The sequence below is a fragment of the Enhydra lutris genome, unplaced genomic scaffold, assembly GCF_002288905.1.
Source record: "Enhydra lutris kenyoni isolate GAN:26980312 unplaced genomic scaffold, ASM228890v2 scaffoldscaffold73, whole genome shotgun sequence".
NCBI classification, from domain to species: Eukaryota; Metazoa; Chordata; class Mammalia; order Carnivora; family Mustelidae; genus Enhydra; species Enhydra lutris.
In genome coordinates, this window is record NW_019154157.1 from 1993353 (window position 1) to 2063044 (window position 69692).

Below are 69692 nucleotides of genomic sequence, written 5' to 3' on the forward strand. Positions count from 1 at the left end.
CAGGCACGCAGCCCCTTCGGTTCGGCCTGCCCCCAGCCAGGACCCCGGGCCCTCGCTGGGGTTGCGAGCAGGGAGGCGGTCGCAGGCGACTTCTGGGGATTTCGCGCATCAAAGTGGGGCACCGGAGGGCAACCGACGCCCGCTCGACTTACGGGCGCACAGCAAAGGCTGGGGGGCTCAGATCTGCACCCCTCGGTCGCTCACCCCTCCCTCTCGTCCGCTCGCCGCCACTCTCGGCGGGGAGGGAGGGACAGTGGGAGCTGGTTTGCTGGCTTGGTGCTTCGTTTGCATTGGTCCGGGGGGGCTGAGACTGCAGCCCCCGGCCCCGCGGGCGGGGTGGGGAGGCGGGGGCCGGACGGGGGCTCAGTCTGCGCCAGCATTGGCGGAGCTGGGGAATGGGGAGGGGGGGCAGGAAGCGGGGGGAGCGGAGCTGCGGGGGGGGTGTATAAATAGGGAAGGGGGGACGTGCATCCTCGGCTGGGTGAGGGGGGGGCGCTCGGCACAAAGAAAGTGGAAAGTTTGCAGCGCGGGGCGGCCCGGGCCAGGGATCCGGGTGCGCACGTGCAGGACCGGGGGCGCCAGGGGCCCCCCACGCCGAGCTCGCCGTTTCTTTTTTTTTTTCCCTGCAAGCGAGAGGGGGGGGTGTTGTTGGTATCGCCCCCTCCTTCTCCTCCCCCCAGGGGTGAAAGTGCAAGAGGAAGTGCAGCCGCTGCCATCTTTCCTCCGCTCCGAACACACGGAGGCCGGGGCCGCAGCGCCGCCGCTCCGCCGCCGTCTTCGCCCAGCCCGGGGAAGGGCCCACCCTGCAGCTGCCACCGCCCGCTCGCTCCAGCGTTCGCCGTCGCCACCGCCCGCCAGGCTCCGGGACCAGGCCCGCGCTGCCGCCCCCGTGCGCGCCCCACCGCCGCCGCCTTCGCCTTTTGTTTCCTCCGCTCCGGCGCCCCCGCCCCGGCTCGCGCTTTGCAGGGGACGCAGCGCGCGCCCCCAGCGGGCCCGGGAAAAGCCGCGGCGCGCGCGCGCACGCCTGCGCGGCAGACCCCTCCGCCTCCTCTCCGCGCGCGCGCGCTCCTTTTGGCTGCGCGCCGGCGCCGCCTGGCGGGCGGGAGGGGAGGTGGCAGGAGTGTTTGCAGGAGGGGCGCACCTCTTTGCTCGCGTACCCCCCCGGAGGTAGACCTGGGAGGGGAGGCGGGCAGGCGGAGAGGAGAGAGGAGCGCTCAGTCCAGCAGGGGTGGGGGCAGCTATGTGGGAGGTGGTGCGCCCTGCAGTCTAGACAGTCCGATCCGGGCAGGGTGCGTGTGCGCTCGGCGCACCTGCGAGACTACAGAGCCCCGGGCCGGCACGTGTGGGGAGTGTAGATACGTCCGTTGCGCCCCGCTTTTCGCTGCCTAGGGGAAGGGAGGGGGGCGGGCGAGTGCCGCGGCCCGGTTTGTGGGGAGGGGGCGGCGGCCATGGAGCGGGTGAACGACGCTTCCTGCGGCCCATCGGGCTGCTACACCTACCAGGTGAGCAGGCACAGCACGGAGATGCTGCACAACCTGAACCAGCAGCGCAAAAACGGCGGGCGCTTCTGCGACGTGCTCCTGCGGGTGGGCGACGAGAGCTTCCCAGCGCACCGCGCGGTGCTGGCCGCCTGCAGCGAGTACTTTGAGTCGGTGTTCAGCGCCCAGTTGGGCGACGGCGGAGCTGCAGACGGGGGTCCCGCTGACGTGGGGGGCGCAGCGGCAGCCCCAGGCGGCGGGGCTGGGGGTAGCCGGGAGCTGGAGATGCACACCATCAGCTCCAAGGTGTTCGGGGACATCCTGGACTTCGCTTACACTTCCCGCATCGTGGTTCGCCTGGAGAGCTTCCCCGAGCTCATGACGGCTGCCAAGTTCCTACTGATGAGGTCGGTCATTGAGATCTGCCAGGAAGTCATCAAACAGTCTAATGTGCAGATCCTGGTGCCCCCTGCCCGGGCAGACATCATGCTCTTTCGTCCCCCTGGAACCTCGGACTTGGGCTTCCCTTTGGACATGACCAACGGGGCAGCCTTGGCAGCCAACAGCAATGGCATCGCAGGCAGCATGCAGCCCGAGGAGGAGGCAGCCCGGGCTGCTGGTGCAGCGATTGCGAGCCAAGCCTCCCTGCCTGTGTTACCTGGGGTGGACCGCTTGCCCATGGTGGCCGGACCCCTATCCCCCCAACTGCTGACTTCCCCATTCCCCAATGTGGCATCCAGTGCCCCTCCCCTGACTGGCAAGCGAGGCCGGGGCCGCCCAAGGAAGGCCAACCTGCTGGACTCAATGTTCGGGTCCCCAGGGGGCCTGAGGGAGGCGGGCATCCTTCCATGTGGCCTGTGTGGGAAGGTGTTCACTGATGCCAACCGGCTCCGGCAGCATGAGGCCCAGCATGGTGTCACCAGCCTCCAGCTGGGCTATATCGACCTTCCTCCACCGAGGCTGGGTGAGAATGGGCTACCCATCTCTGAGGACCCCGACGGCCCCCGAAAGAGGAGCCGGACCAGGAAGCAGGTGGCATGTGAGATCTGCGGCAAGATCTTCCGTGACGTGTACCATCTCAATCGGCACAAGCTTTCCCATTCGGGGGAGAAGCCCTATTCCTGCCCAGTGTGTGGGCTGCGGTTCAAGAGAAAAGATCGCATGTCCTATCATGTGCGATCCCACGACGGGTCGGTGGGCAAGCCCTACATCTGCCAGAGCTGTGGGAAAGGCTTCTCCAGGTGAGGAATGGTGCTCCCTACCCCATGACCTATCCTATTCCTGCCTCATAGGACAGTTTCTTGCTGAGATCGGGGGTGTGGGATTTGTGGGAGTCACTTGACCCTCTAGGGCTATAATAGGTTTGGGAAGAGAATTTTAATGGCCCTGGTTTTGTGGCCAAGAGCTGCTTTCTCTTCCCACAGGGAAGTTCTGTGGCACTAGGCGTGCCCTACTGTCTGTCTTCCTTTGGGCCTTTTGGGAAGGGGCTGGATTTCTCAGGCCACAGCCACCGGGCCTCACCATTCTTCTCCCTGGGCTCCCTTTGTGTTTCCGGCACCAGGCGTGGGGCCCCCTCTGGGGGCGGGAGGCTTTTCCTCCAGCGACTTTCCCTGCTTGAATGGCTGCTGAGGGAGGGACTGAAACAAGTATATCTGGGACTCCTTATGCTCCGTGCCACGAAATCCCCCCACCCCCACCCACAGAGCTCTAGCTATCCTGGATAGGCAGACTCAAGATTCGTCCCTCACACCCTCATGGGATCAGGGGGCACAGAGTTCTGTACCCAGAGTCTCTTAGCGCCAGAATCTTTGATTTGCTCTGACCTGCTGGCTCCAGAGCCTAACTGGACCCACAGATACCCTCTATGTTTTTAGGACAGAGAGGAGGGGGCCAGAATGTCTTTTTAGATTCACTTGTTAGTGAGCCTGCTAGGGAACTGAGAACTTGCCTGGGAGCAAAAGATTGTTTTGTTTTTCCTCTTAAGAGAATATTCAGAATAAAAGGCTGGTTTTAACTTGCCTGGATACTGAGGACCTTGTGGGTATATGAACCTACGGATGGAGAACTCCCTTGGAGGGGCCCCAACCAGAAACCAGTCTTACCGGTCAGGCAGCCCCTGCCCACCTGCTCTGGCGGGCATCTGGTTTACCAGCCCAGCTGGGGACTTAAGGCTCTATCCCTTGGCCTCTGGGGAGTGAATTCCATCCGGGTGGCATTCATTGGCTGCCCTGGTGGGAGAGGCTGGGGGAGGGGAATACTGAGTTTCTAAGGGGCTTTAGTAAGGACAATGAGTCACACATACCCCCTCCCAGAAAGGCTTCAGTAAGGCAGCCTTGTCTCATTCTAAAGCCACCTCTTCTGGTCCTAGAAATCATTTGAGCTGGGGCAGGGGAGGGGGGTGGGAATGGCTAGGCAAGGTCAGAGACAAACACTCACTTCCCTTCCCCCTCTAGAAAAAAACCGGGGTAGAGAGGCCTGGGCCTATGGAGCTGGGTGGTGACTTTGTCTTTGTCATGCTGGGATGGGGAAGAGGGAGTCCTCTCCATTCGTGTGTGCAGGTATAGGTGGGGAGTCTGGCCAAGTTTGTGGTCCCATCTTTTGAGTTCTTTTTTTAAAAGTCTCTCTCGGTTCTCTTTTCCAGGCCTGATCACTTGAACGGACATATCAAGCAGGTGCACACTTCTGAGCGGCCTCACAAGTGTCAGGTAGGGGTCGGGGCCAGAGCAGAGATGGGCTGAAAGAGAATGTTGCTGTTCTCACAGCCCAGCCACAAGCCAGCTGATATGTGTGCTGGGCCGGCTGACTGACCACCACCGCTTTGCACACCTCCCCCTCTGTCCCTCCACCCTCCGACTGCTTTTCTCCTTTGTTCTTCCCCCCAGCCCCCTTCCCCCCACCGCTGATGTCCCCTCCCTCCTGGTTGCTGGGTCCTGGTTCCCACCCTGTCTCTGTCTTCGCTCTTTTGCTTGGCTTTCCTCTCCTGGCATTTGCCAGTTCCTTGGATGGTGGGCCACATTGCACGAGTGTCGTCCTGGGGGCACTGTCTCCCCATTGGGCCTAGGTTCTGGTTCCCAGCAGTTTGCAGGAGCCACCGTGGAGCGGGAAGCGGGAAGCGTTTGTGAAGAGCTCCTGGTGGTCCAACTAATAGCGCTTCCCCTTGTCTGCCAGGCAGCCTGACCTGGGTTCCTTGAGCTTAGGGCATGAGGGGTGGCAGTAGGAATGACAGTGTAGGAGGACGAGAGTGGACGGTCTCATTCTTTGAGCACTGGCACCTGTTTAACCCATCCCGAGCCATGTGTGCAAACAGCCAGGACTTCTGAGGACTGGGGAGGAAGGTGGCTTCCTCTCCTTGTGAGCTCTTTGTGTAGCAGTGGGTAGGGAAGGCTGGGCAAGATTCTTACCCTTGGTTTGTCTGCTTCAGCAATATCTGGGGGCCTTGTGGTACCCAGAAAATTGCATGTCCTCTCCTGGCCACTGAGCGTTCCTGTGTGGATGGAAAACACCTCTATCTTCTCCTTGACCATCCCCCTTCCAGTGCCAAGTTCCCGCCGTCTGAGGGGGAAACAGAGTGGTGGGGTTCTGGTATAGCCTCTGGTAGGGTAACCTGCTTCTGGTGTCCTGTTGGTGGCAAGGAGGGAGGGTTCAGGGAGACCTGCAGGGAGGAATGGACGTGCTGTAAGTCGGGCATCGAGGGGGCCTGGTGTGGACAGTGTTCACAGCCAGCCAGGCTAGGTGGCCTCCCCCCGAGGACGACGACCCTGGGTGGGCATGCTGGGATCCATCTGTGCCTCGCTGCCTTCTCTCTGTCTCTGATTCTCTAATCACAGAGCACATTCTGACTCTCCCAGGTAGTGTGCTGAGCAGCCTGGCAGAGTAGGAGGAGCCCAGAGGGCAGTGGGGTCGTGCCCGGTGGCCTAGGGGGGTAACCTGCACTCTCTGCCCTTTTTCCAGGTGTGGGTTGGGAGCAGCAGCGGCCTGCCGCCCCTGGAATCTCTTCCTAGCGACCTGCCATCATGGGACTTTGCCCAGCCTGCTTTGTGGAGGTCGTCCCATTCGGTTCCTGACACCGCCTTTTCCCTTTCTCTAAAAAAATCATTCCCAGCCCTTGAAAACCTGGGCCCAGCACACTCCAGCAGCGCTCTCTTCTGCCCAGCCCCGCCGGGATATCTGAGGCAGGGCTGGACTGCCTCAGAGGGCAGCCGGGCCTTTACCCAGTGGCCTGTAGGCTAGCCTGGGCCTCCCCAGAGAAGGTTTTTCTGTGGAGGGGAATGGGAATGGCGGTTGCTCTGAGACCCCTGCTTTTGGGAGAGGCCAGCAAAATGGTTCCTGCCCACCGTGCCCAGCTCCTTCCTGTGTGATTTGGAGTCTTCCCCAGCTCAGGGACCCCAGGGGTAGTAAGGAGCTCCTTTCTGGGTCCCCCCACACCCTCCAGGTTTCTTTCTGGGTTCTCTTCCCTTTTTCTCCCCCTTTAACAGATGGCACCCCTGGGTATCTGTCCTTGCCTGGGTGATTGTAGAGGTTGGTGCTTTCCCAAGAACCAAGTCATGGGCTTACGAGCTTCCCCTCTCCTAGCATCACGTCCTGTAAGGTGTGGGGTTTCTAGAATGGGGCTTGGCCACCCCTTCCCCAACTCTAGGGGTGAATTCCCCTCCAGAGGAGAATGGAGCAACTCCAGCTGGGTCAACCCATGCTGCCCTCTTCCCTTCCCACTCAGACAGGTCCCGCTTTCATTTCTGGCTAGTGAATTCAACTTCTTTGTTTTTGAGGTTTACTAGCAGGTCTGCTCAGGAACTAGACTAACCAGTAGCTTTATACTGGGTCACCCCAATATATGGCTTTGGGGGCTGATAAAGCAGATGTAGATTCCCCCTGCCCCTTCCCGGATCCCAGTGAGATGCCCTTTAGCCCCTGCTGCCTCCGCGGGGATAACAGGAGTGATGATAAAAGTTTTCATTCTAACATTTGAGGCTTTGTGTGTTTTGTCCTTGGTCTCTGTCATAACACTGACATCATTGTCCCTCGGTGTACGTATGGAGCCTACTCCTGCCCCGCCCCCCCCCCCCCCCCCCCCCCCCCCACACCGACCCCCTGGCCCCCCCCCCCCCCCCCCTAGCCAGAACTCCCGTAATGATGACCCAGCAGGTGAAGATACGCTGGCTGTCCTGCTCTGGGCAGGCTGGCCAGTGTGTCAGCGCTTGGTTAAACAGCGGGGGCATCTGTTTGGCACGGTGAATATTCTGAAAGCATGAGAGGTGAAGAGATGGCTCTCTGGGAGTTGGTTCCCTGGACAAGAGCTGGGCCCAGGTTATACCTCTCCACCTTTCCTGATGCCACAGATGACAGAAGGGGCCAGTAAAAGAGACTGGTGCCACAGCTTGAGTGGAAAGACCATCTGAATGTTGGGGTATGAAGCCTCAGGCTTGTCAGTGACACACACATCTCCTCGGGGCTTGGCCTGAGTGTCCTTAACCGGCTCAGATGCCTCAGGCGCCGCTGCTGGCTTAATGGCCACAGTGGGGCCGGGACATTTCCCCCACATGGAGTTCAGCCTGAAGGCAAGAGACTAGAGCAACTCAAGACCTCTCCCATACTTTTAGTGACCCCACTTCTCAGGGGCTAGTTGGGGTGGTTTGGGCTGGAGGATAGCTCATTAGAGAAGGAGTGAATTGAAGTGAGGACAAGGGGCCTGACACTCCCAAGAAGAAAGGGGCCAGTGAGGCCAATGGCACTGGGCCTCCATGTATTGCCCTTAGACTTTTCCAGGGCTATAAAAAAGACCGCTTGAGACCACACCCCCTCCCCCCACCTCCAGGCTGCCAGACTTCAAAGGCCACCAAAGGTTGGGTGTACGCTAGTGTCCCCAATACCATTTGGGCCCCATTTCTGAGCTGTTCAACTCTTAGGGAAAAAAGCTTTAGGCATTCTGGGATGGGGAGAAACTGTTAGGGGCTGAAGGGAGCATGGCTGAGACTCAGTATTGAGTGGGGAAGACCAGAGGAGACCCAAGCTCAGGGTTGCTGGGCTGGGACCTGGCAGGTGTGCTCCTAACAACAATGCCTGGGCACAGGGCCGAGGCCAAGATGGCAGCCATTCCAAATATCAGGGGTGATCAGAGCATGCTGTCCTGGCTCACTCTTGTCCCATCAGGGTCGCTGTGTCTTCTCTCTGTCTCCAGGATGAGAAGTGCCTTTCTCCTGAGTGGCCCCGCTATACAGATTCTAAGTGTCCCCTTTGAGATCTGTCTCTCCTTTGGCCACTCTTCTGTGTCGTGTGACCAGGCTCTTCATGTTCTGTGTTGTTTGAGCTTCTGACAGGCCTAGACTCGGGCTTGTACACTTCAACAATTCCCCCCCAGAAAACCTTGGGGACTCAGTCATGAAAGGTCAGTTCTGGCTCAGAGAAGCCAACTCCAGCTTGGCGTTGTAATACAGTGAAAGTTTTTGTTGTGTTTGTGGGTTTTGGTTTTTTTTTCCCCCTCCGAGCGGCAGATTTACATTCCTAATTATGTTTGTTCAGGCTAAAGTTAGCTTTCATTCCTTGAGAGATAATCAATGGGGGGAGGGAGTCGGCTTGGTCTGGGATTTTAATTTTGCCTAGCTAATCCCTCAAATGGATAATACACTTGTGGATAATTGAGGTTTGTCTGTCTGTTATCTTTAGGTAGTACAGTATGACAGGCAGTGCTAAGGGACAGACCCCAAAAGGAGGTTGGCAGGAGAAACAAGGCATTGCTTTCACATTCCCCTAGTGGTGCCTCTCCCAGGGACCGCCGAAGAGTCTGAATGTGTGCCTTCGCCGCATTTTCTTACACCTGGCCCATGTTTGGTTCCTTTGACTTCTTAGGCATAGCCCACACTGCCTCTCGTTGGAAGGCTCGTCCTCAGGTCACTGGTTGGCAAAGCTGGCAGACTATCCCCAGATAACTTGTCAGGTGCATCCCCCTCCCTTGGGGTGTTTTTGGCAGCCCTTGCTCTGGTTTACAAGGCTGGTGGGCTGGGTGGAAGATGGAACTTTTCCCCCACTGTCATCTGTGATTGGGTCAAGAGGTCCCTGACTGAGGAGGAGACCACCCGTGGCCAGGAGACCAAGGGCCCATGATGCTTCCTGAGTCACCTGAGTGCTCCAGTTTCTCTGCACAAATGCTGTCACCTCTCCCTTTCAGGGGAGTCCTGGCCACCGCACACACTGTTAAGAAGCATCAGTACCTTTCCGTCACCAGAAGCTATATCCCAGCTGAGTCTGGAGATGGGAAGAGCACCGGCTCAGGGGCTGGTTCACCTCCCAGCCGGCCTGGATCTCCTCGGGCCTCTGTCTGCCCAGCTGTGGAGTGGGGAAGGGAGGAAGACCTCAGGGAAGCCGGGAGGGTAGGTTGGCTGCTGGCCTGGCAGCGACAAGGTTTTGACCACAGCTTCATCTAGTAGCTGAGTCATGTGCTTGGGGCCAATCATTCACCAAACTCAGCTTCCTCATTTGTCAAATGAATCAACTCAGTGGATAAAACAGATAAAGCCAGTATTTCATTAGCATTAAAGTGTTTGGTTCAAATGGGTAGCAGTTACTTAGAGACGATGACTGAAAGCAGCAGAGCATATCCTGATGCACACAGACATTTGGGACTGGAGTAGGAACCGCAGCGTCTTTAGCCTCAAAGACAGTATCCCATATACCGGCTACTTGCTTTGACTGTATGCAGTAAGGATATAAACATTTGTACATGGTGACGGTGGTCAGACATTTACCCTGAGTCCTGGGATCTTAGGAAGTGCCTCTGTCAAATAGACGGCAGGTGCACCTCCATTCTACTGAGTAAATGGGGTGGTGGGTCTTCTTCAGTGGGTTGATATTCGTGCTGTAAAGCATTTAAAGGTGAATGTTGCTTTCTTGTAGGAGTTCTAAAATAGTAAGCACACACACACATAGAGAAAGGAGTCAAACTTGACATGAACCTCTGAAACATCTCCATGGAACCAAAATAGTTTTGAAAGTCTCCAGACTGAACTCCCCCAACAACTTCCCTGACATTCTGTGACCTCCAGGGCTAGGGTGCCTGGGCAAGCCCTCAGATGAAGAAGGGCTGTTGGGGGAGAGGTCATGGACTGAGACTAAGTCAGGGCCTCAGGGACAGGAAATGCCTGGGGACCTGAGGCTGCCTCCTAGGATGCCGGTGCTGACCCTCAGCTCCTGAGTCATCCGCTCCTGGGATCTGGCTGAGATCACACCATGGTTTTCTATGGCCACATTCTCTTAGAGGGTAATAACACGGCCTGTCTCGGAGGGCCCCTGTAAGGATGGCTTGCATGAGATGAGTGCCCGTATGCCAGGCAGGCGTAGAATGCATGCTCGATCAACGTGGGGTGGTATCATTCTTGTTATTACCAGCACTTCCCCAGCTTAATGTCCCACAAATGCTCCTGAATCGTGTGGCCTTCCTTCTCTCTGCTAATTCTCACGTTAGCAGAATTGACACTATCATTTTATAGGCTGCTTTCTCAGTACAAACTCACCAGAATATTATAAGGAGCTATCTCTGTGCTTTGTCCTGCCTTTCCTTTCCGTTTCCCTGTGGCCAAGACTAATGGCACGTTTGATTTTTTTAAAAATATTTTATTTATTTATTTGAGAGAGAGACAGTGAGAGAGAGTATGAGCGAGAAGATCAGAGAGAGAAGCAGACTCCCCATGGAGCTGGGAGCCCGATGCGGGACTCGATCCCGGGACTCCAGGATCATGACCTGAGCTGAAAGCAGTCGCCTAACCAACTGAGCCACCCAGGCGCCCTCACGTTTGATTTTTTATTTTGTTTTCTAACATCACTTTCGAATAAAGTGGAGAAATTGAATTCTTTGTACAAAGCAAATAGGGAAAACCCAGGACGGAGGACAGGAATCTGTTCATATGCCTACTTACCTTCTATACGTTCACTCACAGTCGGTGCTACTGAAGTCAGTTCTTCTTGTTTAAGAGGGAGCAAATGCCTCATCTTCATTTGTAAAGGAGCATGACACCTAGTGTGCCATGTTCTGGGCACGTTGTGGTGGCCAACTCAGGGGTCTCATGAGGAGGCATCATGGGAAATAAGAGCAGCTTACTTGCCTTCTGGGGAGGAAGCGTGGGCCACATGTGAAGCTCTCTTTACACAGGGATTCCCTGCGTTGGCGGGAAACAGATTCTGTTTCCTGGTGTGCTCGGTGGGGAGTCAGGAGTGTGATGCCCATTTTCACCTCATCTTGTTTTCCTTTCTGCCCTCAGACCTGCAATGCGTCTTTCGCCACTCGAGACCGTTTGCGCTCCCACCTGGCCTGTCATGAAGATAAGGTGCCCTGCCAGGTGTGTGGGAAGTACTTGCGGGCAGCGTACATGGCAGACCACCTGAAGAAGCACAGCGAGGGGCCCAGCAACTTCTGCAGTATCTGTAACCGAGGTAATCTCCCTGCTATTTCCTCACTTCCAGGGGCTGGGCCTGAGCTTGTGTGGGAGGCCAGGGGTGTCTTGATCACCTTGCCTCAGACTCCACTCCTTGCACGGCTGGCCCTCCCTTCCCACTGAACGATAAACACCTTCATCGCCCAGCTAGCCCCACCTCTTCCTTCCCGTCCTTGGGAAGCTTGGAATAGGAGTTCCCAGGAGAACAGCAAGTGGGAACGGAAGGAGAGAGCACGGTTTCCAAGCCTGGGCTCGTTAACACATGTGCTGTGCAGATGGCACGATGGATACATTTCGTAGACACCACTGAACTCCTGAGGTCAGTGGGAGAGTCGTTAGGCCCCAAGAGGTGGGGGAAAAGGGGGTGCTGCTTGAGAGCTTTTGCTGGCTGATTCACTGGCATGTGAAATTCAACAACCAAGGAAGGAGGTTGAGTCTGGAGATGGACAAGGGGCAGAAAGTTTCTAACAGACGGTCAGAAAAGGGCCCAAACCCAAGTAGACTGTGGCCTTGATGAGACAGGAAAGTGGAATGTGCTCTGAGCAGGACAGCGTGCTTGAGGCCGAGGTTGGCCTAGGTGGAGTCTGGCTCTGTGGCCCCAGTGCTGTGTTGATGAAGTCAGGCCTAACCCTGAGCTGCCGCCAGGGCTTGTTGATGGTTGGAGGGCTAAGGTTTGTGCCGTGCAAGCACAGTGTCAGCGGAGGAGGCTTGCGCCGGATCTGTGCTGAAGGTGGTCGGGGCAGCCGTCTGTGGTGGGTGCGAAGATGCTTCTGCACGGTGCGCTTGCTTTGGCCAGGTGCGGACGTTGCTGGGAAGTCCTTTCTCCTGGGACAGTCTTGTCCCGATGCCTCTGGAAGTCTTGGGTATGGATTAGTGGACTGAGTACTGAACTGGAGTCAGGGGACCCAGGGTTTAGTCCACACCCCTCCTAACTTGCCCTCTTGCCTTGCCCTACACTCTGTGACCTTGAGCTCTCCCTTCCCCTTTCTAAGCCTCAGTTTCTTCATCACTTAAAAGGGGTTAAGAACACCCGCACCTTGCCCGCCTCATGGGGTTGTTGTGATGATCCCAGGAGACAAGGTAGGTGAAAGTTCTCTGAACTCCCCACAAGGAGCTGCACACTTGGGAGGTCCCGTCCTTATACTCTGTGACCATGTTAGGAAAGACACAGCTCACTGACTGGTTTGGAGCACAACACCCCTGCAGTCCTTGGCTGGCACCTTTGGGGGCCTGTGCTGTCTCCATGTGGCCTGAGGCCACTGGTGGAGAGAGACTGCAGGGTCGCTGGGTGTCCTTGGTGCCCTGGAGCTGGGGCCTTTCTTGGGACTGCACACCTGGGGTTTGCCACGAAGTCCACTGGATACTGGTATTTGTACCACCGGGAAACCTGCTGTGAGAGCGGGGAGGCAGTCATAAAAACTTCTGAAGCGTCTGTCCTATTTTCTGACGTGTCAGTCGGACCCTTTCTGGCAAGAGCTTCCCCTGAGTGAGCAGCGAGGTTGTGCGCACAGGGAATTACCAGGCTGTGGCTGACCATCTTGACCGTGGCTGCCCCAGCTCTAGAAAAAAATGGTTTCTTATCTTGCTTCATCCTAACCTGGCTTCCTGAGAGCATCACCCGCCCCCATGCCTCATAAATAACTAAACTGGCAACATGCTGTCCACAGGCGCTTGGTCAAGTTTTCAAGCCTGAGGTTCTCCGTCTGAGAACTGAGGTCAGAGACCAGAGGCAGGAAACCAGTGAGAGTGGAGAAGGATGTTAATGGTGAAACTCAGAGCCTAGCTCAGATTGCAGAGTGGGGCAAAAACTGGATGGGAGACCCAGGGCCACAGCCCGGGGGGGCCCAGCTCAGGAGGAAAGAAGAGCTGAGAGCAGCAGGGAACAGCAGGGAAAGTCGACCCAGTTAGGAGACAGCTGATGTGGCAAAGCCAACTACTGTTGTACGTCATGACTTGGGCAGCAGCCATAGGCCATGTGACTGGGCTGGGGGAGCCAGAAGAGTCAAACCAGAGCCCACCTTTTCTCAGTAAAGCCAAGCCTTGATCTGGATCATAGGCTAAACCCCTTTGGGTCCCAGAGTCAGAATGGCAAGTCCCATTCCTCCAAGAAGACAAAAAGAGAGCTCTGGTCCGGCCCTCCCTAGGCATACAGAAGGAAGAGAAAACAATTTTGGTCTGTATCAGAAGAGAAGGAACAGGATTCTACTTCAAGACTCATTTATTGGGCAGAAGTAGGAGGAGATGACTCCTGAGGAAAAAAAGAAAAAGAGGAAGAGGAAGGTGGTTTGTCCAGGAAGAGGATATGGATACCAAAGACATCAAGACCCCAGAATCAGAATGCAGAAAACTCTGGGTCATCCTTCATCCTGTCCACCACCGAGGCTGTGATACAGGACAAGGTACCAAAATAAATGAATGTACTTGTCTCCATAAGGGTTCCAGCAAAGGCTGGTGTCGGCCAGATGGTGAGATGGTTGCGGCTGGATCTAGTGCCTTTTGAACCCCTTCAGTAGCAACAACTTCACTGCTGCAGATCTGCCCTTCTTCGCCACACAAATGACTCTTTGCCATGAAGCACGAGAGAGAACAGAGGCAACCTGCTGGCTCTTAACCACACATTTGAGACAGATGACCTTGTCTTTGTCCTAGAGACGTACCGGACTGTGGGGCATACCATCCATAGAGGAAGATTATTTGCAGTGGAAGGAGTTATGATGGCTAGAAAAGCTTGTCTCCTCATTTGCAAATCAGGAAATGAGTTGAGTTGAACGGTGGGAAGGAGAGAAAGACCTGGTTGAGCGCCATGATTTTCTTCCTTACTTTCTAAATTTCCATAGCAGGGTCTTTGTATGTGCACATGTACTGGTATGAGAAAGAGGGATGGCTTGTTGGAAATCTGCCTTTGATGGAGACAACATTAGAACTCAAACATCAATGCTTAAAGGTAGAAGAAGCCTTCTCCACGGTCAGAGGTGAGCACACACGTTGTTACCTGTGGCAGTCACAGACACAGACAGCCTGCCATCGCCCTGGACTGAGCTGATACAAACCTGCTTAGCGCCTCCCTCCAGCACAGCTCTGTTGGGCATGATTCCGTCAGGGTTTGGACAAGAAGAAAGCAGTCCCTGACCCCTGGGTGGATGTGAAACTTGCAAGAGGAGATTTGCTTCTGGAGTGCAAATTGCAGTGTACCGAGCAAGAAAATGCAGTGCAGGAATAGTAGCTTTGGTTGTAAATTCTTCATCTTTGGAGTGCGAGGGAGGGCGACTTGTTGGTTGTAGTGAAGTCACGTGTGTGCTTACTGTCTTCATTGTTCTGGTGCCTGGATCACGCTGCCTCTTTGGTTCGTGGTTAATCTGGTGAATGGGCAGGTGAGTTCAGAATTCCGGCTAAACATTTCTGGCTTCAAAGATACATTCTTCTCAGAAATTCGACTACTGTTTTAGCCTAACATTTGGCTGCTGAGTGGCTCTGTGTTTAAGTTCTGGGCTTTAAGTGGCAGCTGTGGATCCACTCGTACCACCCTGCCATGTGGTTTTGCTATAGTTAGTACAGTCTGCAGCTGGGGTAAAGTCAGGAGGACCCAGCCATGTGTTCCTCAGACTGTTTTTCAGGAAAACACAGCAAATTTTCATTGAGCATCTGCTCTGTTCCCCTAGTAGATCTCTTCCCACAGGGAGTAAATATAATAATTCCTGGTGCCCCTTTCCTCCTTTCCTGTTCCCTTTAATCTCAGTGGACCTGCCCTGGTACACCATGGAGAGGGCCTCACACCACTTCAGAAGCTCCACAGGGATTAAAAAGCAAAAGAAAATCCCTTCCAAAGTGGTGTCGTGGTGGCACTGGAAAGTTGTGATACCTTATGCTGACTGCCAGGGGTCACAGCACCAGTCCCAGGGACAGGGCTAAGGTCCCCTTTCCTGTTGGCTTGTCTCTTCATTCCTGACTGAAGCCTCCCTCTTAGGGATGCTTGTATGGGACCCTTTTAAGCCAGTCTGTCCCCCGTGATTGGCCCGAGGCAGACTACTTGGTCCCAGCACAGGACAACTCGCTGTGCTAGGCAGGGCAGGACACCAGCAACTGGACCAGCCTAATCTATAAAGTAGCTGCATCAGGAATGAAAGGAAAATTCACTCGGTCCCCCTTTCCTCCAAAACCACCAGCTGCCATCACCAGGGGAGTGTTTGTTGAATAAGATTTCCACAGGTTAGCTCCTGTCTGCTAGCAGCTGCCGTTCTAACCCACCAATATGGCAGAGAAGCACAGAAGTGTAAATGGTGATAACAAACCTACCGCTGAAATTCAAGGGATGGTTCCAGGGCCAGGGCCCACTGAAGAGTCTGCTCGGCTTAAGGACATGGTGGCACAGGGTCCTGGGGTTGGAGCCCAGGCTCTGCCGTCTAGTAGCTGCACGTGTGACTGCAAGTTACTTAACCTCGCCAGCCCTCTTGTTTCTTCATCCACGAAATAGGTGTACTCACAATTTCTAGCTCATAGGGTGGCTGGGGGAGTTCTACGGAAGAATGCATGCAGTGTGCTGGGCCCTGGCACACCGTTAGCACTTGCTGAAAGTGAACCTTTATTACTGTTCCAGCAGCATTTGAAAGGCCATGACAAATCGGATTTTTAAAAAATAAGTCTTATGCAGACATTATACAGTACTCCGCAGCCTCTGACCTGTTAAGAGTGGATCCCACTGTTATCCTAGAACTGTAATTTTCAAGGGGAATAAAAGCACTTGAGAATGTGTCAGCCACATCTGGAGTAGATTAAAGGGCCCTAGCGCTCCAGGCGGACCTTATGCTAAAACGCTTCAGTTCCTGCTGAAGGCATGTTCCGAGCCTCGACCACGGTGGAGCTGGAGGACACAACTTTCTGCAAAACCCAAGTCCGTATCCTTTGACTGGCCTACCTGGTTTCATGCCCTCAGACCTGTGGCTGGTGTGGAAATTGGCCCAAGATCTACTCTGCCTGAGACGCCACCCGGCTCCAACTGACCGGAGCCTCTGGGTTGGGCTGCTGCAGCCTCAGGAGGGCTGGACGGCGCCTCCTCCAAAGTAAAGACAAAGACAATCCCGATGGCTGCTCCAAAACCCAACCAGAAAAATGACCACGAATAAGATCTGACTGAGTCCCTTTAGCGTAACTTGCTATTTCTGTTGTTCCTCGGAAGGTCTGAAGAGTTATTAAATCCAGTTATTCTGAAAGTGAGAAAGTAGCAAAATAGAACATGTCCTGCTAGCTAGAAGAAGGGAGACTTCTGGAGGCCATCCTTCGGGATTTCCTCTTGCCTCCGTCTGGTCTGTTGTGCAGTTTACCTTACACGTGTCGCGCAGGCATTCTCTTGGCTGGCATCCTGTGGCTGCCCTTGAGCCTCATGACTTTTCTGACGACATTTCTAGCCGTGGTCTCTGCAGCTGACCTGGGGCTGTGAGACATCTTCTCCAGCCACTCACTACTGAGGCACCAAGCAAGCCTAGAGGCGTTTGGCCTCTAGCCCTGGCAGGAGCAGGATCTCAGGCCACGCTTCCAGCCGGCCTCAGTCCTCCACCGCAGCCTTGCAGAGCGGGCTCTGCAGAGAAGCCGATCAGAGGACAGTGCCACCTATCCTGAGCCAGGTGGCTTCTGTGGTTGCAACCGTCTTTGAACCAACAAGGGGGCCCCTTCTAGGTGCAGCTGACCTGGGAGTGCTAGCCAGAGCGGCCAGAGGAGAGGCATGGGGGAAGCAGAGAGGTATCTCTGTGCTGGCCGCGGGATCTCATCTCCTTTTGTCTTGTTTAGGTTTCTCCTCTGCCTCCTACTTAAAGGTCCATGTTAAAACCCACCACGGTGTTCCCCTTCCCCAGGTCTCCAGGCACCAGGAGCCCATCCCGAATGGGGGAGCAGCGTTCCACTGCGCCAGGACCTATGGCAACAAAGGCAAGCGACCCCTTGCTCTGCACTTTGCTTCTCTGCGCAGACTGTGTTGTGGGGGCGCTGGGCCGGGCGTGGGGAGGCGGGAAGGCTGCCGGCTTGCTGGCCGCCTCAAGGAGGCTCTGAGATCTGAGTGGCAGTGGCCTCCAGGACGAAAGTCACAGTGGGTATCTCACTCCAGGGCCGTGAGTGAAGCTTTAGGGCACTGCCAAGATCCAGCCCCCGCCTCCTCTTCCCCAGCCTTCCTCCCTTGCTCCTGGCCAGCCCCCACTATCTGGAGCCCTGCAGGGATGCCCCGGGCCCAAGGCTGAAGACAAGCCCTGCATGATGAGTCACTCTGGGCCTGTCCGTAGCCTGTGGCCTTTAAGGATGGTGTGGAGCTGTGGCTGAATGCTTTCTTTTCCTTCCACCCTGTGGGCAAGGGGGAGCCAAGGACTGGCTTCCCCCTCTGTAGGGGTGACTGGTTGCTGTGAGCGGCCCTTTCTGGAGGGCCTCTGGCTGCGTTTTTGAGATGCATGGCGATAAATGAGCTACGTGACTGCCTCTGACTTGGAACTGGTCTGCAGGGAGCTCCCCAGGCCCCACCTTCACTTGTTGTCTCAGGTTGTTCTGTGGTATTTCACGTTGTCGCCTTGGGGATGATGCCAGGGGCTTGGCAGATGGCAGAGATGGCATGCTCCACGCTCCCATCACAGACCTCCCTTCCCGGCATGGCTCTTTGAACCCAGGCAGGAAGCTGCTGATCGGTGGACTGCAGTGTGGGCCGGGCAGGGCAGAGCAATGAGGATTGTCTCGAGGCCCAGCTTGTCCTGAGCCATGCGTGGGGACAGTCAGCTGACTGAGTTGTTCAGAGTTGCTTTTAAATCTCTATGCTTTGGCCGCTTGGCCTTGGGTAGGTTTTGGCAGCAGGAAGGCGGTGAGGGCAGGGCTTGTGTTTGCAGCATTGGGAAAAGGACTGGCTTCGGTCTCAGCCACCAGTGGGGTCTGCCGGGTTGAGGACCTCTAGGCTCTGGTTCTGCCTTGCTAGGGCGCAGCTAGTCTGGTGTGGAGGTCAGGCCATTGCTGTACCTGCTCAGCATCCTCAGAACAGCCGTCTTACCCCCAAGGGCAGCCAACAGAGCACCTAGGAACTGGGGGGTCTCTGAGTTGTTCTGGGTGGAAGCAGTGGAGGTCCCCTCTCCGTACCCTCTTCCTTGAAGCAGGCTGAGATGGTGGTGAGCGATACACGTGCACCTGCATGAAGAGTCCGCGGCGAGGGAGGCTGGCAGCCCCAGGGCCCTGCTGTCTCACCCCTGTAGGCACACCAGGCTCCCAGACTGACCAGCTGAACCTCCGGGGGTTCTGCCAGGGTGGTGGCTGGCCATCCGCTGCCCTCCACAGGCCTGTGAGCTGGCCCTTCCCGACCCCTCCAGGAGGGGGCATCTCCAAAGCCCGGCCTCATCTCTCCTATGTGTTTTGTTTTTTCCTAGAAGGCCAGAAATGCTCACATCAGGATCCGATTGAGAGCTCCGACTCCTATGGTGACCTCTCGGATGCCAGTGACCTGAAGACGCCCGAGAAGCAGAGCACCAATGGCTCCTTCTCCTGTGACATGGCAGTCCCCAAAAACAAAATGGAGTCTGATGGGGAGAAGAAGTACCCCTGCCCTGAATGCGGGAGCTTCTTCCGCTCTAAGTCCTACTTGAACAAACACATCCAGAAGGTGCATGTGCGGGCCCTTGGGGGCCCCCTGGGGGACCTGGGTCCTGCCCTCGGCTCACCTTTCTCTCCCCAGCAGAACATGTCTCTCCTCGAGTCCTTTGGGTTTCAGATTGTTCAGTCAGCGTTTGCGTCATCTTTAGTAGATCCTGAGGTTGACCAGCAACCCATGGGGCCTGAGGGGAAGTGAGGCAGATGCTGTGTCCCCACGGAAATGGCCACCGGGGACTGCTGAGAAATGCTGTGAATGCGGAGGGAAGTAATGTCTTTGGGTTCTGTAGCTGAGAGATTTTTATTCGTTTTTAACTCCCCCTTCCCCCCAGCCTATCACCCCCCACTTCCCCTCCACCACCCATCCCCTCAGTGGTCTTTAGAAATAGATTCTCATCTGATACTCTGCAGGAATATCTGCGAGACCTGGTATGGGATAAGGGCAGAAAACACTACATAGGCCTCCAGGGCAACACCAGTCCCGGTTTCTCTAATGGGCGGAAGCTGGAATTTCTGGTGCTCAGTTCTTAGTGACCCCAATCCCAAACCCACACCTGATGGCATTCTGGGACCGCAGTGATTTGGGTCCCCTCCCCCTTCTCACATCCTTCAAGAGAAACCACATCTAGGGTCTCCACCCACTTACACAAATACAGATGCCCAACTGTTTTCAAGGAAGCTGGAAGCCTACAGCATCCCACGGACCATGGGGTGAGTGCCCTCTGAGAGCCCCTGAGCTTGACTCTTGACCTGGAGGGCCCCAGACCTTTCTCTGAGCCCTACATGGAGGCTAGCATTTTGCTACTAGGACAAGCTCAGCTATTGAGGACACCCCCACCCCAAATTCCAGTTCTTATGTGATTTTCACCATTCAACTTGCTGTTGGGTTTTAATTCTCTAATTATTATTATTATTGTTATTATTTTTTAGGACCAGTTGTAGTGAATTGCTACTGAAAGCTATCCCAGGTGATACAGAGCTCTTTGTAAACCGCAGTCACACGTTAGGGTTAGTATTAAACTTTGTTTAGATGTACCATAATTAACTTGGCTAGTTGATTGTTTGAAGTCTATGGAAGAAATAGTTTTATGCAAAATTTTAAAAATGCCAGTCTGATCAGGGAGATATAGGGGGTTTCAATGTTGTTGGTAGCCAGGAAGGCAGGAGAGCTGGCAGGTGGGGACATCGTGTACCTTGGCTGTGTCACATGTGAGCAGGCCCAGGTTGACCTGGTGATGTGAATTGATCTGATCAGACTGTATTAAAAACGTTAGTACGTTAATCCACATGCTCCCCTGAGTCCAGTTTTTCAGCCATAGGTGGGGGGCCCTTCGGAACCCAGAGGGAGGGCACCTGGGGTGGAGCTGGGATCCCAGGAGACCTCTCTTCCTCCTCTTTGCATCAGCTGCAATGGGACTGATAGGTAGATGTTCCCACTGAGGACCCAGCTGCCAGCATTCACCCGTTTGTTCGACAAATACTCACTCCTTGTTGTCCTCACTGCTGTGCGCCAGCCCCAGCCTCAGATCACCTTGGTGAGCAGGACACCTTTGTGGAGTTTACTGGGAAAGAGACTGTTAACAAGTAAGCAGATTTAACCATGAGTTCAGGTAACAAGTCCAGGGAGAAAAACCAGGCAAGGTGAGAACAGTGACAGAGGAAGGGTAGGTAGAGTGGTCCAGGAGGGTGAGGGGCAGGGAGTGGGGCTCTGGGAGAGAAGACCTGGACTTAGAGAGGACCCAGTGTAGCGACCCGCTAGGAACTAAGGAGGGACATGGGCACGGAGAGAATTCTCATGGCCAAGGGGCTCTAAGAAGTTCAGCAATGTGAAACCCCCTCCACCCTCTGTTACCTACATGGTTAAGTAAAAGGTTGCTGTACCCTTTGTGGTGAATGTATGAAGAGAATGGGGAAGAGGACAGCAAACAGGAGGCAAGAAATGAACACAAGGAAGCAGTGGGAGCAAGAATTGCAGCAAGAGGGGACTGGCCAGCTTGAAGCAGTCTGGTCATCTTGAGAAACCTTGAGGAAGAAGGAAACGCCTCAACTTGGTGAAACAACATTTAACCTCCAAACAAGTAGGGGAAAAAGTGATAAAGGAGAGAAAAATCGATATAGACCAGGAAGGATAAACGGCATAAAATGATTTAGACCCACATTTATATTATTAATTACATTGCTCTGGTTTAAGGCAAAGACTCTGAGCGGGATTTAAAAAAAAAAAAAACAACCTCTAAGCCATCTACATGAAATCTTGGGTAAGTTGCTGGGTTCTATGTAGTGTGTGAGATGGAGGCTCAGGTCACTTGGTAGTAGTATTAGAGGAAAGGGTGACCCTAAAATGCTGAGGCCCTGTTAATGTGGCCTTGTGACTACCACAAGGTCTGCCAGCTGGGGGTAGCACCCGTCAAGCATTAGAGCAGAGAACTTGGCCTTGAACTGAAACATTATCAGTCCTGCCCCCCTCCTAACCCCTGATCATGTCATGTTCGGGCAGGGACCACAGTTAGGTAGCAGTATCTGTGCATGGCAGGAGGGGAACTACAAAGCAAGCAGGATGCTTCTTAAAAAGCACTACTCACCTGGAGGCCCGAGCAGCAAGTAGTCCCCTGCCTGCTCCCCAACCTCTGTCTCCTCTGTATACCTGTACCCATCAGGCCACATGGAAGAACGCTGTGCAGAACATGGGTGCATAAAGATGGAATGACTTTGCCATGGTCAAGGGTAAAGAGCTTGAGCTTAGGCTGTCTGGCTCCACCATCTGCCGTCAAACCTGGGCAGATCTCTGAGCCTCAGTTTCCTCATCAGTACTATAGGCATGAAGATTAAGGGAGATCATCGTGAGCTAACATTTTCTGTGCCTTATTCTCAGCACAACCTGTTAAGTTGGTTCCATTACCATTCCCCTCCTGTAGATCAGCAAACAGGCTCAGAGAGGTAGAGGCAGCCCTCCCACCTCTGCCCCATGGTCGCATAGTGAGTGTTGGAGCCAATATACAAATTCAGGTCCCCTCTGAATCCAGAATCTTTATTCCCAAGCTCCCGTGACAGTGCCTTTACACAGGTAAATACCCACTACTACGCTGGGCACAGAGCAAGCCCTTACCTGGCCAGGCCCTCAGGACAAGGGTTTGCACAGTGCAGCAGAAGAAAGCCGTGGAGGAAGTCAGGCCCGTGCCAGAAGGAGTGCCCAGAGACGCTTTGTGGGTAAGCACTCTTCATGCTTAGGTGACCCTCTGAGGTAACTTGCACCCCACTCCAGATCACTTGCTCCGGGCAGAGCTGTGACACCAGGAACCCATCCAGCCACTATCTGATGGCCTGGGCAAAGACTGGGCACTGGTCCCACTTCCCCACAGCAATGATCACCCATCTCTGCCCCTGGCAGAGATTAAGGAAGCCCTATGGCACCAAGGAACCCTGGTGCATGGGCTACTGAGAAATCTGACCACTGACGGGCAGAAGTGGCTGGGACTGGGGGCCTGGCAGGTCTGGGGCTGTGGCCAGTCCCAGGATATACTTTGAGATACTTTTAAATTCCAGCAGTTCTCCAAGCCTTGGCTTCCTTGTCTGTAAAGTGGGGATGTTGGAGGATTGCCTTGGAAGGGTTGTAGTGAGGATTAATAACGTATACCAGGTGCTGGGCATAAAGCCAGGCTCCCCACGAGTGAGAATGAACTTTGGTCCCTTGCCCGGCCCCCCTCTGTTCCTGCTCTCTACCATTCTCCCTCTAGAGCCTTGGGGGACCCCCTAAAACTGACTCTCCACAGCAACTTGCTCCTCTGTATTTCCCTGGCTCCAATCACACTTTCCCTGCTTGGTATGCCCAAAGCACATGTCCCCACTTGCACTTTCATTTTTCCTGTATCAGGCCTTTACTTATGCCAACCTTCAAGTCACATCCAGTTTCTGACAATAATAACCTTAATAACAACATATGTCGTGTTTACCAAGTGCCAGGTACCCTTCTGAATACTTCACATATATTAATTCAGTCTGTCTGTACAACTGCCCACAGAGGTAGACACTATTTTTGCAGTTAAGAAACTCACCCAAAACACATAGCTTTAAGTGGTACATTGAGGACCTGAACTTAGGCCCAGAGTCTGTCATTTTCCTTCCCTGCACGCAGGAGTGCCATGGCTTGACCCCAGCGGCCCTGGGAGCTCCCACTCAGCGCCTTCGGTTCTCAGCACACACCATTCATTCCCAGGGCCGGGCCTTTACCCACGGAACACCCTCTGCCTGGAAGGCTCTTCCTCTGCAGCTCTGGGCATCTGAATCTAACCCTTTTCACAGCCTTTGTTGGCGCTGCTCTCCTGGGTCGTCACCACTGTGCCCTGGTTCATGGTAGTCTCCAGGGACAGCCAGCTGGGTGCAGATTCCAGCGCCACCACTTTCCAACTGGGTGACCTTTGACAGGTACGTCTCCTTTTCCTGGTGTGGAAAACAAGGATAACAGTTCCCCATTCACATGGCCGCTGTGAGGATTACATGGACTGGTACCTGTGAGCGCGTTAGGAAACACTCAAAAAGCTCCCTTTTAGTTGACCTGTACTATCTCCGTCATCAAACTACACCTTCCTAAGAACGAACATCAGCAAACTTTTTCTGTAAATAGCCAGAGGGTAAACATTTTCAGCTTTGTGGGCCCTATGGTCTCTGTCAAAGCTACTGACGTCCGCCCCTTGGTGTGAGAGCAGTCCAGCACAGACAATAGGTAGATGGATGGACATGGCTTGTGCCAATAAACTTCACTGATGGACGCTGAAATTTGAATTTCATGTAATTTTTACATGTTACAGAATATTCTTCTTTTGATTTCCCCCCAACCATTAAAAAATGTAAAAACTGGGGCGCCTGGGTGGCTCAGTGGGTTAAAGTCGTTGCCTTCGCTCAGGTCATGATCTCAGGGTCCTGGGATCGAGCCCCGAATCGGGCTCTCTGCTCAGTGGGGAGCCTGCTTCCCCCTCACTCTCTCTGCCTGCCTCTCTGCCTGCTTGTGATCTCTCTCTGTGTGTCAAATAAATGAATAAAATCTTTTTAAAAAAATGTAAAAACCATTCATAGCTTACAGGCTGTACAGAATCGGGTTGGCAGGCCTGACTTGGCTCCCCGTCTACAGTTAGTTACTGACTACTGCCCAGGGCCATTTCTCCAGGCCCTCCCTGGATTGCAAATGTTTGATTTTACCCAGACTGGGGTCCCAGCCTACCATGGGCTCATGGTTCGTGTGAATTAAGCTGCTCTGACACCCAGGGCTTGTGATTTCTTGGTCTGCCGATCAATCCATCGATCCCCTCAGAGTACAATGCCACATCCCCCAACCAAGGTCATTCCAAGAACTCCACAGCCCACGCAAAGAAGGGCCTAATGTGCTCAGAACAAGAACGGCCTGCCCAGGTCACCTACCCTGTTTTCTGGTCCCTTTGTTTTCAATTATGTCTCCAGGGGGTAGAAGGAGAACAGGAGGATCAAGGGAGGAAGGTAGGCAGGGAGCTGGCAAGAGGAAGGAGTCGTAGAGAGCCGTGTTATTGCCTGCCCCAGTTCTTCCTTGGGGCTTATTTGTCTCTGCTTCCTGGCTTTTCTGAAAGGTCTGGACTCCGAAGGACTGAAGATGAAGAAGCCCTAGGCTGCTAGCTTGGAATTCAGAATTCACAGTTCTCCTGAGTGCCCCTTGCAGGAGGAAATTCCATGTCATGCCCCCTCTTATGTTTGAATGACAGTAGTCAGCACTCACCCTGCAGTTACCAAAAACTTGCCTGAAGTTATTACTAGCATCTCTAAAATCCATTCTGGGCCTTGGAAAAAGCAGGCTGGTGGGATTTCCTCCAATTTACATAATGGTGCCTGACCACTGAGTGCCTGGCAGCAGAGCCTCCAGAATTCTAGTCCTTGCACACTCCTTTCCCCTTCTCATGGCCTCCTCTGACCCTCCTCTGGACCTCTCCTGGAGTGTAGGCTGCCTTTAGACCCTGCGAAGCCGCTCTCACTGGGGCTGGAGAGGAGGAGGGCAGAGCAGTAAGTGTCTGGATCTGCATCTCTTGCTAAACTGCTGTGACGGGAAATGCCAAATATTTATCTAAGAGAAGAAATCTGTCCTAACAAAACATGTTTCCTTTGAGGACATGGCAGTGTGGAGGTAGGTGCCTCTGAATAAAGCTTCTTTGTATCACTGTGGATGGGTACAACAGGAAAACAACTTATTTTTGCTTCGGGGAAAATCTGCTGCCCTCCCTAAATCCTGTGCCCTACCCCATGGGCAGTCCACACCAGGCAGAGGTCAAAGCCCGTGGCAGCGCTGAAGAGGAAACTGTGTGATTATTGACATCTCCCTTCCTCCTTCAAGGGCATTCTCTTCTGACTTTCTCCTTTTCTGAGTCAAAATCTGTGCCCTGAGCCTGCAGAATGCTTTGGCGCCCGTGGTAAGGAGCGCAAGCTCCGCAAGTGGCAGGGCCTGTGTTCATTTTCTTTTTCTTTTTGGAAAGAAATGCTCATTCACGTGGTTTCCTCTGCCTATAAAGTCCTTGTCTCTTGTGTGCCTGAGGAATTTTTATTCAGAAGCTCAGTTCACATAGCCCCCTTGTCTGTACAGCTTTCTCTGCTTCCTCCAGAAGAAAGAGAGTTTTCAATTATTATCCTCACTACTATGTGCCACGCGATGAACCAGAGGCCTTATGTATATCAACCGCCCTGAGGGGTAGCTACTGTTTTGTTCTCACTGAGGCCCAGAGATACCAAGTAATTACCAATGTCACTTAGCTGTGAGGCTGGCAGAGCCGACTGGAATCCTGACCTGCTCAGACTGTAGAGCCCAGAGCTCCATCACTATGTTTCCCTCTGTGCCATCTCCCCGTTCTGCACATATTTCTACTCTGGCGTCACGTTTTTATGACTCTATCTCCCCATATGAGACCAGGCTTCTTTGAAAATGGGATTCATGCAAACATAATTCATTTCTGTATCTCCAATACCTAGAACAATGCTTGGTACTGAGCAACCACTGATTGATCCGACAGATATTCTGTCTGTGTTCAAAGAAAGACTGAATTCCTGTTCTTAAGGAGCTTAAGCATACAGAGTAGTACAGGACATGGGATGTCCCATAAACAGACGTCGGTACCACTAGAGACAATATAACATGAGAGGTGAGGGTTCTCCCCTCTGATGATTTGGAGAAGGATGATGTTCCAGCCAGGTCTGAGAAGACGCTGTTAGAGCACGACCCTGCCACAGCCTTGGGACTTGAAGATGGAGGACGGGTGGAGGAGCAAGGGGGCTCAGAAAAGGAAGGGCACGAGCAGATACCAGCCCAGAAGTATCTGAAGTCCAGATACCAGCTGATAATCAAAGTGACAAATCCCCTCATGCCGGTGAGGGAGAAAAGGGCTATTTCAGACTGGGTAGGAGCTGCTGGGGAAAGTCAGCCAGCCGTCAGATTGGGAAGAAGAGCTTGTCAAGGCAGACTGCTCCAGTGTGGGGGCCAGTGTGGGTGACTGAACAAAGACAATTTCCTAGGGGAATTCTGCAAATCTCCTTTCATTATAACAAGAACTACTGCTATTTATTGACGACATAGTTTTGAGGCTTCGGACCATGACACATGTACTTGTCTCCATTTCACAAGAAGAAAACCAAAGTTCATAAATCCAGCACAGAAAAAATTTAAACAGCCTGAGATTTAGAATCAGAAGCCTCACTCTTACTTTTCTATACCAACGGCAGAACTTTTCTGGCAAATCATTAGAATTTATCAAGAGCCTAAAAATGTTTATATCTCTTAAAATGGTACTTCTACTTTTGGGGAGATACCTAACAAAGTAAGCTTTACCAGCTTAATGTACAACGGTGTATATAAATTGTGGAAGCAGCCTAAATGGCTGGTTAATAAACAGTCATTTGAAAATGATTATTACAAAAAATGTTTAGTACCATGGGGGGAAATGTTTGTGTCAAAAGTAGTGATGCGATAACAGCAGGTTATGGAAAAACAAAATTACCTATGTGGTACGATGTGAACAATGTTAAAAAGATATATGGGAAAAGACTGGAAAGAAATGCAGTTGCTACTGGTTTATTCCAGCATCTTCTCCCGTATAAACCTGAAGGTTTTGGGTCTTTTTCAATAGCTGCCTCAGTGACAGAATGTCACCCGCCCTTTTCTCACTGGGTAGGCTTTAATGATGGACGCTACTTCCAGGAATTAGAATAGTCAGTCTCCTTCTGGTGTTTAAGATTAATTTTAAATGTTTACACAATAAAAATACTCATTTTTGAAATGTCCGTCTCAAGTTCCCCTTCAAAGCTCCTGCCCCACCGCCTCCCCACCGCCTCCCCAGACCTGGCCGTGGCTCTGGTGGTTTGAGGTGAGGGTGGAGGAACACAGGCTGTCCTCGACTTCCCTGCTGGTTCCTGTCCGTGGGAGGACTGGGGAACGGGCTAGGGAGGCCCAGGTCTTCCTATCTGACAGCCATGGGGAAGCCATGGTCTCTCTCATGGTTGGCCGCTGCTCTTCAAGGCTAACTGGCTGCTGGTTTCCATCTTCCTCTGTCTGGCACCATCAAAACACTGGCTCTCTTGTGCAGAACTTTCTGAATCTCACCTTCCTTACCTGTAAAATAGAAAGAAAACAGATGCTGTTATGTGGGTGGTGTGGAAACAGAATAAAATAATATATGTGGGAGCACTATCAACTGCAAAGTTGAATATGTAAAGTTCAACATGTAAAGCTGAAACTACGTAAACAATATTCTCTATTATTATTACTTTGAGGAGCCTATTATTCGGAATGTCTACTATTATTTGAAATGGATGCCTCCACTTAGAGATCAAACAGGTATTTCACTTAATAGGTAGAAACAGAACTGGTGAATATCACCATCCCCAAACCCTCCCAGCTCTTCATCCAGTCTTCCCCGTCTCAGTTAAAGAGCAACTCTATCCTTCCAGTGATGCAGGCCAAACCTTTGCGAGTAGCTGTGGCCCTCTCCTTCTCTCACATCCCACTCACATCCAATCCCTCAGCTGACCGTGCTGACTTTTAAACCAAAACTACAAGTCAATAGCTTCTTCCCACTTCTGCTACTACCTGTCCAAGCCATCTCACCTCTCTCGGGCAACTGTCCTCTAATTGGTCTTCCTTCTCTACGCTTGCTTCCCTGTGATCAGCTCCACAGTGCAGCCAGAGTAAGCCTTGTCAAACCTAAGTTGGTTCAGATTACTTTTGCTTCCAAACCCTTCAGTGGCTTTCCATCTCACTCAAAGTAAAACCCAAAGCCCTTGCCAAGGTGTACAAGGTCTATGATCTGGGCACTAGTCTCCTCTCTGACCTTGCTCCTACCACTCTCTCCTTCACTCAATTAGCCCCAGCTGCTCCATCTTCTCGATGTTCCTCCCACAAGCCAAGCATGCTCCTGCCTGGGGGCCTTTGTACTCGCTCGTTCCTCTGGCATGAATAGTCTTTCTCCAGATGATCACAGGGCTTGCTCCCTCACCTCAACAGAGTTGTTTTCCCTGATCACCAAATTTAGAACAACACACTCTTGCCCTATCCCTCTTTTCTGCCTTTTCCCCTTTCTTAGCAGTTAGCACCCCTGACATGTTACATATTTATCTGCTTATGGTCTGCTTTCTCCCACTAAAATGCAGGACTTTGCCCAGTGTTATATCACTAATACCAAGTAAAGAAATGAATTCCTTTGAAGCATTTCTTTATAATGACCATTTCATAGATAAACCTGCCCAAGTCCAGTGGCAATTTTCATTCGCTTGGGTTCTTCTGGATTGGGTTCCCTTCTTTGTGTATTGGGGAAAATCACAGGCTTCCTTCTAGGTCCTGAAGGGTAACAAAGCCCATTTCTATGTTCAACTTTAAGTGGTAATTATCCTGGCACTTGGAGTTTTGGGTTGGAGAGAAGAGGAGGGGATTTGCCCATAGTGTCTGACCATCTCTGATGCTCTTCCTGATGTCTATAGCTGGCTGGAGTCTGACAGGATGCATTCTGCCACAGCCCACTTTCTGGGAAGTTGCATTGTGGTAAAGACAAATACACATAAATAACCAAGAAATGTGACTTAAGAAGTGGGTAGGTGTGGGGCATTTATTGTATTTACAGAGGGTGGAGGGAGGAGGACCCAGCAGAGCATACACCCGGAGATCCACAGAGATGTTACTGGTCTTAAGAGTTGGGAGATGGAGGTCACATAAGACGATGAACTCTAGGGACGCTCCCATCTACATTTGCCACCCCACTTGGTTCAACTTTCACAGGAGGCCAGAAGAAAACTCAGTAGCCATTCAACTTGCATGATAACTATGTCTGACCTCAGGGAGCTTTGTCTTAAGGGGAGAAGGAGCATGTCTCTATTCTCTTTAACATAGAGGCTGATCCCCACATAATGACCAGCTCATTTATGGGTACACATGATCATGGTACTCCTGTCTTCAGGTGCTACAGGCCCCAACCCTGCTCTTCTGACTTTAGCTGGCATTGGGTTACCTTCCCTGCCCCTTATACAGAAAGCTGCACTTCCCTGAACTGTTTTCAAAAAGCTGTTCTCTTCCTCCTCAGACCTGCCTGGACTGGCTAGGGCACTCCACAACAATGTTCTATTTTCCCTTGGCAGAACCTGGCTCTGGCTCCAATCCTTTGCCACCAGAGGCACCTGTATGCAACTACCCGGGAGAGACCAGCAGGGGGAGCCAGGAAAATCCGGATTCTTCAGTGGGACAAAAGGGGTCAAGGACAAAAGCTACTTCTCAAGAGGTTCAGGTAATTTTCTCCTCATTTAAGATACACAGAACCAAGTGCACTGTTAAAACAACTGATTGTGACGTTCAGGTGAGTGGAAAGCCAAAGGGAATTCATCCATTCGGTCATCAACAACTGTTTATTAAGCATCTACTACATGCCAGCCTAGGTACTTGCATATACAGTAATTAATGACAAAGACTGCTGGAAGTCCCTAACCTCATATGTTAGGGTTAGTGAACTAGGAGGAAGAATAGGTAAGTAGAGGTCTAGGCACTTGGATCAAAGTGAAGATGCAGGACAGTTTTATAGAACTCTGGGAGTGGGAGAGACAAAAGAACAGAGTTTAAGGCCAGAAAACTCCTTTGATTCTACCAATGCAAAAAACTGCCAGAGGAAGAATGTGAGGCCCAGTAAAACTGCCAAAAGCAATCTAAATGACAGCACACATCCCAGTATCTAAGGGAAATTGCTTCAACAAGTAGAAACTGAAAACTTGGTCAATATACTGACTTTGTTTCAAAATAATCCAGTGGGGATAAGGAGTAGATGGAAGTAGAGATAAAACAAGATTGGCCATATGCTGATGATTCCACAAGCTGGGTGGCAGGTACCTGCTAATTCATTATATTATTCTGTCTACTTTTGCATATCTTTGAAAACTCTCATAGGAAAAGTTCATATGTACCAACAACTTGGTCAATAACCTCTACAGACAAGTTTCACAGAAGACACATCTCTGTTCATCCAAAACTTTTGAAGAGTACAGAACACACTGAGGCTGTGGACATTTTCTCTCCTGTCCCCACTTCTCTCATAGGTCTGTTGCCAGAGCCCAGGATTCTGATCCTTCAAAGAATGGCACAATGAATGCAAGTTATTCACTGAGGCTCCTTACCTGTGTTATTTACCAAAGCGGGGAAGAAGAAACTCAAAACCTCCCTTGGGGAAAATACTTAGAAGTAAATTCTATCTTCTGTTGCCCAATAAGGAAGGAGTTGTGTGGTAATGATGAAGAGAAGGAGATCAGTGGGAGTCAGGGATTAATTCTGTTCCCAGTAGCAATGTAAGGTCACTGGACAACCTTGAACAAATCCCATAATCTCTGGAAACTCCTCCTTTCTCAAGACAAGGACATATTACATATGGAAACCATACTTGTGGATGTTTGTTTTGGCAGCATGAGAAAAATTCAAAAGACCGGTTCTTTCCCATGTGTCTCATCAGTATGACATCTCAGGAATGGTTATTTACAAATAAGCCTACAGTAGATTGTAAGGTTGGTGCCACTCTTGATCTCTGGAGAGCTCTGCTTTAAGAAAGAGGTTTTCTTAGCAGGCGTCCTACCCCAGAGACTCAACTCACAACTGGCAGGAAGTATTGGGTCTGAGCTGAGGCAGATGGGAGTGGTCTGTGTTTCTATGAGCATGACCTAAAAACAACAGCCAGCATTCTCCTACATTAGGGGGATGACGCTTGATAGCTAATGAGTCTGGGTCCAGAAGAAACAGTGCAAAAACAAGGTTATCTAGAAAAGTTAAAAGCAACCCAGAAAACAGGGTGAAATAAGAGCTTAACAAAAATAGGGACGCCTGGGTGGCTCAGTTGGTTGGGCAGCTGCCTTCGGCTCGGGTCATGATCCCGGCGTCCTGGGATCGAGTCCCACATCGGGCTCCTTGCTTGGCGGGGAGCCTGCTTCTCCCTCTGCCTCTGCCTGCCATTCTGTCTGCCTGTGCTCGCTCTCTCTCCCTCTCTCTCTGACAAATAAATAAAAAAATCTTTAAAAAAAAAAAAGAGCTTAACAAAAATGGGACAGCAGAGCGAGGAAATAAAACAAACACTTCATAATTATTTTAAATGACAAGAGTACTGATTATACAAATGATCCACACAGAAATTTGTGTTCCAAAAAAAGTGAGAAGAAAAATACAAAATAATGATCACAATACACAAATGTACTCAGAAGCATGCTTGCAGTAATAAACATAGAGAAGTCACAAAGCTACAGTAATCAAAACAACATGGTACCAGTGTAAGGATAATAAATATATATATCAATGGAATAGAACTGGGAATCCAGAAATAAAATAATACATCTATGGATAATTGATTTTCCACAAGGTACCAAGACCATTTAATGGGGGAAAAGATAGTCTTTCAACAAATGGTACTGGGACAGTTGGATAGACATATGCAAAATATGACACTAAAAGTATAAGCAACCAAAGAAAAAAATAACTAGATTTCATCAAAATTTAAAACTTGCATGCGTCAAAGAGCTATCAAGAAAGTGAAAGCAGGGGTGCCTGGCTGATTCAGTTGATGGATGGAGCTTGGGACTCTTGAACTTGGGGTTATGAGTTTGAGTTCCATGTTGGGTGTAGAGAGTACTTAAAAATAAAACCTTTTTTAAAAGGGGGGGTTGTGACACCTGGGGCACCTGGGTGGCTCAGTGGGTTAAAGCCTCTGCCTTCGGCTCAGGTCATGATCCCAGGGTCCTGAGATCGAGCCCTGCATCGGGCTCTCTGCTCAGCGGGGAGCCTGCTTCCTCCTCTCTCTCTGCCTGCCTCTCTGCCTACTTGTGATCTCGTCTGTCAAATAAATAAATAAAATCTTTAAAAAAAAAGGGGGGGGGTGGTGGCTCAGTCAGTTGGGCATCTGCCTTTGGCTTGGGTCATGACCCCAGGATCCTGGGATGGAGCCCTGCACTGGGCTCCCTGCTCAGTAGCGAGCCTGCCCCTCCCCCTGCTTGTGCTCTTTCTCTCAAATAAATAAATAATCTTTTTTTTTAATCAGATTTTAGGGGTGCCTGGGTGGCTCAGTGGGTTAAGCCTCTGCCTTCGGCTCAAGTCATGATCTCAGGGTCCTGGGATTGAGCCCCACATTGGGCTTTCTGCTCAGCAAGGAGACTGCTTCCCCCCCTCTCTCTGCCTGCCTCTCTGCCTACTTGTGGTCTCTCTCTCTCTCTCTCTCTGTCAAATAAATAAAAATCTTTTTAAAAAAATCAGATTTTATTTATTTATTTGAGAGAGAGAGAGAGAGAGCACCAGTTCGAGGGAGGGATAGAGGGAAAAGCAGACTCTGCAGGGAGCCCAATCCGGGACTTGTTCCAGGACCCTGGGATCATGATCTGAGCTGAAGGCAGATGCTTAACCGGCTGAGCCACCCAGGGGCCCAATAAATAAATCTTCAAAATAAAAGTAGGGGGCACCTGTGAGGCTCAGTGGGTTCAGTGTCCAACTCTTTGTTTTGGTTCAAGTCATGATTTCAGGGTCCTGGGATCAAGGCCCACACTGAGCCCCATGTGAGATTCCACACTCAATGTGGAATCTGCTTGAGATTCTCTCTCTCCCTCTCTCTCTCTCTCTCAAGTAAATAAATAATTAAATAAAGTCTTAAAAAAAAAAAAAAAGACAATGAGAGCACTGGAGTGCCTGGCTGGCTCAGTCAGTAGAGAATGTGACTCTTGATCTCAGGGTCATGAGTTCAAGCCCCACGTTGGGTATAGAGATTACTTTTAAAAAATCAATTATTTTAGGAGCGCCTGGGTGGCTCAGTCATTAAGCATCTGCCCTCAGCTCAGGTCATGATCCCAGGGTCCTAAAATCCAGCCCCATTAGGCTCCCTGCTCAGTGGAAAGCCTGCTTCTCCCTCTTCCCCTGCCTGCCGCTCTGCCTACTTGTGCTCTCTCTCTCTCTCTCCCTCTCTTTGTCAAATACATAAACAAAATCTTTAAAAAAATTATTTTTAAAATAAACAAATAAACAAATAAATAAATAAATAAATAAAAACTTAAAAGGGGCGTCTGGGTGGCTCAGTGGGTTGAGTGTCCAATTCTTGATTTGGGCTCAGGTCATGCTCTCAGGGTCCTGGGATCGAGCAGCATGTTGGGCTCTTCCCTCAGTGGGGAGTCTGCTTGAGATTCTTTCTCTCCCTCTCTCCCTGCTCACACACTCCCTCTGCTTCTCTCTTGTATCAATAAATAAATCTTTATAAGTCTTTAAAAAAATTTTTTAAGTGAAAGCATAACCCATAGATTGGGAGAAAATATCTCATATTTGATAAAAATCTATTCACGGGGCGCCTGGGTGGCTCAGTGGGTTAAAGCCTCTGCCTTCGGCTCAGGTCATGATCTCAGGGTCCTGGGATCGAGCCCCACGTCGGGCTCTCTGCTCGGCGGGGAGCCTGCTTCCTCCTCTCTCTCTGCCTGCCTCTCTGCCTACTTGTGATCTCTGTCAATTAAATAAATAAAATATTTAAAAAAAAATCTATTCAGAATGTATAAAGAACCCTTACAACTCAAAAACAAAGAAGACAAACAACCCAATTTAAAAATGGGCAAATGACTGTAATAAACACTGCTTCAAAGAAGATAAATGGGGGCACCTGGGTGGCTCAGTGGGTTAAGCCTCTGCCTTCGGCTCAGGTCGTGATCCCAGGGTCCTGGGATCGAGCCCCGCATTGGGCTCTCTGCTCAGCGGGGAGCCTGCTTCCCCTCTCTCTCTGCCTGCCTCTCTGCTTACTTGTGATCTCTGTCTGTCAAATAAATAAATAAATAAAATCTTTAAAAAAAAAAAAAGAAGATAAATGGCCAACAAGCACGTGAAAAAACACTCAACATCTTGTTATTAGTTATTAGGAAAATGCAAATCAAAACCACAATAAGATACCACTTTACCCCACTAAGATGACAATAATAAAATAAGGTGGGGGGTGAGTGGGAATAACAAGTGTTAGCAAGGATATGGAGAAATTTTAACACTCCCACATTGCTGGTAAAAATGTAAAGGAGCAGTCACTGTGGATTGGCAGTTCCTCAAAAAGTTAAACACAGAATTACCCATGAATTCCACTCCTGGGAATATATCCCCCCTCCCAAATTAAAACAAATATTGAACAAGAACCTGTACATGAATGTTCATAGCAGCATTACTCATAATAGCCAAATGTGGAAAAAACCACCAACTGATTAATGGATCAAGAAAATGTGGTATACCCATACAAGGGATATTATTATTCAGCCACAAAAAGGAATGAAATACTGATACATGCTGCAACACAGATGAATCTCAAACACATTACTTCTAGGAAAAGAAGCCAGACACAAAAGGTCAAATGTAGTATGCTCCCATTGATATGAAATGTCCGGAATAGGCAAATCCCTAGAAAGGGAAAGTAGATCAAGGAGAATGGAGAGTGAATGCTAACAGATAGTAGGTTTCTTTTTGGAGTGGTGACAATATTCTGAAATTAAGATGGTGATGATGGTTGCATGACCTTGTTAATATATTAAAAACTGCTCAATTGTAGCTGTAAATTGAATTTTATAGTATGTGAATTATAGCTCAATTTTAACAAGTAGAGCATTCATAAGTTTTTTGATAAATTTTCCTAAAGTTCATTACATTTTTAAAAAAAGATTTCATTTATTTGAGAGAGAGCGAGAATGAGCTGGGGAAGGGAGGAACTGAAGGAGATAGAGAGGGAGAAGCAGACTCCCTGCTGAGCGGGGAACCTGATGTGGGGCTTGATCCCAGGACCCTGAGATCGTGACCTTAGCTGAAAGCTAACACTTAACTGACTGAGCCAACCAGGCACCCCTAAATGTGTTTTAAATGTGTCGTTGGTCTTAATGGTGCAGGAATATACTGAAATCTGAAGGCTTGCGTCCATCTCTTTGCAACTCATTTGTCATCATCATTTTCCATCTCATCCCTGATCCACAACTGTGTACCAAACCCCTAGCCATTACAGAACACAGACTGCCAAGGTCTTTCATTCTTTAGCACCTGTGCTCATGATGCTCCTTTGTCTGGACACTCACGCCCTAGGTCTACCTCATCCAATCCTATCTTGTCTTTCAATACCTAACACAAATGTCCCTGGTGCCTTGAAACTCCTCCAACTTTGCCCTAACCCCAACTCAGAAAATGTACTTTCTCTGTACCTCTCTCTGTATGTTCCTCTATAGTGGCATTTCTTTTTTTTTTTTTTTAAGATTTTATTTATTTATTTGTCAGAGAGAGAGAGGGAGAGAGAGCAAGCACAGGCAGACAGAATGGCAGGCAGAGGCAGAGGGAGAAGCAGGCTCCCTGATGAGCAAGGAGAATAGTGGCATTTCTTATATTCTATTGTAATGGTTTAGTGCCATGTCTGTCCTTTTTCCTTCCTCCTCCCTCTTCACTTCAGACAAAGACCCTGAGGAGGCACAGCTTTCCTATTCCATCTCTACCACCAGTTTAGTGTTTAGAACAGAGTAGGAAGAGAAGAAACCAACACTGATGGAATGCCCATTAGTGCAGAGTATATAACAAATAATCTTTACAACCATCCTGTAAAGTATATATTACCATCCCCATTTTACAGATGAATAGGCAGGTTAAGAAATGTTGAGTAACTTTCCCAAGATCATTCGATTTGTTAAGTGATGGAGTAGAGGGGTTGAGATCAGAACTGGGCTTCTGTGCAATTCCAGGCTTCTCCCTGTCAGTACAGTGAAGCAGGTTTTAGCACAGGCTATGGGACCAGACTGCCTGGGTACATATCCTGGCTCTTCCACTTACTATCCTTTGCTTTAGGCAAATCACTTAACCTATGATCATTTCTTCATCTATAAAACGAGGATTATAATTGTGCTTGCACATAGGGTTTTATGGAGAATAGATGGGATGTATATAAAAAAATACTTATGGGGCATCTGAGTGGCTTAGGAGGTTAAGCATCTGCCTTCAGCTCAGGTAAAGATCCCAGGGTTCGGGGTGCCTGGGTGGCTCAGTGGGTTAGGCCTCTGCCTTCAGCTCAGGTCATGATCTCAGGGTCCTGGGATCGAGACCCACATCGGGCTCTTTGCTCAGCAAAGAGCCTGCTTCTCTGCTCTCTCTCTCTGCCTGCCTCTCTGCCTACTTGTGATCTCTCTCTCTCTCTCAAATAAATAAAATCTTTAAAAAAAAAAAAAAGATCCCAGGGTTCTGTGATTGAGCCCTGCATCGGGCTCCCTGCTCAGCAGGGTGTCTGCTTCGCACTCTCCTTCTCTCTCACTCATTCTCTCTCTCTCAAATAAATAAAATCTTAATAAAAAAAACCTCTTAGAACATTATCTGGCACATACTAAGTGCTCAATAAATGTTAGTTATGATGCTTTTATTACTGGCACAATTTGAGCTACTATTTAGTAAATATTGGATGGCTGGATAAAATGTACATCATTCTAGGCAGAGATTGCTGGATTATCCAACTCACTGGCAAGGGAGGACTATAGTCTCTTAGGAACCCAGAGAGGAAGGGCACCTGGGTGGCTCAGACAGTTGGGCGTCTGCCTTTGGCTCAGGTAGTGATCCTGAGGTCCTGCAATTGAGTCCCACATTGGGCTGGGGAGTCTGCTTCTCCCTTTCACTCTCTTTCTGTGCTTCCCACTCTCTCTCTCTCTCTCTCTCTCTCAAATATATAGTTAGAGTCTTAAAAAATAAAAAGGAATCCAGAGATGAGCTATTAAAGCTCTAATAAGTAAAAAACTAGTGTGATAATGTTTTGACCTTTTTAAGACTATTTGAGCTGACAATGGCTATAAAACAGAGGAAACCAAATATTTTCAATTCCATTTCCAGATCATTTGGACTTGCTTAAACTATCCAGCAAAATAGGAGCAAAATCAGAGGTTCAGCTTGGCTCTAGCTTCTGATCCTAGATGGTGGCAGTAACAACAACAGCAACACATTAATAATAACAGCAGAAGTTCTTAACATGTGAGGTGCTCTTCCAAATGCTTTACATACATTAACAATTTAATGTTTATTGGAGATTTCCCTACTATATCCAAGATAGCAGAAGCTCAGAGCAAAAAGGTTGTTACTAGCCTGATGGCAGAGCTATTCAAGGAATGGGAGCCTTTCTCATAAATCTGATGACTTATGAAGGTGACAAAAGGTTAGGCCACTCAGTGTTGGAGAGGACAAGATCCTAGAAAGTGGAAATTTTCCACCACTGCCGAGGTATCAACAACGTGGCTGCAACTGGGCAGAATTTCTATTTCTAATGTCAGGACAATAACGAAGTTGCTGCCAATACTGCATAAGACTCAAGACACTTAGCAGGGATGGCTGACTTCCAACTGAGCCATTAAGATAAATGTAAAAGAAAGCTCCAGGTAGAAATATCATTAGGAACTCAGAGAACACATTGAGTGTTTGAAGCTGGTACTTAACCTTCTATTATTGAACTCAGGGTCTTGCCATGCTGGGACCAATCTGAGTTCACTTACGACACCCCCTCGTGTCTATAATACTGCTCATTTCTGTTATCTGAGCTTCACGGAGGTAATTAGAGCAGCAATCTCTTATGGCTGGGCCTCAAAGTACCAAGATGTTGATTTCTCCTGTCCTTGCATTTCCTTCCAGCCACAATTGTTCTGTGATCTTGTTTGGGATTCCTTTTTTCTTTTCTCCATTTCACTGTAACAGAGTGAAGAATATATAACATATATTAGCATTCCCTGACATACAAATCCTTCAGAGGATCTCTCTTAAGAGGAGAGGGAATGGAGCCAACCATGAGGAAAAATAGGTGAAGGAAGTTTCGAAAAGAATAGTTCACGTGACTGTGCAACATGATAGAGACACCTAGGAGGGAACTGAGATAGATAATAAAAAGAAAAGCAGTGCTTGACACAGAAGATACTCAAGAGCTGTTTGAGGACTGAGAGAATTAAAACAGTAACAGGAGGGGCGCCTGGGTGGCTCAGTGGTTTAAGCCTCTGCCTTCAGCTCGGGTTGTGATCTCAGGGTCCTGGGATCGAGCCCCATGTCTGGCTCTCTGCTCAGCGGGGAGCCTGCTTCCCCCTCTCTCTGCCTGCTTCCTCCTCTCTCTGCCTGCTTCTCTGCCTGCTTGTGATCTCTCTCTCTGTGAAATAAATAAATAAAATCTTTAAAAAAAAAAAAAAACTAAAACAGTAACAGGAGAAAGAAATACCAGGATTCTAAATGTGGAACAGATGTATTTTCCCAGCTACCTTGTTACTCCCAGACCCAGCATATATTAATAGATAAACATCAGACTTACATTGTTTATGTAAATACAAATGCTAATTACAACACTAAATGATAAATTAAAGGTAATTCATGGTAATCACCACAGTCCAGGGGCGCCTGGGTGGCTCAGTGGGTTAAGCGTCTGCCTTCAGCTCAGGTCATGATCCCAGGGTCCTGGGATCAAGTCCCGCATCAGGCTCCCTGCTCAGTGGGGAGTCTGCTTATCCCTCTGCCCCTCACCCGCTTGTGCTCCCTCTCTCTCCCACTCACTCGCTCTCTCTCCCCCTCCCTCAAATAAATAAATAAAATCTTAAAACAAACAAACAAAAACACACCACAGTCCAAGCTTGGCACACCTGAAATACACAGATGAATGTTCTTTTTACATTTTGAAGACAGAACAAATAGTAGGACAAAAGTGTGGCCTTCCTAAAGTTAACCCATAGAGCCCATGCCAAGGTCAATTGTTCCAACTCCAAACTCAGGACTTTCCTTTCCTGCTCCCTCTCCCTGACAGTTTAGAACTGCTGGGCTCCATCTCTGAGCAACTCTGTTTATTGTGAATTCTCTTGGCTTGGTTTCTCACTTCCACTTTGAGACCCATTTCCCACCCACCAGCACCTGCCTTCATGGATTTCACACACTCTCATTGTGCTCATGAGTTCTAAGTCTAGATCCAGAACTCCTTTGTGCCTTCTTCCCAGCCTCCTTTTGTTCTGGTACCTCCTTAGTTCATCCCCACTAACCTGCATCTTACTCGGATTTTTCTGTCCATTAGTTCCATATCAAACTGCTCGCTGGGCATTTCTACATGCATATGTCAAATTCAAAATCCTGAGGCCAAATCCATTATTTATCCCCAAATCAGCTCCCCCTCTCAACCTCCCTTGCATAGCTATGGGTCAATTAGAATGGAGGCACAACTATTTAGAGAACTACTGACCGGTAGGCCAGATCAGTATACTGGGTCCAATGTCAGGCTTGCCCATAATCCTTCTAGCCACTTCCAGTCCTATTCAGCTGAACTTTAGGTAGTTGTCCATTCTCACATTCTCCCTTCATCATCTCCTTTTCCTTCCATAATCCATACATTTAGCTCCCCTGAACAACCCCACCCAAACAAAACTCCTCCTGACAAAATCACTAATGGTTTTCTTGTGCTAAAACCAATGGATTCTTTTTAGTTCTTAAGTGACCCTCTAGTAGCATTTAACAATGTTGACCACTCCCTCCTTCCTGCAACACTCTTTCTTTAGCTTCTCTACCACCACACTCTCCTGATTGCAATCTACCCATCTTTGACTGCTTTTTCTCAGCCTCCCCCAAACCAGCTTTTCCTCTTGTTCCTTATCTCAATGAATGACACCACCATCTCCTAAGTTTCTAAATCCAGAAACCAATTTCCTTGGCTTCTCCTACTTGCTACTGACATCCCTCAGTAATGGAGTCTTACCTATTCTTCTTCCTAGTTTGCCTCTCTTCAGCTTCATTACCTATATTTGCAGAGCACTTACTATGTGCCAGGCAGGAGTGTTCTAGGTGCTTTAATCCTCACAGCAAGCCCCTAAGGTAAATTTTATTATCATCTCCAGTTTTCAGATTAGGAAGAGACCTAGGATGGTTAAGTAACTTTCGTAAGGTCACATAGCTATTACGTGGCAGAGCAGGATTCAAACTGAGGCAGCTTGACTTAATTCTGGGTCCAGGTCCACCATTCTCCTTCACCTACATTAGTCCAAAAGCCTCCTTGCTGGTCTTTCTGTCTTGGCTTCTTCTAATCCTCTACTCTGCAGCCCGAGTGATCTTGTTAAAACATGTCACTCTCTTGCCTAAAACTTTTACTGACTCCTCATTGCCTTCAGGATAAAGTCTACACTTAGGGACCTCCATAACCTGATCAGCAAGTATTCACCTCTTTGGCTGCTTGTTTTTTGGCCTCATTTTAATCACCATCCTGACTGCCCCACTAGCACAGTGATAGCCTACATTTCCAGGCTTCTGCACATTGTCTGACCTGCCAAGAACACTAACTCCTTCCCCATTCAGATTATACTTTTTCCGCTAAGCCTTTTCTAACATCCTAAAACTAGGCCATGACCCCCCACCCGCCCCGTGCATTCCCACAGCCCCCAGTACTAATATCCACTGTAGCATTTATTTCACTGTTGTTTTGCCTACTAGTATCTGCTCTATCACAAAATTATGAGCTTCTTGAGAACAAGGACCTTGTAGAGTTCACTGTTGTATCCTCAGTACTCAGCTTAGTGCTTGCCTGGTATGCAGTGGCTATTTAATAATCACTGAATCAATAAGCCCTTATTGTCTGTATCACACTCTTTAACACCTACTTACAAATGCTGTATAATATTTTTATTTTCATATGTGTTAGCCTGATCTTTATGACCAGATTCTGAGTTTCTGGAAGATAGCAAATATACTCAGTACTTCAGAGTCAGAGGTTGTTGACACAAAGACTGACACAACTAATATTTATTCAGGGCTGAGTGAACATCAACAATCCAGTGGTGTACGTACTATTTTTATCTCTCTCAACCTCCATTTGAGGAAACAGAGTCATAGAGAATTTAGTAGCTTCCCTAAGATGACATAGCCAGTAAGTGACAGAGCTGGGATTTGAATTCTGACGTTAGTACCTGTATTCCTTTTTTTTTTTTTTTTAGAGATTTTATTTATTTATTTGACACAGAGAGAGAGATCACAAGTAGGCAGAGAGGCAGGCAGAGAGAGAGGGGGAAGCAGGTTCCCCAATGAGCAGAGAGCCCAATGCGGGGCTCGGACCCAGGACCCTGGGATCATGACCTGAGCCGAAGGCAGAGGCTTTAACTCACTGAACCACCCAGGCACCCCTGGTACCTGTACTCTGAACCACAGTAACAGGCTGAGGAAACAGAATTACAGATGCTAAGTAATTTACCCAAGACCATACTCTAGCGCTGAGACTGGAACCCAGGTCTTTCCAAATCCTACACCCTTAACTATTTGGCATAAGGCTTCTCTTGCTTTAAATGTCAGCACTAAAACGCACACTAGGTGTTGATAAATTTTAAAAGCTGCAGCTCTGGTTTCCTGAGATTGAAGAATATTACATTCCCTTCCCAAGGAGGCATCACTGTAGCTTATTGGGTTAATTTACCTTAAATATCAACAGCTTAGGGGCACCTGGGTTAAAGCCTCTGCCTTCGGCTCAGGTCATGATCCCAGGGTCCTGGGATCAAGCCCAGCATCGGGCTCTCAGCTCAGCAGGGATCCTGCTTCCTCCTCTCTCTTTGCCTGCCTCTCTGCCTACTTGTGATCTCTGTCTGTCAAATAAATAAATACAATCTTTAAAAAATATATCAACAGCTTAGTCTTATAAGCCAACTTAGTTTACATAGTCTCTAGTGTTATCCCTGCAACACTGAAGACTGTGTTTTCTTCAGTGTGAAAACCCATATTTTCTAAGACTGGCCTCTAAGTAAAAATTGACTCTCATTCAGAAATTTACTATTCTCTTTATTTTTCAAAACCAGTTATGTGATATTCCCAAGTTCTCTGCTTTTGTGGCTCCTCATTTCCTCAGTGTAGAAGGTCTTGTTTCCGAAAGTAACCTATGACCCACAAGCCCTCTTGGCTGTTTTATTGTTTACCCTTAAAAAATTATCATCCTCTGTAGGCTTATTAGACTCTTTATGTTTGTGTGGTACTCTGCTTTCCCCCTTTATCTCAAACACTTATTAAATACTTAACTATGTATCAAAATGCAAATAACCTAACTCATTGAAGGCCATATTTTCAAAGAAAACGGGCTTGGGGTTTAGATATTGGAATATTATTTCCTTAACAAGCTTCATAAAGTCATCCTCTGCTCGGTTTGCAATTATACACCCAAGTATCTTTCAGCAAAATCTCAGTAGCTACTTTTACAGCACGTTATATGGAGAGAGTAGCTGGAGCCAACTCATTAGATCTTACTCCAAAGATTTTTACCAACATGTTAGCTCTTTTTTGCTGACAAAAAAGATTCTCAAGACTTATTAGAGCTCTTCCACTAACATTCCCTGTTCTCAAAATGAACTGCCCATCTTTCTTGGGAAATGCTCTGGAGGTTATTTCCTGAATTAACAGTATGGCTTTGTCTTTCTGGATCAGTAATGATTTAATATAAAACTGAGAATCAAACATCCCTGAAATATTTAGTAAAATATGAGTATTATATTTCACAACGTTGTCTTCAAGGATATACACAATCCAAAATGAGTATATGAGTAGCGCTGTATCATATTGTTATTATAGTAATATTTCTGGGAGAAATATGGAATTTGGAGTAACTACAGGCCATGAAATATGGCCATATTGCACCAATACATGAAGCAAAGTTCAAAACTAGATCATAAGAAAAACACCAAAACATCATCAGTGATGATGAAAGGCACATCTCTGAACTAAATCTGATTTCCCTGAGGAAGGAATAAGTACTGAACTTATTATAATAGAATACGCCTTTGAAGGACTGAGAAACCAGTCTGTCATTCTAGAAAAAAAAAAAAATCAAATCATGCAGATAAATGTCTTACAGGCGAGAAAAAGCAGAGATGACTAAGCTGAAAAAAATCTCCTCTAGCCTGTCTTATATCGTTTCTAGGTAGTGCTGTTCCTGATAAGACACATGGCACAAAATATGGTTTCTCTGTATATCAAGGTAAGTTACTGAAGATAGCAGTTTTCTGAATAGAAACCTTAGATAACAGCAACAGGTAATGCAGTTTGAGATCCTGAGGAAGAAATACTGGCAGCCCTACATGGGCACAATAGATAATCTGAAAATGGTACAAGTGCCGGCCCGTGTATAGCCTGACTCTATTATAATCAGAGGGGAGAGTATTATAATCTGGCAGAAGTAGCCCTTCAGAGTCTGCAGAGCATTTCATCAGGTAACTGAACACTCACTGCATACACAGGCAATAGATTAGATGCTGAGAAATCAATCCAAAAGAACTCCCTGCTACTCTGAAATTAAAAACTGCATTCTCATTTTCTCAAGCCTATATATTTTATGTAATGAAACAGGATTTATATTATACTTCTCTTGCAGTGATGTAAGAGGATTTAGGATCCTCAAGGAAAATCGTGCAAAGAGCCCTTCTCCTCCAGCCTTCTGCCTATAGAAATATCCTACTGATTCCCTGAAAAATAATGTAAGCTTTCTTTAGCAAATTAAATACACCGTTACTCTCTCCCTGACCATTTCACTTTGTTTTTCATGACACTTAAGACCACCTGACACTTTACGTATTTATCACTTATCTTTCCCAACTAGAATACAAGCTCTGTATGGGCAGAGGTTTCAAGTATTTTGTTCACAGATATGTTCTCAGTATCTGGAACTGTATCTAGTATGTAGTAAGTTCTCAAAAAAATTACAAAATTAATGTGTTTTTAAAAGACCCCTGAATAATATATTAGGATTATTAAATCCTAAAATTTTGGCATACCTGTGTGTATGTATATGTGAGTAAATTTATAGATTCTGTGTAATATTCAGCATAGGTCAAGTCAGGAGTCAGAAGATCAGAAGCTTGTGTGGGGAAACAGAAACACGATTGTAAAAACAAAGCAACACATCTTATTAAATGGACTGAGGGAATCAAACACAGTCAGCAAACTTCTATAAAAGTAAACTAAATTTATCTCTGTCCTTTCTATATCTGAAATCTGACTGTAGTAAATTCAAATTTACTTCAGATTGGTTGGATTCACATTAGCTTTCTTCCTCGATAAAGCTTTTGAGAGTTAGTGAAGTTTTTTTCCTTCTCCCTAAATTACTGCCCAAGTTACCCTGTAAAGATACAAGCCTTCAGATCGAAACAGTTTCCTATTTCTATTTTGAGATTTGCCTGAGTCACAAGGTAGTCTTGGAGAATCACTCTGCTCTGTCTCTCCATTTACTGACTGCCTGGGAACTCAAACTGTCAGTCAAACAGGAAGAGGACCCTTCTGCCTAACTCCAAAAGGCCTAAGTCATATGAATGTGGTGAGGTTTAATGATGGATATAAATAACTGCGAATGGATTTCCCACAGGGTGGATGAAAAAAGTCAAACATTTGACTTAACTTCCTCTATATGAATTCAGGGCTGTAGAAAGGGTACACTATTAAATACAGCCGAGCAAATGTCCCAGTGTTTGTATAACATGTGTTTTCAACTAAAGAGACCCCTTCTGTATTCCTACTATACATGACACCCCCCCCCCCAAACCCAAATATAAATAATGTAAAGTGACTGATCTGATCTTGGCAAAGTTATACTGTTAAAAAAAAAGTCAGTATTCATAAAGATGTATAAGCCACAAAGGCCCTTTTTCTTTTTTCAGAAATGGATAAAAAGTGTTCCTTCCACCTGGATACTCTTATTTGAGCCCCCTATGTGGTCTTGAGTTCCTCCTGCTTGTGTAGTTAGCATGTCCTAAGTTGTTCTGCCTTTGTGACTATAATTTCAAACCTTCTTCCCCACAACGAAGCCTTTTGACAGAGTTACTCTTTCTGTACTCACACAAATGGAAACAGAAGAGATGAAAAGCCCTGGGGATGCAGTCAGTGTAGGTCTCAAATTGATCCTCTGCTAAGTACAACCTGAACTTATTGCCTCTCTCTTATCTGGGTGGAGTTCCTTTCTGGGCTTAGTGATCTTGCATGGCATAGGAGGCTTAGGACCCAGGGGGCGCCTTTCAGCCGAAAAACACCTCGCTGCAGCAAGCTAGCTGGGAAGCTCCCAGTTCTAAAGAGAGGCTGTTTACCAGAAGAGCATAACAAGGGCAGGTCTGACTGCAAGGCTGGGACTGGGAGGCAGAGCCGACGCCAAGGCGACCCCGGTTAGACACTGGTTGGTCAATCACCCGCAAGATGAAGGAGGTGAGGATGCTCTTGGCCTGGGTGCAAACATTCCTCATCAGCAACATGCTCCTAGCAGAAGCCTATGGATCTGGAGGTGAGATTACAATCTTTCCTTCCTGCAGCAACTTAATGAAGTAGAAAGGGTAAAGCAGTTTCCCAAGCATGGCCAGGCTAGACAGGAAGATCACTGGAAATGAAGCTTTTAGCTGGTTTCTCTTGTTCCAAGAAGGCTTCTCCACCCCCACCCCCCCTTTTTTTCCCCTCTTCTTTTTCCTCCTTTCCCTGTCAGGGTTTGCAGCTCCATATTTGCCATTAAGAACAAAGGCAAGTAGCCACTTTCTCTGTCCTTCTCCTTGCCTGTGGCTCATGAATGCATGGAGTTTGGGATTCATCTCCCCTACTCCCTAAGTCTAGCTCTTTTCAGGGGCTTTGCATGGTACCGTTAGGGCACAGGCCCTCCTTCCCCATGCTCTCCTGATGAGGGGAGTGGGAGTTTGGAGTCACATCCAAGCAGCGATGAGGTAGGTTCCCTCCAGTTTGAGGCTCTCTTTTGCCTGACTGAATCAAGGCTTTTGTAGAATTCTCTTGGGAGGGAGTATTGCCAGTGCCATTGTGGCCATATCCGTGAAAGGAACACCCCAGTTTATGTAATGTGGAATTACAACACAGGGATGAATTTCAGGTCCGGCCACCCACCGACTCAAAAGTCCCAACATCTCCAGAAAGGTACTCGAACCAAGGCCTCTCCTGCACACTCCTCCTAAGTGGCCACAAGTTCCAGAATAACAACCCCTTGCACTTGTGCAGTACTTTCCGGCTTACAAAAAGCAAAGCAAAGCTAACATGCTCTGACCGCTGAGTGAGGGCCGGGCACCAAAGAGACGCTTTAGATGCGCTTTCTCTTCCTCTTTTTCGGGACTCACAACAACCCATCAATCAAGGCAGCAGGGGTTTTCCACATGAGGTCAGGGAGGCCCAGCCGGCCCGTGGTCGCCCAGGCGGGGTAGGCCCGGCTCCACTGCCGGTCACTCAAGTGTCTGGTGGGGCTCCTCTTCCTCACAGACTGCTTCTGGGACAACGGCCACCTGTACCGGGCGGACCAGCCCTCCCCAGCACCGGGCCTGTGCTGCCTCAACTGGCTGCAGGCGCAGAGCGACCTGGCGTCTGCCCCCGAGTGGGGTGAGTGTCTGCCGGGGGTGGCGGGCGGGCGGCGGGCGCGGTCTGGGTCCTGGCCCCGTCCCATGGCGCCTTCTCTCCCCTCCCAGACGCCGGCAACCACAGCTACTGCCGGAACCCGGACCAGGACCCGCGAGGGCCCTGGTGCTACGTCAGCGGCAACGCCGGCGCTCCGGAGAAGCGGCCTTGCGAGGACCTGCGCTGCCCAGGTACCCGCCGGGACTCCGAGGACCTGGGGAGCCCCGAAACCCCCTCGCCCAGGGAGGCCTGGGAGCGGCCGTTACACCCGCCGCGCACGTGCGTCCGCGCGTCGCCGGCCGGCCCCGCCCCGCCCCCGCGTCGTCCGATTGGCCAGGGCTGTCTCCAGGCCTCAGGGCCTAAAGCCCATTGGCCGCTGCCGCCTCTCCGATTGAGCTCATCCTCCGCGAGCGCCTTGTAAACAACCGTGGGAGGCGAGGCCCCACCTCTTGGCCGCGCGCTCCCTCCCTGGTGCGCAGCCTCCGGGAGCTCTCGGGGTTTAACTCCCAGCCCCACACCCTTAGCGAGTCTCTTAGTGTGTAGTGGTCGTTTGTGGAGCGTCTGCTGTGTGTTAGGCACTCTACTCGCAGCGCCCCTGGAAAGAAGATGTTTGGGGGGATCTGAGCCTCAGAGAAGTTCAGCGACATACGGAAGGAAATGGCAGGGTCCAGATTTGAATCTGAAGTTTCTTAGATTCCAGAGCGAAGGCTGGTTGCTCCTGAGGCGGCTAGACCGTTCTCTGAAATTAGATTAAATGGGATGTGTAACGCATATAACATAGGGATTGGTAAACAAGTGGATTCATGGATTGTTTCCTAGCGCAGAGGGAGACCCCTTTGAGAAGACGGCAAACTGAGCCGGGCCTTGAAAGGTGGCAAGGATTTGAACAGATAAAGATTAAAGAAAGAGAGGCTCTTTCTTAGTCCTTCCTCTCAGATTTGCCTTGTCCCAACTGTAGCGTGGCCCCCTCAGACCTGGTCTCGCCCTTGGGGCAAGGATGGATTTCAGTGTGTGTAGGCATCCTAAGGTGAACTCCCTTCCCCTTACCTCCCCCAACACTCCAGGCCAGTTTCCCCTGTGAAATTCACTCAGGCCACTCTAATGAGACATATTTTACACTTCACCTCCAGATACCACTTCCCTGTCCCCTCCAACCTCCACAACAGAAACTGAGGAGGCGTCTGAAGTGCCAAGTGGAGAGGAGGTGCAGGTGTTCGCTCCTGCCAACGCCCTGCCTGCCCGGAGTGAGGCAGCAGCCGTGCAGCCAGTGATTGGGATCAGCCAGCGGGTGCGGGTGAACTCCAAGGAGAAAAAAGACCTGGGAACCCTCGGTATGATTGTCCCAACCCCTCCTGTGCCAATCATCAAGAAATATTTTCTGATCGTCTGGGGTGAGGCTAACGGGACCTTGTGCCCTCTCCTTGGCAGGCTATGTGCTGGGCATTACCATGATGGTGATCATCATCGCCATTGGAGCTGGCATCGTCTTGGGCTATACCTACAAGAGGTAAGTAGCTTCTCTTCTGGGCTCTCTGAGAGGAGGGGAAGAAGGTGAATAAAGCCGAATCCGCCTTTTTTGTGGCATCCATGCCCAAAAAGGAACTGAAGTTTGAAAGAGGAAAACTAGCTTAAGATGTACAGACTTGGTTCTAGTCTTTAGCAGGTGACCTTGAACAAACCTTTTCCTTTGGTGCCTCTACTCCTCACCCAAAAGCCTTGTCAGGTAGGAGCTCTGGTTTCTCACGTTACAGATGAGAAAGCTTTCACCAGAGAGGTGAATTGACTTGCTCATGGTTGCAGTGCCTGGGAGTGGCAGAACCAAGATTCAAACCCAGCTCTTTTGATACCAGATTCTCTACTGTCTAACCCAAATGCCTGGTATGAAGTGAGTGGTGCTGCAGAAATCAGGCTGAACACTCATTGTAGGGTCCCAGAGGTTGATTTCTTTCTTTCTGTGAGTGACAAAATTCTACCAGAGGGGCACCTGGGCGGCTCGGTTGGTTAAGCATCCAACTTGATTTCAGCTCAGGTCATGATCTCAGCGTTGTCAGATTGAGCTCTATGTTGGGCTCCATCGCACTGGGTGTGGAGCCTGTTAAGATTCCTTCCACCCCTGCCCGTTTTAAAAAATACATAAAAATAAAATAAAATCCTACTAGAAAAGTTTCCTAGCCACTCCTTTTGCAGTTGGGGCTTGAATACCCTGGACCCTAAGTGGGATCTCCTTCAGAACAGGAGGAAAAAATGAGTTGGAGGACCTGTTTGCTATTCATCACCACATATGAGAAAGTCAGAGAGGTTCCTGGGAAACTCAGGGACCTGACCTGTGGCTGGAACAACAGGAGGAGAAATGCTCATTTTGAGAGGCTCTCTGAAATATCCTATGGAAAAGGCTCTCAAAGTCCATAGTGGGTGCACGGTGATAAGTCAGAGTTGCATTCATTTTTACAGCATTAGGGAAATTATTTGCCAGTCTGGGCAATTTCAGGAGGTTTGACTTCTAGCCCTGAGTGCTTGTGATATTTCTCTTCTGTGGTCTGAGAAGGCTTTCTGAAAGGGAAGTGACATGGTAGCCTGCATTTTCCAGTGGTAAGGGCTATGGCTGAGCTCACAGCGCTGGTGGGTTACCCAGCATTAAATAAACCTAGCGTGTCCTTAGAGACTGTGTAGTTACCCTCCTCATTTTACAGATGAAGAAGGAGAAGTGTTGGCTAACAATAATAACAACAATAGCGGCAAAAGTGAACATTTGCCATATGCCAGGCCCTGCTTCAAGCAATTTGCATGCTTTAACTCAGTTCTTACAATCACCTTTATGAGGCAAATGCTGTTATTATCCCCAGTTTACACATTAGGAAACAGACAAGAGAGGTTATGTACCTTGCGTGAGGTCACACACCTAGCATTTGGTGGAGCCAAGTCTTAAGTCTTGCCACAAACTATCTGTGTGATTTTGGACAAGTTGCTTCCATTTCCTACTGCAGAGCTTAGCTCAACGTGTAGCAAATAGTAAGTGGTCAGTAAGTGATAGCTGTTTTTTCTTTTCTGTAAAATGTGAGTCTTGTACTAGCACTCTCTGAGCCCTTGTTCCTTCTCTGGTTTTCTATGATTCAGGAAGCAGGGGTTCAGAGAGAATCAAGTATTGACCTAAGAGGCTCTCCTGACTTCTGTTCTGAGGCTATTGCCCTTAGTGGAATGGTTAACATGGCAGGTCCAGGGACACCTGCTTGTTCATTTCAGCGAGTTAGAGAAAATGATGTGGTAGCCCTGGCCTACAGTTCATAATCAGACCCTAACTTGTTGGCTGAGTTGAGCCCTTGAAATATTTCCTCCTTCCTCAACCATTGGATAACAGTTGGCTCTTCTCCAATCTTGTGACGGTTTCCAGGTGCTTGAACTGACTAAATGTTCTTCATTCTGAGCTCAGCTCTCATGCCCAGTAAGGAATCCAGGCCTTTTTTCTTCTAAATTTGCTCTCTAGGCTGTCACAGGACTGCCCCAAGGCCTTGAATTTACTGTCCTGTAAACTCAGGTCAAGGCACCAAGTCACCAGACTCCCTGTCACTAACCACAGGACCACCCCTTTCCTCAGCAAAAGTGCTCTGAGAACACACTGTAACAGGAAACCACATGTGGGCTAGAGCAAGCTCTCAGCTCCCATCTCTCTCCAAAGTCAGAGAACGGTGTGTCCTGGAAAGAGCTGTTGAGTGTAGGTTCTGCTGTTCCTCTGCACTTCAGTTTCTTGATTGTTGAATGGGGATATATCCCCATCCATACACCCATACCCACCCACCCAAGATTATCATAAGTATTAAATATAAGCAGAACACCAGTCAGGTTAGATAATCATGATAGTGGCCAGCATTTATTGCATGCTTTCTAAATAAATAGGACCTTACTGAATGTTCTTCCCTGATGATCTAGCTCAAGCCTCATGACCATACTTACAAGGCTCACTTTTTTTTTTTTTTAAGATTTTTATTTATTTAACACACAGAGAGAGATCACAAGTAGGCAGAGAGGCAGGCAGAGAGAGAGGGGGAAGCAGGCTCCCCGCTGAGCAGAGAGCCCAACACGGGGCTCGATCCCAGAACCCTGAGACCATGACCTGAGCTAAAGGCAGAGGCTCAACCCTCTGAGCCACCCAGGCACCCCACAAGGCTCACTTTTTACACGTTTTACAGTAAGCTGCTGAGACCTAGAAGAGTTAAGTGCCATGTCTAACCTACATAGCCAGTAAGATGTATCCAAGGATTATCAGTATCTCCCCAAAGCCCAGCAAGGCTCAGCAGCGTCATGCAAATTTGCTTTGAAATTGCAAAGTACAGTAGGAAAAATGGAAACTGAAAAAATAGCTGGGTCTAGAAGTCAAAAGAACCAGGATGTAGTTTTGGAACTGCTGCCAATTCTGGGTGCGACACTGGACAAGTAATTTACCTTCTCTGGTTTCCTCAGAGTTTCCTCATCTGTAAAAAGTGTAAAGGCAGGAGGTCAGATGTGATGATCCTCTGAGTTCTAATGTTTCCGAAAAAGACAGTATCACCTGCTCACCAGCTACAGACAGTACTGGGTTCAAATCCCAGATCTGCTATTTGCTTAAATAAATGATTTAACCTCTTTGCACCTGCCTTCCCATCCCTGAAACAGGGATCCTAATAGATACCATATAGGTTTGTTGTGAGGATGAAATTAGACAGTGTAGTTGGGCATAGGGTTTGTGTGCATAGATTTAGCTACCTTGAGGAACTTTTCCTGAGCAGCAGTATGGCACAGCACTACTTCCAACTGGGAAAATAGTGAAAGAATAATTGGAAGAAACCTATGTTGCATGAAGGAAGTCTGGAGTGTTTCCATCACCCCAAAGAGGAGTCAGAGGCAGGCAGCAGCTGCAGTCACGCCAGCTGACTCTGGCCAGCCCAGCTCCTGATCATGGCTCTGTTGTAGTCATGGATAGAATTACTGTAACCCTTGAACTCTGCAAAGGACCAGGAGGCTAATGGGATGGAGCTTTCCCCTGGCTGGGAAGGGCAAGCAAGAACCAGGCTTCCTCTCAGGGGAGTAGGGCCGCAGGTGGGGGTGGGTGAAGGCTCAGCCTGTCGGGTCTTTGTCATGGTTGTCTAGGCTACAGGGTTCAGCCAGCCAGTCTGCAGCTCCCTGTCCCTGCCCCAAGAGCGGTGTCTGTGCTATCCAGAGGGAGCGTTTATTTTCTGATAAAAAGGCAAGGGAAAAACTGTAAGTCAACACTACTCCACCCCCTTAGGAGGGGAGCTGAGTCAGTGAATAAGCCTTTTGTTCCTTCTTGGCTGCCAGACAACAGCCTGGCTGCCCACCCCCTCCCCCCCCACCAAGGCAGTAGGAAGGGACTGAGCTGCTTGATGGTCAATACAGCAGGCCTGGTGGTCTCTCTTGGATCTTGACAGGAGCTAGGGACAGCCTCTGCATCTCCAGACTCCTAAGCACCATTAACAGGAGGCCCGTGGGGTTGGGTGTGTTTTGAGGCTTCTAAATGGATGAGATTATAATCCAGATGAATCCCAGTACCTCCTTCCTTTACTCTTGGCTGTTCTTCCAGTCCTGTTCTGCTCCATTAATATGAAATGATATATTGTCCCCTAAAGACTTATGATGCAGCCTGACCATTATCAACAGCTGGACTCAGCCAGGTGCTTGGTAAAGAAGATGGCTGAGGAAAGCAGGACAACTCCAAAGCCTTAGTTTATCTATAAAATGTGGATAATATTATCTTGCAAAATTGGTGTGGAAGTGGTACATATGTAAAGTATGTGGCATCCAGTAGGTGCGTAGGTAGCTCTTTTTATCTTGGATAATGGGAAGGTCATTTCCTGGCACCTTACTAGGTACTCAGGATGTATGAGTTCTCACTTTCCTTCTTCCTCCAGCTCCTTAGATTCCGAAATTCAGGCCTCGGCAAAGGACACCTGCATCTCCTCTGCTTTTGTTAATTGCCTTTTGGCCTTCTACTGGCTTGGGGTTCCCTTAATAAAATTAAATCCAGACCTTCCAAGTTTTTCCTTACTTGGGCAACCTTGAAGAATCTGGCTTTTTGTTTTATTATGGAAGGAGGTGTTTCCTTCTGTGGTGGCAGCTGTAATTGATGAGCAGAGGGCAAAGTGAATGTTAGGCTGAGTGGGCATACACTTGGGCCAGACAGCCATCTTCCCATGTCCCTCCATTTCCTTTCGGGGTGCTCTGGGAGTTATTTTGCTGCAGGAGTTGGTGGTATCCAGTACAGAGGCTAATGATAAGGATGGGGTAAGTGCCTTAGGCTTGCATATGCAGAAACTCAGTCACCCAGGGTGACTCAGGGAGATGAGCTCACAAATTTGCCTTCTGTGACCTTACAATGAAAAATAGGCAATCAGAGCACATCTCATGTGAGGAATCTTACATGTCAGGGGCCATGAAGGTTATCAAGCCCAAGTCCTTGTTTTACAAATGATAAAATTAAGGTCCAGAAAGAAGGGGAGCTGCTGAGGTCACATAAACAATAATTGCCTTGGCTGGTCAGTAGGAGTTTCCTTGGGAAACAGATTAAGATAACATGGCTTGGTGAGTCACTCATATTCAGGGCAAATCATAACCTCCTCTGTGAGTTTTACAGAAGTTCTGCTGTTTTCAGAATGCATTCACATTCATTATCTTATTTTGAGACAGATATTGTCCCATATCACAGCTGAGGAAACCAAGGCTCAGCAAGGCTAAGTGTTTTGCCAGGTGTCACTCAGCCAAGGCTGGTACTAGAATGCAATAGAATTGGTTGATTTACAGATAGTTCTGAGGCACCTGTGCAGACTCCACCCCCTCCAGGTCCTGCTGTTTTCTCAATATCCCTCAGTCTCCAGAAACTTGTCATTGTACCTCATATGATGGATGTGTAATTCATCTGCTCTCCCTGAGGTCTGAAGCAGGCCTGTGTTATTTCACCAAGTCATCCATCAGCTGCCTATTTCAAAGCCTCTTTGGGGTGGGCTCCTTCTAGGAAGGTTTCCTCTGAAATCTGTGTCTAGTTGTGACTTCAGAGTATGCTGATTTAGGTCCTGAGTATTGGTTCTGGTGTGTAGTGTGCTAGGCACTCACCAAACTCTTTGGCCTGCAACAGGCGTGGTCCAGGCCAGTGGGAAGGGCCCTACATGTGCAGCCAGAAGACTAGGTTTGAGTCCCTGTGCCACCATTTCTTTGGGATGACCCTGATCAGGTCAGAACTTCCCTGAGTATCAGCTGGAGTCCAATGGACTTGGGTTTGAGCCCATTAGGTTATTGGAGAGTTCCTTCACTTCTCTGAGCTATTTCTTCATCTCTAAAATGAATGATAAGACCTAATTGCTGGGGTTCAGCCAAGAATGAAGTGAGATAATGTACACAAAGTTCTTAGCATGGAGTGAGCACTCCCATTTGAATAAAATGGGCAATGTCATGGTCTGATTGGGTCACTGAGCACTATGAGAATTCAAAGGTGCGTGAACATGGAGGGATCTGATAGTCACTGTTTCATTGTCTCCTATTGACCTGAACAGCCTTTAGTCCCTTTTACCCCCTGCATGGGCTGGGGACAGTCCTTGTTTCCAGCCAGTGCTCACATCTTCCTCGAACTTTAGAATAAGATAGCTGTCTTGGAATAGGTCAGTTTTCTGCACAACTTTATGAGTTAGGACTGAGATGGTTCACTGAGTTGGTTCTCTGGGTCTCTTGGAGCCCTTGGCTGAAAGAGCAAAACCATATCTTGCTTTCAGTCTCTCCCCTCTACACTGTCTTCACTGAGCCTGTCCACAGCTGTGTGAGGTCCACGCTACTATACACCAGTTTTACAGATGAGGAAGCAGAGACCACAGGTGTGGGAGCTTCTTGTTAAGGCAGTCTGGCAGAATGGAAATCTCATATATCAGCCACCGATTTGCTCTGACTATGCTTAGCCCTTGCCTCTTCCTGGGTGCAGCAATGCTATTTAATGAGCAAAGCCACTTGGGAGGCACAGCCTGAATGCTACCTTCTTTTCCTGCCAGGGGGAAGGACCTGAAAGAGCAGCATGACCAGCAGGTGTGTGAGAGGGAGATGCAGCGAATTACCCTGCCCTTGTCTGCTTTCACCAACCCTACCTGTGAGATCGTGGATGAGAAGACTATTGTGGTCCACACCAACCAGACTCCAGTGGACCTTCAGGAGGGTAGTGCTCCCCTCATGGGTCAGGCAGGCACTCCTGGGGCCTGAGCCACCAATAATGGGCAGGAACCCAGGCAGATACTGGTACAGGACAGCCTACCCTCCTACAGTTGGGAGGAGCTACACTTTCTGTTGTGGTTAAAACCGACCCTCGACCTTTTTTTTTTTTTTTAAATTCTAAAACAGAAGCAGGTGTTGTGCTGAGGGGGGGCGAGGCTGGGCAGGGTCTTACCAGTGTTCCTCCTCCATCCCTTGGAGCAGGATTTTGCCTATGGATGGAGACAGCAGCAGCCCACACAGCAGTGCTGCTGACAAGGGCTTCCAAACATTGCCTGTGCCCTGGAACTGAACCAGGGACAGACAAGGAGCTCCCCCAGGCTCCTCTGTGCTTTATTATCTAAGATGGCCTCAGTCTCTGCCCTTCCATTTGTTCTCTGTGGGCTTGAGTGGCGCATACTGTTATCCATAGTTCAGGCCAAGCAGGTCAAGAGGCAGTATTTAAAAAATATATTTAGTTTTTAAAATAGTTGGGATGGAACTCCCAACTGACCTCCGAGAACCAGAAATGAGTTCATACAGAAGTCAAAACTGTGGGTTGAGAATGGGATCTAGGCTGGGGGTCCTGGGTGTGCTCCAGCTTGCTGGTGGTGATGTGCCTTGATAACCATGGGCTGGCTCTGGGCCCAGGGACTCTATTTCAAAAAGAAGGGAAGGGATTCAGAATCACATTGAACATTCCACTTGGGAAGAGGGTAGAAAAGGATCTGCGGCTGCTTGAGGCCACAGGACCTGAGGGGGACCTGGGGTACCCTAGACAGTCTCTGTTCAGGGTGGATAATGACCTCTTCATTTTTCAGGGGTAAGACAACAGCTAACCAACCTATGGGAATTACACTGTGGGGCCTTGTGAGCTGCTTCTGCTTAACTCAGAAACTAAGCTCAGAGTTTGCAGGTGGCTCTGTGGCCTCCAGGCCAGTGCATTCCTCTGGGGTAGTAGAGCTAGGATCACAACCCCTAACTTCTAAATCAGAACCATTGGAAGGGACCTTAGGGTTCCTCAAGTCTTTGGACACAGGGGCCCATAGGGGGAAAGTAATGCTCAAGGTCATAGAGCAAGCTGCTGGCATGGCCAAGAGGAGAGTAACATTTCTCCACAGCACTGTGCTGCCCTGAGCCAATGGCTCAGCAGGGCCTCCAAGCCCTGATGTCACACTTGGAGGCCTTAGCAGTGCTCCCTATCCAGTGCTTCCTTCCCAAAGCCCTTCCACTGCCCCACATGGAGAGGGGGGTCAGTAGGGCCCATTCTCTTCAGCAGACTATTTCTGGGAGTGGTTTGCTGAGGGGACCTAGGCCTCATGGGTCCCTTGGTGTTAGCGATGCTGAAGAGAAGAACAGTACATTACTGGTTTCTACTTTTCTATAAAAGCATTTTCTCTGTGTACATGTTTTATATACCTCATTCTGATACCTGCATATACAGTGCGGGAGATTGCTCTGCATTTGACTTGTATAAATTAAAAAACAAAACAAAACAACCCAAAAAACTCTGTATCGCCAAGTTTTCATGGGGTACCAGGACACTCCTCTTATAAGGTGGCTGGTTTTTGGTTACCTTGTCCACACCTGTGTGGCAAGTGCTGGCTCTCTGTCCATCATTAACCCTGGCCCTGTAACGGGGAGGCAGCAACTGAGTGGTGGGTAACTGCTGCCTCTGCGTTCTGTCATCACTAGGAATCATTCAGGTTGAAGCTGTAGGAAAGATGGGTATGCTGGCTTCCCCACAGGTGATTTTGGTCACTGCAAATTTCCCACCTCAGCATTCTTCCCAAAGTGGAGTTAATTAAAATGAACATCCAGGCAGCCCTTAGTAGGGGCTGGAGACAGAAGTAATGGATGGTGGTGCTGCAGCAGCCAAAGAGGGGGATGGTCCTTGGGCTGCAGGGAGAGCTGTAGCTTAGAGGAAGTCCCCTGTGGGGTTAACTCCTAGGGCTCCAGAAGAAGCTACCAATAGAAGTTGTTGGACTTTCAGCATGAGATTTCAGCAACATGTTCTCTACCTCTTGGAACACCCAGGGTGATCTCTGCCCACGCCTAGACATTGCTTATACTTCTACAAACAAGGGATACCCTAGATTATCAGTTTAGCCAGAAACCAGGTTCTGTCCTTAAATTGAGCTCCCCAAGCTTTGTGAGAAATCACCTTCGGGTTATATGGATTTATACTGTGCCCAGGATCCTACTGGCCAGATATCCTGTCCAGTGCTCCCTATCTCCCATGTGCAGAAGCAAGGCAGGTCTTCTCTCAATCACTTGAAGGGAAACACAAGGGGTGGAGGTGACTTGCATTCATTTCTTCCCTTTATGAAGGTGGCACCCAGCCCTGCAGAGAGGATATCCAGGTTTATAGGAATATACGTGCATCAGAGGGTGGAAGCGCTGTCCCCAAATGAAGGACTGGGTTGCCTTGTTCCTTGGAGCAGATTGGTGTCTATATAAAAGGGAGTCGGAGGTGGGGTGGGGCATGAGAAGTCCCCGCGCTGTGGGGAGTTATCAGGCAGGGGCCTGAAAGTGGCCAGCAGACCACCCCCTCCCCACGTGTTTATCCTCCTGCTGAGTCAGGCCCCAAGTCAATTTTTCATTCTCAGTAACATCACTTATGTTAACTGCTTAATTTATTTGGTCTGCTCAATGGCCCACCATGGGCCCACCATTCCCATGCTTGCTGGGGACAGCTGAGGCACAACCAGCTGACTTAGGGTTGCTCAGAGCCACGACTCAACCCTACAGCAAGCTTGCACACTCCACACATAAGTATGGTCTATAAAGCAGGTAAACTCTGTCCAAAGAGGACATCTAATCCCACAACTTATCAGGTCTATGTACAGTATTTTCACATATCACCCAACAGATAAAGCAACAAAAACGGTATTAACATCAACCACTCTCCTGGATCACTCCCCCCCCCATTACCTCCCCTTTCCCCCCAAAAAACACAACCACCACACATTGCAATAATATCCCAAACCCATTCCCAATTTGTTAAATATGGTGCAAGCTCACAGACACACAGGAGGTGGCAAATTTTGTTGTGTTGAAGGGTTCCTGAAGTTCTGGGAGCCAATGTAGAGCATGCCTCCAGGGCTTTTGAGTGCCCATAGCTGTGCCAGGAAGCTGCAGCCATGAGCTACAAGGAGCTAATGAGCTGGGCCAACCAACAAGGGAGGTAGAAGCCAGAAAGCCCAACTAGGGAGCAACCTCCCCCAGCATCCCAGCTCCACTCTGCCACTACCTCTTCCTGCCCAAGTTGCTGCCTGGACCAGGCATGGTGAAGGGGGAGCAATGGCTGCCACAAGGGAAGGGCTGAGACTGCTGAGACAGCCATTCTCTTGGCTCATTTGCTGGGCCTGTGGCAAGCCACACAATCCTCCATAACCCACCCAGCACTAAGCTAAGGGTCTGGGCTTCTGACTGAGGTGCCCACCAGGGGAATGAATGACAGCAGCCAGGGTATGGGCTTTTTAAAGGGCAGGGCCCCTTTCTCTCCAGGCCCCAGTCTCTTGCTGCATTTGTGAGTGAGTGCTTGTTGCAGGTAGAGAGGCCCAGGAGTTCTCAGCGAGCCTCTAGCAGTACAGTTTGACAGCGTGAGGAGGAAGCTCCCCCTCACACTGATGTGGCCCCTAGGCCTGGGAGATGAGCAAACTAGCCCTTCCCCTGACTCCTGGCCAGTTCCACCACAAACGAAGGGACTCTTCAAAACCTGACGCCTGAACCCCTATCCCAGAGGAGGGTGGGTGGGACACAGAGTGGAAGGGGAGGGGTAGCACCACTGTCATTTCACATCCTCGGACAGCCGCCTGGCCACCAGCCTTTCTCTTGTCCACACTTCCACTTGAAGTCCTCCTGTACCCAGCTGGACTAGAGACTTCAGAGCCCACAGGCAGGTTCACCCTGGAATCCTGCCCAGCAGGTCCAGGTCATGCTGATTAGTGTAAGGAAGAGCCTCCTGGAATCCCAATGCCAGGGAGGTCCCAAGTTGTCACAAGTAACAGATTCCTCCTGGCCCATGGGCCACGCTTTTTTTTTTCTTTTTTTTTTTCTTTTTTTTCTTCACAGCTTTCAGGCGAGTGTTGGATCTACAGACAGTAACCAGGCCCCCAAACCTTGATGTGTTTTCCTGGTGCTGCACCCGCTCGCCTCCTGGGGAGGTAGTAGGGATGGCTTGTTCTATTTCTAAACAAGCTGCCAATCCACAGGAAGCCCGGGTGACCCTGCCCACAGCAGGGATGGGGCGCAGAGGGGGCAATGGTGGATGCAGAACGCCCCCCTGCAGGGGGCTGGGCCAGGGCTAGGTGGGTGAGTCCCGGGTCAGGCCGTACTGCATGCTCACAGTGTGGTCCAGCTCTTCCAGCTCTGCAGGCAGCGGGATGCCCAGCTCTCCCAGGTACAGGCAGAGAGCCTCAAAGGAGTCCTCCAGTTTTGAGAATGCTGGTCTATTAAAAAAAGGGGGGGGGGGTGAGTTGGAGGCAGGTGAGACAAGGGCAGGGCCACGGATGCTGTGTATGGCCTGCAGCTCAACCACTTCCTAGTTGCGTGACCTTGGGCAAACCCCTTAACCTTGTGCCTCTGCAGGAAGCGGGGAGGTTACATAACTTTACAGCTACTGTGTAGGGCTGCTGTGAAGATGAGAGATAGCACTGTGACAAGGATGGCCTTGCTCGAGGGGGTAGCTTAAAAAAAGAAGGTCCAGGGGGAAAAAAGCTCGTCTCATGTCTTGGAGAAAATGCAATCAATCATCAAAGATGGAATTGGACTAAGTGCCTTTTTAAAGGTTCTTTCCAGTCCTCAGACTGTTTCCACATCAATGGATCTGCTCAGGAAGGGACGTTTCATACTCAGCAGCTCTTCCCAAGGGGAAAACAAACAGCAGGCTCCCAGTGCTGTGGAAACAGCTTAGCTGGCCTGGAACCCTAAGCCAGCTCAGGCTTACTCCTCCACCTCCTCCATGTTTTTGTTTAACCATCTTGTCACCTTCTCAGCAAGGCCCACTCTCACCACCGTATTTAAAATTACAATTCGCACTCTACACATCCCTCTTTCTTCAGTTCTGCTCTTTTTTCCATACCATTTGTCACTTCCTAATATTCAGTGAAGGGTATTCTACCTATTGCTTATCATCTCTCCTTGTGAGAATGTGAGTTCCAGGAGGACAGGACCATGTCAAGCTCAGGGTAGGCACTCAGTATTTTCTGAGTGAATTAAACATGGACAATTAAAATGACTAGGAAGGGCCGTTAGCAAACAAATACTATGTAGCTTCACATTTTCTCCTCATGCTCTTACTCTGGTATTATTGAAGGACCTCAGTCCTTTGGCCCATGAAGGAACAAAATGTAGAGCCTCTCACCAGCAAATTCCAACTCTAACATGGACCTTTGGAAACCATTTTAAAATAAAGGCTATGTACCAACTGGTTATCCTGAGGGGATGGAGGAGAATGAGGAGAGCTGAGGGGCATAATGGTTAGATAATCACAGAAAATGTGCACTTTCTGTGCTATTTTAGTCATATATGAATTTTTTTTGAAGATTTACTTATTTAAATAATCTCTATGCCCAAAGTGGGCTCGAACTCATAACCCTGAGATCAAGAATTAGATGGTTCACTGACTGAGCCAGCCAGGTGCCCCTTGAATTTGTTTAAAAGAAAGGATTTTTGAGAGCAGGAAAAAAAAGGCACAGATTCTAGTTGTCTAATGCAGAAACTTGGAAAGAACTGGGGTAGTGCTGACAATAATGAAAACCATAACCTGAGATGAATAAAGGTCATTTAAAGAATTTTCTTTAAAGGAGATGATTAGCTGAATGCATAAAGACGTTCACTGCAGTATTACCTATTATAAGGAAAAACTGAAAAAAACCCTAGTATCTACATTATGTATATTATAATATGTTCGGACAGTCTCTTGAACTGAAGTTCACATAGTCAAAAAAAAATGATAAACAGGAAGACTGGGTAGTAACAAGGAAAATGCAGGGCAAAATATAAAACTTTTCTTTATTTGAGAGTATAACTATATGTATTTGGACAAAGGTGGACATGAAAAACACTTATTCTGTGAATTTTCTTCTGTTACAATTTGTTTTCATGGCTGTGTCTGTGTTATATCTAGGTCACTCATGGCTATGCCCTTGTCCCCCTCAGCACCCCACTGGGCAGGTCAGAAGTGTTAGGGCGGCTTCAGTGGTTGACAGCCGCATCCTTGAGCTCAAGGCTTTTGCCACCCCTGTACCTGGCAAGGGCTTGGGGATGGCCAAGGCTGGGGCAACCATCCCAGGCCTGTGTGAGCTGGCGGAAAGGGGCAGGATACCAACCTGCTCTCGGGCTCCAGTTTGCAGCAGATGGCAGCCAGGGGGAAGAAGGCTGGGGGGCAGTCTGTGGGGACAAACTTCTCCCAGAAGAGCTTCACGTTGAGGCCAAAGTCCAGTGTTCGGGGCAGGCAGTCAGGATCTGCATACACCTGCCCGATGATCTGCAGATGAGAAGATGGCTGGTCAGGAATGGACCGTGGTAGGTGTGGTCACAGGGGAATGGGATACTAGTGTATAGACAAGAAGGATGGGTAGAAGAGGGAGATAAAAATCAAGATTAGAGAACTGTCCCCCATGCCCAAATGTCACTAATTCAGACTCTTCTCTCAACTCAGAATCTGGTTACTGAGGAGGGTTTAGAAGAGGCTTCACTGTAGTAGAAGCAAAAGGTTTCAAATTGGAGAGGCAGTTCCACACATCCCACTCTGCCCTGCTGTGTCCCCTCATGTCTATGTCCCCTGTCAGAGTTCAGGCTCTGGGAAGTGAGGTCCTGGGTCAGATTCATGTCTGCAACCTTTCAGTGGCAGCCTTGTGCTTTGCACACAATAAATGTTCAACTGACTTCTATTAAAGAAAATAATTTTTAAAAAACCCTCCTTCATTATTCCAACTGTCCCTTGTCTCCTCTCACCATTTGTAGGAATTACAGAAGACTCTGAACATATGTGCTTGACCGTTTACAGACACACTGAGCTAAGCTCCTAATGGCAGAGATCTTTCCAAGACTCACTGTGTCCACCCCTAGTGCTCAGTACTGTGCTAGACAGGCTGGCACTTGTTGCAGTGGCTACTTCCACTTGTGGGGCTGAGGACCAAGGCACTACTAGGACCCAGGGAAGGGAGACCAAAGGGAAAGGTTGCATCTGGACCAAGAGCTAGTCGGACAACTTTAAGGACCCTCTCATCTGTCCCTTACTGGCTATGGGACTAAGAGCAAGGCCCTGCCCCTTTCTGAGCCTGTTTCCTCACCTGAAAAAACCCTGCCCAATCCTTCTCACGGGACCAAGGAGATTCCAGTGTGTCAAGAGATGTGTGATACACTGTACAACCCTACACCACTCGTGCGGATTTTATGGTGGAAATGCTCATCATGAGGAGCAGTAGTCCCAGTACTAAGGCAGGGCAGAACTACTAGGCCTGCTGCCTCAGGCCTGGCCTCTGTGCTGGCTGGAGCTCACCTCACAGAGAACGATCCCAAAAGAGAAGACATCCACCGTCTCATCATAGCTCTTTCCTGGGGGAACACAGGAGAGCAGGCTGTTAGGTTTAGTCTCTTACCCACTCTGTACTGAGTCTGGGGCCAAACCAGGCCACAGCCAAGAACCAGGGCTAGAACAGGCTCCGCTGGGATGCCGTAAAGGCTGCCCAGGACAAAGCACCCCCTGAATATTGTCTTTCCTCAGCCCTGCGTGGGCTGCCTCAGAGTCTTATAAAACACACTGCCCAAAATGAAACTGCATGGGACAGTGAAAGAGAACTGGATCGGGGTTGACCTGCACTCTGTCATTAGTTAGTTGTATGTTCCTGTGCAAGCCACTGAACTTCTCTGGGCCTCTGACTCCATAAAACAGTTGAATCAGGCCATTTCTGAGGCCTCACAACCCAGTTCAGTTCAAGAATCCCAGCCCCAGTAATCTCTGGTTGGTTTGAACATTGTCCACAAGGGGGCACCATACTTCAGATCTCAGCAGGATGAAAGAAAAGGCAAAATCTCTGGCAATAAACACCCCGAGTTCTCAGCTACCCCTGGGGCACAAGTCAGTCAGATCTCACCCTAGGTCCAGGAGATCAGGGAGGAAGGAGTTTACGAGATCCAGTCTGGCAAGGGATAAATCATCTAGCCATCAGATGTGGGTACCTGGCCTTACACTTCACAGGCCTCCCCTGGAACACCCAGGACTCTGATCCAAGATGTGGACCCCAACTCCCCTCCATTGTCCAGTGTCAGGACTCACCATTCAGCATCTCAGGGGCCATCCAGTAGGGGTTTCCCACCACTGTATAGCGCTTCTTGCGGTCATTCTTACGCAAGGTGCGTTTCTTGGTGGTGGCCTTCTCCACTGGGGGCTTTTTCCTCTCCTCAACTATGAGCCGTGACAGCCCAAAGTCTGCCACCACCACGGTCTTGTCCTGGTAGGACAAGGGCCAGGTAAGGGCTTGGTGAGGACATTACCAAGAGAAGTCATTGAGAAAGGGAGAAAAGGTATGTAGTAAAGGGGAGTCACAGCTAAAGATCTCTCTGGCTGACAAGGCTTAGTTATTTGTTTTCTAAAAGTCTGCATCTGCGTAACAGATTCCCCAGACCTTGGGGTGTTCACAGCAGATATCCTGGAGCCTGGAGGGGTAAGGCTCTGGGATCTGGAAAGTGGAACTCAGGGGCAGAAAAAGGGATTTTTCTTTCTCTCTTTCACCATTCTGCCTTGTTCCCCAACAGATTTAAGGCCTGGCTAGAACCAGGATAAGACAGAAAAAGATAAGGTGGAGAAGTCAGTGGGGGAACTTGGGGAGAGATAAGTTCTTCAAATAGCTCCAGGGCAGTCATGCGGAAAAGGGTTAAGATTATTTAGTATGGACCCAGAGGGTCATCCAGCCAGGGCCAGTTACTGGACACCCAGGGAGCTAGACTGCAAGCTAACAGGAGAAAAGACTTGCTAACAACCAGAGCTGATGGGTGGTGGAGAAAAATGCTGGCCCCAAACTGGCCACTGTATATTTACCAGCTGTGTGGCCTCAGAGTGAGGCTTCGAGGTGCCACAGCTATAGAACAGGGTGTGTAGGGAGCTGCATTACAGAACTACCATGGGATGGAACCAGGAAAAACAACAGGGCTTTATATACAGTTAAGGAACTTCTGGAACTCCCTCTGACCAAAGGATTTCAAAGCCTGCTACTGGGAGGAGGTGTAACTGTGTTGGCATCTATTTGAGAGCCCCAGAAGACAGAGGAGAGCATGAGGTGCAGCAGGAAGGGTAAGACAGGAGCCCTAGGTGACAACTTAGGTCAAAGCACAAGGGGACAATAAGTCTCCTTTGTGACACGGCAAGAGGGCTGGCCCCAGGGAGACTCAGGGTGGTGGGACATACCAGCTTGATAAGGCAGTTGTGTGAGTTCAGATCCCGGTGGATGATACACATGGAGTGCAAATAGGCCTGGAACAGAAGTACCAACTGAGGCCAATGGCCAGTAATTGAAGCAGTTGCAGACTCCGCAACTGGGGGATGCTCTTCTCCCAGGCCATCCCTACTCAGCTTCAGAACCCAACCTGGACCCTAGGGCGAGGGCCTCCTGTAGTCACTCCCTTGTCCCAACACCAATAGAAAGCTAAAGGCTGCCTGGGCTTCCTCTCTCTTCCTGCTACCACCTTCTGACTATCCTTTGTTCACTGACCCCAACCCAGTGGCTGCTCTAGACCCTCACAGCTCCCTCCCAAAGTCCCCAACTCTATGGGCCCTGGCTCCTGCATGCTCCCAGCCCCTCTACCCACCTGAAGTGAGTGCCCTCAGATGCACTGCTCCTAGGCCCCTTCACTGCCATCCTCACCCCAATCTCTGGCTTCAGCTGCCCTGGATCCTTCCTGTCATAGGGGAAGCAGTGACTTCCCCCTGGTTAGCTGGTTCTATATTCCTAACATTCTCCTTCCCTGAGTCTCAGCACGCTCCTTGCTCTTCCCTGTCTACACTTTAACTTCTCCCTCTTCCTACCCCAATGTTTTCATGCAAATCTCTGCTATTCCACTCCCCGCCCCCACAACATCCAGGCCTCCACTCCTGGCTCTTGTCACTCTGCAGCCACTTCCTTTTCTTTCTCTTCCCTTCCCCAGAGAATGTGGAAGGAGCTACCTACACCACCCCCTCCAGTCCCTTACAATACTGCTTCCATCCCTTCCACCCAGAGGTTCCTGGCTCTGCTCACATACCCAGGGAGCACTTCCTGAACGTTGTAGCTCTTGTGACCTGCCTGCCTGTCCTTTCTCCAAAAGCTGCCTGCACTTCGCCCATGATACCTACTCCTGAGACTCTTAACGTGCCCACATTTTCCTTCCACCCTCCTCAAAGCCACCTTCTCTACACATGCTGACCCCTACTAACCACACATCAGCCTCAGCCAACACTAGCTCTTCCTAAGCCTGTTTCCCCAACATCACTGCCCCATCAAACATCTGGTAAATGACCCCCATTCTTCTAGGTACCTCAAGCCACCCCAACTCCTCCTCCCCCTACCTCTGCTCCCTTGCTGCCAACTAGTCTCTCTGCACCCTGCCTCCCAGTCTCCCATCCCCACAGCCATACCTTAACTCAGAAACCCGAAATGTTTCACTATCCCCACCCATGGTCTCCCTGCCTTCGGTTCTCCTAATTTGATCCCCACCTACTGACTGCACCGGACTCATATTAAAAACAAACAAACAAACAAACAAAAAAAAACCACAGCTCTGCTCACAAAACTTAAGTATCGTTTACTCCCGTCTTTTTGGCTTCCTAAATAAAATCCAGACTCTGTAGTCTGAAACACAGGGATCTTCATGTATCTCCAGACTAACAGTCTTCATGGACCCCACATGAAGAGCAGTGATTAAAATCTCAGGCTTGGGGGTCAGACTGACAAGCCTAATCTCCTTGCTCTGTCCCTTTCTAGCATCAGCTTCTCATCTGGAAACTGGGGTTGTCATGAGGAACACATACATACATGTCACTCCCTCAGCTCAGTGCGTGGCATATAGGAAGCACTCAGCAATAGTCACTGGTATTACTACTATAACTGGTCTCCTTTCCCAGGTGAAACACACTATTTCCTCCTACCTCCTCCCAGGTCTGTGCTGCTGTCATCACCTCAACCTTGGGGCCTCTCTGCCAAGAGGAACTTTTATCTAATTCTGATCCATCTTTCAGGCTTAACTAGAACATATATCCCCCTCTCTGATTTCATAGGCCATGAGGTTCTCTACCTGTGCCAAGTTCCCGCAGCAGCTGGACACTACTAATTTGCCTTACCCATGCCCTGTTTGCCTTAAGGATTTAGAACTCGTTGAGAGTAGGTTGTGAGTGAAGAGAAGGCAACTGGGGACAATTTCACAGGCACTGAGAGAAGCTCATTAAATAGCTGCTGACTGACCCAGGCCACACAAGCTGCCCAGGCTGGGGGAAGGCTCTGCCTTCCGGCCCCTGCCTATAATCCCTGCAGCTATCCTGACTCCCCAGCCCGCCTCGCCCCTCACTCCCACCCTTGGCAGTTGTTGGCAGAACTCACCATTCCAGAGGCGATGCCTTTGGCAAACTGGACCTTCTGCTGCCAGGGAAACGGGTCCTATGGGATGAAGGAATGCCATCAGAGGCTGTGGGACCCTGTCCCATTTGGAATCCAGCCCCCATGGTGAACGTGGTCTGCCAGTGAACCCTCCCTGCCTGTGCCCAGTCCTGCCCAGCATGACCCTTTGTAAGCAAAGACGTGAAGGTGGTTTGCTTACCACACTGCGCAGAAAGTCCTTCAGCGTGCCCCCCTCAATGTACTCTGTCAGCAAGTTCAGCTTCTTGTCCTTGTATAGCACACCAATGAACTTGAGCACATTGGGGTGGTCTAGGCTTCGCATCACCTTCACCTGGGGGTGGTAGAGGCCAAGGAGGGTGGATGGTTACTTCCTACTATGTCTTCCTTATCCCCTTCCCTCCAGGGAGCTAGTCTGACAAGTGTCACCTGCGTCTCCTGCCTCCAGTCTTATGTGATAGGATAGAATACTTCCACATGGATAGGGATGCCTCAGAGGCCTCACCCTTGGGATCCTGCTTTTCTAGGAATTTTATTTGGGGGGAACTGGAATAGGAGGGTTTGAGAGTAAAACAAAGGCCTGGAGAGCAATGGCCAGACCACAGGAATACCAACCAAAGGAATGGAACAACTTGGGAAGGGTGGTAAAAACTGTGTAAACACTCCAGAGATGACAGTTCTCTGGGAGGCCCCACTCCAGGCTCCCTTAGCAGGGTATTCAGGTGGTGAGTGTAACTCCTAGTTGTCCTAAACTGGTCTGTTTTCATGTCCATCACCCCCACTAGCTGTAAGCTCCTCTGAACCACATCCCATTTGTTACTGTATCCTTTGTACCCAGATCATGCTGTTATTAGTAAATGCTCACTGAACAGATAATTACCCATTCCTCTAGAGCTCTTTTCTCCTCTGCTTTTAAGAAAGTGATTCCTCCCAGAGTAAGTTTCCTCCCAGAGAACCTGGGTGGCTCAGTCATTAAGTGTCTGCCTTTAGCTCAGGTCATGATCCCAGGTTCCTGGGATAGAGCCCTGCATTAGGCTCTCTGCTCAGCGGGGAGCCTGCTTCTCCCTCTTCCACTCCCCCTGCTTGTGTTCCTACTCTCGCTGTCTTTCTCTGTCAAATAAATAAATAAAATCTTAAAATAAAATAGCTTCCTCTGAAACTGTTATTTATTAAGATCTTTCCCTCTTCCAACAGTGACACCGAACTCCTAACTCCCACCACCCCATCCTCTTACCTCAGTCAGGAAAGTCTTCTGTGTTTCCTCATCACACCGAATTAACTCCTTCATGACCATCACTTTGCCAGTTGCTTTGTGTGTTACCTAGTTACAAAGGAGGGCAACTATTACTGGCACAGAGTCCTGGTGAACTGTGTGGAAATATATGCAACTGAGCATCCCATCCCCTGGAAGACACACTGAGCCAGATCAGACTGACAGAGTTCATCTGTAGAAGACACAGCATGAGGTAACAGGGGCCTCAGAGGGGAGCATACCCTCTTCCTTGGAGAGCTGGGCATGCACAGAGGGGAGGCGAGAATGCAGAAAAGGGAAGTGTAGGAGGCAGGAGGGGACACTGCCAAGCCAAGCAGGCGTTCTGGTCATCTGACACAGGAGTGAATCCCTTGGGCGAATAGAAGTCTAGGGACAGGAGGGTCAGTGCCACAGACATGCACCAGGGAGCTGGGTGGGTCAGGGTGAGCTCTCCAGCCCCAAGGCCCTGAAAGCTGAGACACACAGCTTACCTGACCCCCCCTCCCAGCTCTCAGCAGAGGAGGAGGAGGAGAGAAAGAGAGAGAGGTTAGTCCCCAAGACTGTTCATCAGGGAGGCAAGAGCCACTCCCCCGTGTGCTCCCTGCAATATGCCCAGCACTGAGGCCTCAGGGTACCTAAAAACATCTGCTGACTGGAGGTGGCAGAACCATGGGCACAATTCATCCCAACCTGGGTCTCCAGGTCCACCAAGCTCACTGTGACAGCAACGCTGCCTTTAGGTGGCCTGGGAGGGCCAGAGTGTAGCCCTCACACCATCACCTGCAGCCAGGAAAGGGGCCTGGTGTCCTGTAGCGTGTGGAGTGAGAGCATGTGATGAGAACTCCCCGAAAGAAGGTGAGAGAGAGGTTGGGGGCAGAAAAGCAGAGCAGCTACTGCCTGTGCTCACCTTGATGGCCTGCCCGAAGAAGCCCTTCCCCAGGACCTCCCCGTGGATCAGGTCACATGGCCGGAAGATCTGCTGTGAGTTACTACTGGAACAGCGGAGGGATTCTGAGCGGCTGATGTCACGGCTAAAGAGCAGGGGCTCCTTTGGGGAGCTGGGGCCAGGGGACTTGGAGATGCTGTTACTACGCCTAAAGATGAAGAAAGATGAGCATAGGGCTAGGGTAGTCCTCAGAGACCTGCCAGTAAAACCCTGGAAGTAGAAACCTTAAGGCCACCCTACTACCCTTCCAATCCCAATGTCTGTAGTTCTGGTGCTATGATGAGGGGAAGGAACTCTTACATCAGACAGATGTACCATTTTGGGGCTGCAAACATCGGCAGTTTATTTAAGTATCAAAGCAGGAACCCTTGGGGTGCCTGGGTGGCTCAGTGGGTTAAAGTTCTGCCTTCAGCTCGGGTTATGATCTCAGGGTCCTGGGATCGAGCCCCACATCGGGCTCTCTGCTCAGTGGGAAGCCTGCTTCCCCTCTCTCTGCCTGCTCACCTACTTGTGATTTCTCTGTCAAATAAATAAATAAATAAATAAATAAATAAATAAATAAAATTTTTTAAAAAAAGCAGGAACCCTGAGTACTCACCTGGAATGACTGTTACTAGCTTACAGCACTCAACATGTGACAGCGCTGTAAGGTGGCAGTCCACCACTTCTCACGTCTGCTTGAGTCAAAGTGCTAAAATGGGTTAGAGAGCCTACCACCATCCAAAAAAATGACATGGGATTCTGGCTATTTTGCTCATCTTTCTACCTGTCTACATTTCCCAAATTCTAAAATAATGAGCATGGATGATTCTTACAGCAACAGAGCCAATATATTTACATTTTTAAGAGCAGTCCATAACAGTAATGGTTGGTAACTGTTACTGACTTCTTGAAGAAGGGACAAGAAGGCTGAAGTCACTGCAGGTGAATTGCAACCCTGAAAACTTCTCTCCCGTACATCCTGTCTCACTTGGGCTCTGAGAAAGGACCGTCCACAGGCTTCGTAGCCCTTGCTCTACTCTTTGCCGCCCACCAACCACGCCCACAGAAGCACATAAGGTGAGCTGCCCTCTCCCCCACAATGATGGCCCTCCAGATATCTAAGCAGCTCTCTGGCTACCCCCACGTGCTCAAGGCTTCTCTGCCCTCGGGCGCACTACTCTACCAGCTCACTTGTGCCGAGGCCAAGAGGGCAGCCAGGAGTTCATGCCAGCAACCTGTGGGGAGGGCCCTGTTTCCAACAGATGCCAGGCAAGTGCCCTGAGTGATTGTTTGTTTGATCAGGAGGGCGGATAGAGAACTTGACTCCTAATGATACTAACAAC

At 49.4% G+C, this 69692-nt stretch overlaps 3 protein-coding genes across 7 annotated transcripts in view; 2 read left to right on the forward strand and 1 right to left on the reverse strand.

Annotated features, from left to right (window-relative positions):
- The first annotated feature begins 731 nt into the window (after positions 1-731).
- On the forward strand, positions 732-19788 carry LOC111160029 (POZ/BTB and AT hook containing zinc finger 1). Of its 4 annotated transcripts, none has more exons than XM_022522795.1 (5): positions 734-2719; positions 4120-4183; positions 10727-10898; positions 16682-16819; positions 18283-19788. In XM_022522795.1, exons 1-5 carry the CDS (start codon positions 1449-1451, stop codon positions 18699-18701), a joined length of 2064 nt encoding a protein of 687 aa, XP_022378503.1. In that variant the 5' UTR covers positions 734-1448; the 3' UTR covers positions 18702-19788. The 4 variants fall into 4 exon arrangements, with proteins under 4 accessions (XP_022378506.1, XP_022378503.1, XP_022378505.1 ...); XM_022522797.1 differs by having other exon boundaries at positions 16747-16819; positions 18283-18546; XM_022522796.1 differs by lacking the exon at positions 16682-16819.
- A 25182-nt stretch (positions 19789-44970) lies between these two features.
- Positions 44971-54716, forward strand: LOC111160081 (phosphoinositide-3-kinase interacting protein 1). Its single transcript, XM_022522899.1, has 6 exons — positions 44971-45261; positions 46230-46346; positions 46433-46552; positions 47492-47692; positions 47790-47868; positions 54383-54716. Exons 1-6 carry the CDS (start codon positions 45177-45179, stop codon positions 54585-54587), a joined length of 807 nt encoding a protein of 268 aa, XP_022378607.1. The 5' UTR covers positions 44971-45176; the 3' UTR covers positions 54588-54716.
- Positions 54717-54718: 2 nt separating this feature from the next.
- LOC111160080 (LIM domain kinase 2) overlaps positions 54719-69692 on the reverse strand; it is a 60637-nt gene continuing 45663 nt past the window's right edge. For both annotated transcript variants that reach the window (XM_022522897.1, XM_022522898.1), the window contains 9 exons: positions 68329-68515; positions 67404-67490; positions 66372-66503; positions 66155-66211; positions 63991-64056; positions 62863-63037; positions 62086-62141; positions 60911-61068; positions 54719-59029 (listed from right to left, as the gene is read on the reverse strand). In XM_022522897.1, the coding sequence (XP_022378605.1) occupies positions 58885-59029; positions 60911-61068; positions 62086-62141; positions 62863-63037; positions 63991-64056; positions 66155-66211; positions 66372-66503; positions 67404-67490; positions 68329-68515 (1063 nt within the window). In that variant the 3' untranslated portion in view covers positions 54719-58884. The remainder of the gene's footprint in view (positions 59030-60910; positions 61069-62085; positions 62142-62862; positions 63038-63990; positions 64057-66154; positions 66212-66371; positions 66504-67403; positions 67491-68328; positions 68516-69692) is intronic.

Coding starts and splice junctions, on each gene's coding strand:
- LOC111160029 (XM_022522795.1), top strand. CDS start 1,449: ATGGAGCGGGTGAACGACGCTTCCTGCGGCCCATCGGGCTGCTACACC. Junction 4,184..10,726: donor AGCGGCCTCACAAGTGTCAG/GTAGGGGTCGGG, acceptor TTCTGCCCTCAG/ACCTGCAATGCGTCTTTCGC. Junction 10,899..16,681: donor CTGCAGTATCTGTAACCGAG/GTAATCTCCCTG, acceptor TGTCTTGTTTAG/GTTTCTCCTCTGCCTCCTAC.
- LOC111160081 (XM_022522899.1), top strand. CDS start 45,177: ATGAAGGAGGTGAGGATGCTCTTGGCCTGGGTGCAAACATTCCTCATC. Junction 45,262..46,229: donor AGAAGCCTATGGATCTGGAG/GTGAGATTACAA, acceptor TCTTCCTCACAG/ACTGCTTCTGGGACAACGGC. Junction 47,693..47,789: donor AAAAGACCTGGGAACCCTCG/GTATGATTGTCC, acceptor TCTCCTTGGCAG/GCTATGTGCTGGGCATTACC.